The sequence below is a fragment of the Gavia stellata genome, chromosome 7 (genome assembly GCF_030936135.1).
Source record: "Gavia stellata isolate bGavSte3 chromosome 7, bGavSte3.hap2, whole genome shotgun sequence".
NCBI lineage: Eukaryota > Metazoa > Chordata > Aves > Gaviiformes > Gaviidae > Gavia > Gavia stellata.
Window position 1 is genome coordinate 41,029,849 of NC_082600.1, and position 71,260 is coordinate 41,101,108.

Genomic DNA, 71,260 nt, shown 5'->3' on the forward strand with positions numbered 1-71,260 from the left:
ATGTTTGTTGTGCAAGGGATGTTTTCCCTAACAGTGTTTCTTTAATATAGTTCTCCCATTATAAGTTGCAGCTTTAAAGTTATAGGTAGACATTTGTATTGCATGGCACTTAAGTAGAAGGCTTTGAGGAGCTGCTGTTGAAATGACTTGAAGTTCTAGAGGATACAAGACAGAAACGTTTGACCAAGAGCTAGACTATAGTGATTGCCTTTCTGTGAGCGTGCGTGCGCTTTCTCTTTTCCTGTCTACCACCTTAATCACCATTTATCTGTTCTATTTTATTATGTAATCCTACACTTGCTCTCTGCAGCCATTCCACATGTAAAACTATGTGGTCCTGATGGTATTGCCAGTGTGAAAATATCTGACTGCAATTGATAACCACTTGTAGGTGGTTTGGGGTTTGTGGTTTTTTGTTGTTGTTTGGGGTTTTTTGGGTGTTTTTTTGGTAAATGCTGTAGGGGCACGAATGTGATGATCAAAGGTGAACTTCTGAAATAAAACTCATATTATTCTCAATTTGTTGATTCCTGTTACTTTGCAATTTTTCCTCAGAACTCCAGACCAGAGACGACAAATGATGATGATGAAGCACTGGATGAGGAAACGAAGAGAAGAGATCAGATAATTAAAGGGGCCATTGAAGTCTTAATACGAGAATATTCCAGCGAGCTCAATGCCCCCTCCCAGGAATCTGACTCTCATCCCAGGAAGAAGAAAAAGGAAAAGAAGGAGGACGTATGTGTTTTGATTTTGGACAAAACAGATTTTTCTTCAACTCACCTTTATATAATGGCCAAACCTTGTGCAAATACTTTAAACCTAAGCTTCTGATGAGAAAACAAATCAACAAGCATTGATGTCAGCAGCAGTTTCATTTTTTTAAGCTGAAAGCTAGTCAGTTATAGACACCATTCCTTCAGGATGGTTTAGGCATCTAAGCACCTAGACTTCTTGGAACAACATGTTTGAATCTGGGCAGGATTGAACCGACCTTTCATCCCTCTGAAGGTGGAAATACTGAGTTTAGTGCAGTTTAATCTGTATGTGCATGTAGGATTTTTCAGATGAGAACTTAAAAAACAACTGTAAGAGTTCCTGCATACTGTCTATTTCCATTGAAAGATGCCAGGGCGCTTTTGTAATGGCAGGAATTTGCTCTGGTAGTTTTTGACAAAATTCTTCTGCTCTCTGCTTATAGTATGCATTCTTGTAGTGCGCCTTGATCCAACTGGTTGCAGCTGTCTCCAGAAGTGGAAGCGCTTCGTTAATTGTATATATGTACACCTCACAAACCTTGGAGGGTTCCTTCAGGGATGAAAGGCATATTGTAATCTTCCTGCCTTACAAAATCACTTTTACATGCACGTCTCAATTTTGGCTGGATTTGATCAGCTGGTTTTCATATATTGTGTAATACAAAAAAATCCTGTTAAGCAGGAATGAATGTTCTGGTTTAGACCTGCTTCTGTGGATGACCTTTTTATGGATTAAAACGAACTGGAGAAAGGGGAATAAGAATGAGCAAACTCAGACTTAGCTTTTCCAGCCGAGTTTCTAACCATGGGAGAATGGGCTTTCACACCTGCCATTTTGCACCTAATATGAAAGAGATTGGAAAAATGTTTGACCAAGATTTTTACCCACTTAAGTCTTCTGCAAAGTACCTATTCCAAGGCAATAATGCAGTTTCAAATGCTTATGGAGTATTAAGTGTGGTGCAAGAGGCAACACCTCCCTCAGGGAGCGAGTATACCTTCCCCACAACGTTGTTGGCCATGGCTGACCTGAGGTATAAGAGTGCTGAGCTGAGAATTTGTTTTTCTTTCCTCTCCCTCCCTTTGGGAGAAGATGCTTTCTTGGATGAGAATTTACAAATGAGTCACTGTCTAATGCTATCAGCTGTATTTTTTTGTTACAAGCATTGTTACAATGTGTATTGTCCTGTGGGTACATATATATATATATATGTATATATATGGCCATGAATAATGCCAGGTAGTTAAACATTGTAAGAGACCATTGCAGTCTTGGAAGTGCTGGGTGCTGAGTATGTCCCTGGGACAGAGGGATATTCTGCTAGCTCTATATGATGTAGAATTTGACCAATCTGAGCTAGTCAAGTAGATCAATAAGCTCTTTTTAAATACATAGCACTTGTGGGTTGAAATTACATCCCATCATCCCTCCCATACTGGGAAGGAGGAAAAGAAACTTGGAAGTTGCCATCTTTGGCCTGTGTGGATAGAGGTGGGAGTGAAGAGATGATCCTAGCTCCTTGCTGCTCTCTTGCCCTTAAAGGAGAGGGGAGAGAAGGACTGTGGAGGGTGGGGGGAAAGGGAAGATGGATGCAGATATATGGGGGGGGGTGGGGGGTGGGCAGGCGGGGAAACTCTCCAGTTTTGGGGCTGTTGTCCCCTGAAGGGCTTGGTGTGAAGAAAACTCCCGCTGGTGTTAGCAGCAGAGTCTGTTGTTAGTTCTTCTGGATGAAGGCATGACTGATGTGGGGGAGTTGAAAATGTGTGTGGGGAACTGAGAGTGAGTGGAATCTGGTTTTCAATTTCAAGCACGGGGGAACCTCGCTAATTCGCACTAACTATTAGTTAGTAGGTGCAATCTACCAAATTTTGCGAATTAGCGAGTAAATAAAATCAAGACATACCCACCGCAAATATACTGATCTCTTATATTGACAAGTGTAGCTTAGACTTGTTTATGATGCTACCATAGCGTACTAATATCCTGTAGTATACTCGTAATGCAGTGAAGTCTTACTACTATGAGACCTCACTATGTATTTTAAGTAGTTCAGAGAAGGGAGAATTAGCGAGGTTCTTCTGTAATTTTGTTGAATCAAAGAAATGAGATCACAGCAATACAATATTGCTTTATAGTACAAACATACAAAACATTGTTTTTCAGAGTAGTGTGCAATCTATTTTTAAAAAAAAAAATCTCCGTGGATTTTTCCGCAGATTTTCCGCAGATTTCCAGTGGCCCCACTGATACCTTATCCACTCATCACCAAGGTTCGTTTACATTGTAGGCTTTGACAATGACTATGTTTACTGCTAGTTGCCAGATTTGTGACTCTTGTCCATCTGATTTTTTTTTTTTTCACTCATTAACATCAGACTGTCAGGTTTGGTACTGCAGAAGGACTTTATTTATCTCTTGCAAGACTGGTTGAAAACTTCTAACCTTCAGCTTTTCTCTTGTTCTCCTGTGTCTGTACAGATGGCTCTTAATGCTTTTCCTCCTGTCCCCCTTGTTTTTTAGGAGGATATAAATGCTATAGAAATGGAGGAAGACAAAAGAGACCTGATATCAAGAGAGATCAGTAAATTCAGAGACACACACAAGGTAGTATTCTTGTTTTTGCACTTGATACAAATTAGGCTTTTTCAAAATCCAAAAAACCGCTATTAAAAATCTAGCATTACATTGCAATATCACTTAAAATGATGTTTATATTAGGTTTAATATACATGTAGTTCTTTACAAGTCAAAAAAAAAAGACAACTACCACGTTAAAGTGGCCCTTGACATCTTTATGCTAAGACTTTGATTGCTACTGAGTATTTTGCAGTCTTCTCACTTTAACATGAATAAAGGCAACTTAAGTTTCTACACATACATTAAGTCAAGATATTTATAACTAAAGGCTAAACGGGGCTGCAGTATAAGACGTACACTTGAGTGTGTTTCTGTAGGTAGATTTGTATGAAGAGTTGAAACTTGAATTAAATTTAAGTCTTTTATTTTAATAGTTCTAAGTTAAGAGTGGGGGAAGATTAAAACTAGGTCAGTGGTTACCAGACTTACCAAACTTTAGATGCATGGAAGAACTGTAAATTCCCATAAAGCTAATCTATTCATTGACCCCCACCATTATGATAGAGATCATATGGTGACTAATGCAAGATGAAACTCACAGCTTGGAAAGTAACATGGAATAGGATGTAAGTATGAGCTTCTGTTTTTTATTATACTTATGGATGCCCCCTCAGAAAAATATGCAAAGGGGTAACTGGCTTGGAAATGTTTGTGCACATCAAGTCCCACCTCAGGGTTCCCACTTACAGAAGTTTCCACTAATGCTAGTGCATCTGTGAATGTTTCTGCTTTGGAAGATTATACTTGCGGATAGTAAAGCACAACTATGCATGTCATGTTCTTATTTTAATGTTTAGCTTAAAGTTGGTATTATTTTTTCCCCAACAAGACTGGAATGGTCCTTGGTCTAGGGAAGTATCAGCAGGCTCCTCTTTTGAGCACACGCTTTTATTTCAAAATACCCCCAAATCAACGTTAAAGAAAATGTTGAAGGTGCAGCAAGGTGAAGTATGCCCATGTTATTCAGCTTTACCACATGCAGTCACTGGGGATGGTACCATGTTTTCACGCAACTCTATCAATGTAAACACAAGTGCCTACACATTGTTGTATATACACTTACTCAGTTTTTCTCTTGGCTGAAGTTGTTGGAGGTAAAAACCTGGGGAAAAATTCTAGAAGAAATCATCTGGAGAAGCTCAGCAATTGAATGTGAAACTGGTCAGTGGTGAAACTTCAGTAGAATTGTGTTCAATTCCGAGCCCCAAGTTGTCACTGGTACTAAGATGCAAACAAGTAATAAATTAAAAAAAAACAACAACAAAACAAACAAAAAACATGCTTCATTGTTTCAGAAGCTGTTGGGCATTTTACTGCCTTTAATCTGTATTATTGGGGGGGCTATTTTGGGTTTCTTAACATTAAAAATCAACTGAAAGTAGTCATTGTGTATATTGGATATGTTTAAAAGGGGCTGTTGAATCTTTAGCAGCTGGCTAGTGAGCACAGTGAACCTTTGCATGTTTTTGGTATGAGTTTATAAAACAATAATCACAGACTGTCAGGGTATCAGCATTGCAGGGGGCGTCCATTTACAGCACGGACGAGTCTGAAGAGAGCTCAAGGTAAGATTTATAATTCTTCTACCTGTTCATTTCTGTTCATTACTTCAATTTATCTGATACTGTTCCCATCCCATTACCCTTTCAGATTCTCTTATTTAGGCTGATAGAAGTTGATGAGGTCAGAATTTGATTACAAAATAGACCAATTTATTTTCTCAATTGGATTTTAAGAAAGCGGACCTACAAAACGGATTTTAATACACCAAGACTTGTGTATGTGTGTATATTTACACTTAATGTGAATATATTTTTTTAAAAAAACTAAAAAAAGAAACCCACTCTCTTGAGAAGTCTCACCACAAAGTTTTTGAGAGTGGCAAAAAAGCAGGAGTTCAACCAAAGAAATTTCTATTGGAACATCTAAGATAACCTGTAAGTATCAACCACTCCAGTATGTAAACTTTTCTTTAAAAGTATATGAAATTTGAGGTAAGTTGGATTTTTAAAAGTTGACAACCTAGTTTAACATCTGACCGTACTGAGGTTTAACACTGTAAAGCTCCTGTAAAATACAGTCCTCTAGAAATTGGTTTTCAGCCCAGTGTATATTGTAGAATCTAAGTTTTGTTTTTTCATATCAGTTTTCTACCAATTCCTACCATATTTAGTCCCTTTTTTTCCTTTTGTGATTTCAATGTATCCAACATTGGTTTGCCTGTATTGTGCTATCAATGCAGCATAGTTTCACTGGATACATTAATCACTAGTGAATTAGCTTTATTTCTGTAATCCTTTGTCGGTTCTCTGGTCCCTGTGCCTGTGGCAGAAGAACACTTATCAGGTAAGATTGCTTTTTAAAGTTGTCTTAAATGCTTTGTTTAAAAGAAAAGAAAAAAAAAAAACCAAACCAGAGAAAATGCTGTTTCATTGTTCCAGTTTTTAATTTCATTTCAGTGATGGTAAACGTGGAGCCAAAGGGGAAAAACCTGTTTATTCTGCTTTTTGTTCAAAAAAGTGGTATTCTGGCATCCATCAGGTTGAAATTTGGTATATTTGGTTGTTATTTGGTGTATTTGTGAACCGTGTACTTGCTCTTCCTCCCAGAAACATAGCTTATAGGCAAGGTTAATCCAGTGTTGGCGGTCCATGTCCTAGCACAGCATCTGTAAGTTAACACATAACAATTGCTTCCAAGGATGGATTTATCTATCATTCTGTTGATGTATTTTCTATTGTCTTATAGGAATTCTGGTCATAGGAACTGTTTCTAATTGAAAAAAAGTGGCAATTTTGTACAATTTTTAGTAAAACTGTAGCAGGTAACCCTTTAGTTTCTGTGTTTCAAAAGAGCTATTTCCAACCTTTTTTTAACTCTCTCCATCTTGCAGTGGTGGAAGTTAAGGATTCCATTCTGCAGAGTCCAGTTCTTACCAATGAACTGTTAGAACTTTTTTAGGGAGGGAAAAGGGGAAAGGTTGCAGCTCTCTTCACTGTTTAACCACATGCACCATGTGTAAGTGGATACATTTCTTTACCCAAGTTTTCATGTAGGACGGTTTTGGTCTGCCAAGACTTTTTGGGAAACAACTCACTGTCCCAGTAAGCATTCCACTGAAATATATTTTCCCAGTTGAACAGAATTAATTGTATCAGCTAGAAGTTCACTTTGCTTGTCCCCAAGTGGCTTGTAGGGCCAGTGGAATTTGTGGCCCACCTGAATCATGACTGGCAGTGCACTGTGTATGTGCAGTTTGGTCATCTTATAATACGAGGCCAGCCCTACTCTGCTAAGGTTGGAGATTGCTGGTCTGTGTAGATCTATGCTTTTGCACGAAACTTAGTCTTGTGATTGCTGCATTTTGATTTCATACTTATGAGTTCAAAAAAATACCCACCAAACCCTATTTAATATTTTTAAATTAGTGGCGGTTTTGGTATTTCCATTACCAGCCTTGTGTGTTGCGCCGGGAATATCCAGTTCCTGTAACTACAAAATTAACTATGAAAGTTCTCTTGTTGGTTTTTAGAAACTGGAGGAGGAAAAAGGCAAAAAGGAGAAAGAAAGACAGGAAATTGAAAAAGAACGCAGAGAAAGAGAAAGGGAACGGGAGCGTGAACGAGAAAGGAGGGAACGTGAAAGAGAGAGGGAGCGTGAACGAGAGAAGGAGAAGGAACGGGAGCGTGAACGAGAACGAGATAGGGATCGTGACCGAACTAAGGACCGGGACAGAGACCGCGAACGAGACAGAGATCGTGACAGAGATCGTGAAAGGAGTTCAGATCGCAACAAGGATCGGAGCAGATCAAGGTAAATGCACTTGAGCTGCTATTTCAGTTTTTCCTAGTTCCGTTTACTAAGTGCATATAGTTCAGCAGATCAGCTGCCATTCAAAAGAGAATGGTTCTTTTGGAAGATCAGAGTAAAAACAGGAAATCAAAATTTTAGAAAATGTCGTATTTACACAAATTGGAAGAATACTTGATTCCTTCCTCAGCACAGGAATATAAGGACTGCAATATGCACTCAGCAACCACCCAACCATGACTTAAGTATACTGGTTTTATCTCAAATCTCTCTTATTTTTACATAGGTATCTTTATTCCTACTTGAGGTTCTGTTATGTCTGTGGTATCTTTTAGCTTAAGTGGGTTTTACCTTTTCCTTTGTTACAGGGTTTTTTTTGTTTGTGAGTGTGGTTTTTTGTTTTTTAATAAAAGCAAGGGGATTCCTCTTTCAGTCTTAAACTGTGACTAATCGTGTCAGGCTCTAGATGCTGCTTTTTCCCTCTTCACCATAGAAAAAATAGCTGTTTACAATTCAAATCATCTTGTCGGTAGGGTTCAAGGTGACTGTAAGCCATGTAAACATGAAGGATTTATTAAGCATACCCTTTGTGGGGTTTTTAGCTGTCGCTTATTTATGGAGAGCTACTAACACAGTCTGATAAGAATTGCCATGTGCTCACGCTTAGTTTCTGTAAATACCACTATTAAATGGTTAGTGCTCAAACAACTACTTTTAGGTAAAGGGGTTTTTGAATATATTAGAAATACTGATTTATGCCCATTGCTGTATCCGCTAATCATCTTGTACAATTGCAGAAGAATAACAACTTGCAAGATGCTATAAATAGTGCATTATGCATTTGAAGTTAAATTATTTGATTGAGTGGAGAGGAAGGCTCTGTACTTAACTTTGGACTTTTTCCTTCCTTCAGAGAAAAAAGCAGAGACAGGGAGAGAGAACGAGAGCGGGAACGGGAGAGAGAACGAGAGCGGGAACGGGAGAGAGAACGAGAGCGGGAACGGGAGAGAGAACGAGAGCGGGAACGGGAACGAGAGAAGGATAAGAAGAGAGACCGGGAAGAAGATGAAGAAGATGCCTACGAACGCCGAAAACTAGAGAGGAAACTGCGGGAAAAAGAAGCTGCATATCAAGAGGTAGGTTGGGATTTTTCAGGTTCCTTAAGGAAAAAATTGTTTCTGAGGGATTATAATAAGTCTTCTACTATAAACTACATCATTCATTCTCCCTCTCCTTGTCCAAAATACATTTTTATCCTTTGACTACATGAATTGGGGCAGAATATGTAAGTCACTGTCAGAACAACTTTGGACTTTCTATTCCAGTGTTTAAATTATAAATAAATAATTTGCTTAATTTTAATGCAGTTGGTTTTAAACAATAATCCAAACTAACTTCAAAGTAGTACCACTGTTCTTAACATTGTTGAGATTGGAGCGTGTGGTTTTTTTCCTTCTGTTGTAGCGTCTTAAAAACTGGGAAATCAGAGAACGGAAGAAGAGTCGAGAATATGAAAAAGAGGCTGAAAGGGAAGAAGAAAGAAGAAGGGAAATGGTAAGGCTTATAGTTTTACTTGTAATTTTTCCCCCTTGTTCTTTGTTTCCCATTTAGAATAGAACACTCTACAGGTATCTTTATGGATAGTGATAGAGCTCTCATTTTGTATAAGCACCATGTATGTTTTTATAAAAAAGAGTTAATAGACTTGAAACAGAAAATGTCTAATAAGTGGGAGTACTGTTGAGAGTCTGGAAAACAAAGCCTAGTGGCTTGGTCTTGTGAAGGCAGAAGAATGAGAAGTAGACAGCTGCAAAATACTGTAGTTTAGTAATCATGCAATATTACATCTGTAGCCTGTATTTCTGTCAGATTTGTAGCAAAACATATTATATGTTCGATGTCATGCAGGTGGAACTAGACCAGTCTTTTTACTTCCAACCTGCTCATGTGCCTGAACCTTCTAGATTATATAATATTATATATTATATGTAAGCACTTTGTAAATTTCTGTCTTCAGTTCATTAGTTGTGAAATTATCACAGTTATAAATGTAATGCTTGGAATTTTTGTCTGAAAAGACACCTTTGGAAGATAGATACTTCTGTAATCTCATAGTTTTGTGCTAAAGTGCAAAGAAGTTGTTTTAAATTATTTCACTTCATAATTCTCTAAGAGAAGGAGAGAAGATATGAGAGTTCTAAGTAAGAGACGGATTGGGAATTGCTTCAAAGCAAAATATGCAGGGACACGGGAAAGAAAAAAAACTAAATAGAAAATTAGAAAATAAATTGTTTTTCGTGGAATCTGACACCACCCCCACCCCCCCACCCCCCCAAATGCTTCAGAGGGGGAAAAGAATGTTTGAGTGACTCAAGGATATTTTCTGTTCATGATTCTCCTGGATGCTGGCTGTGGATGGCAGTTGTAGAGAGCAGTGCTGAATTTTGTGCTGAATTTACAACCATAATCATAATTTGTTTCTTGAAGTCATGAGCATAGAAATATCTTACTGTTGGTTTAAAGATATTGCTTAGATACAGGTTGGAATGTCCTAATTTATATTCTCCTCAAAGAAATGCTTTATTTTTTTTCTTTTTTTTTTTCCATTTTATCGGGGGGGAAAAAGTATCTCCTCTGTATCCCCCTCACCCCCTTCAGTTTTTAGGACTGTGGTTTGGATTAGTAACACAGGAGGAGAGTGCTTATCCTAGAAGTATCCATTAGATTTGTTTCTGTGCATAAGTAAATATTTTTAAAAAAGCACAGCTCTTGAAACAAAACAATACTGATAAAATACAGCTGCCCTGTTAAAGTATCTAATACCTGACATATGGATTTGAAGAACAGGAACTCTGATCCTCCTCTTTTGTGAGGTTAAAAAAGAAAAAGGGGGGAAGGTATATCTAAAAACCCTTGGAAATGCTAGTAACAGAACAGTAGTCTTCAAATCAGAGACATGATCCCAGTGGACCTAATGGATGTGCTATCTGCTACTGACCATGTGATAGCAAGTTGACAGACCCCTGGAAGAAGCAATTCCAAAATCTTTCCATTTTCTGTCTGGAAAACTCCTTATTTTTAGTTTGAAGTGTATTAGATACTAAGTTAACTTACTAATAATATTACTAAATTTTAAACTGTTGGCAAGAAAACCAGAAATAATTTTATATAACGTTACTTATGTTCCAATTTCTTGCAGGCAAAAGAAGCCAAACGGTTAAAAGAATTCTTAGAAGATTATGATGATGACAGAGATGATCCAAAATACTACAGGTATGTCTTTGTATTGATTCCTAACAATGAAATCTTCATTGTTCATTTTAACACAATTGTGGGATTTGTTGGAAGAGGCTTATGGAGTCTATATTTGAGTGATTATGTGGTGATGTAAAGGTCATATAATTAAATTATTTCAGTGTCACTTGGTAAGTGCCAGAGGGAAAAGGGAAACTCCTTACTGCTGCTTGTTAATGCTTGGGAGTAGCTGCTCCTTCCTATCACTTGTGGGTGAGGCGAAGAAGAAGCCAGTGTAATGCCAAAATAAGGTGGTGGGGGCAGAGAGAAGGGATCAAGCATGCCTCTAAAAAAATTGTAAATTGTACAAAGAACAGGCTCGTTAACTCTGCAAAGGATAGGGAAGATCCTTCAGCATGGGACTAACTAAAATTTGTATCAAACTACGTCAGTAGAACTGTTTCTTGTCAAGTAAAGACTTATAAAAGAATTTGATTCTTTTTCTAAGAAGATTGGCAGTCACATTCTGTGCATCTGTAATGTGATGGGGTAAATTCTGTAAAGTAATGTAGGGAACTGGTATCTTAGATTTCTCTGTTACAAAAATAGAGGACACCAGATGCTCTTATGAATCTCACTTTCATTTAGTGGAAGATACGTCTGTATCAGATATTTCTTACATTGTGGTACAAGGTTCTCACTGGAATGTTCTTTGACGTATAAAATCCATATCTTTTGTAGGGGTAGCGCTCTTCAGAAGAGGCTACGAGACAGGGAGAAAGAGATGGAAGCAGATGAACGGGATAGAAAAAGAGAAAAGGAAGAATTAGAAGAAATTAGGCAGCGCCTTCTGGCAGAAGGACACCCAGATCCAGATGCAGAACTCCAGAGGGTAAGTAGCCATTGGTCTCATGGGGGAAAAAAAGAGCCCTTGGTATTCTGGTGGTATTGAGCAGTATTGTGTAAGAGATATGATAGTTAATATTTGCGCTGTTCACGTTTTCTTAAAAAGAGGTCCAGGTAAGCAGTAAGAACACTGGAAACAAAAACCACTTTCCAGATCTATGTTTGGATGGAGTTCAAAAACAAATTTGGATTAATAAGTATTTCTGATTATAATGGCAGTAGTTGCATGTGTTTGTTCTTGACTAACAGAGGCTTCTTTAGGAAATGGAGGATGTTCAGATTCTTTTCAAACAGTGCTGTTTTTGAGAGCTTGTTTTTTGCTAATTGTCTGTTTCATTGTAGATGGAGCAGGAGGCTGAGCGGCGTAGGCAGCCGCAAATAAAACAAGAGCCAGAGTCTGAGGAGGAAGAGGAAGAAAAGGCAGAAAAAGAGGAAAAAAGAGAAGAGCCAGAGGAAGAGGAGGAGGAGCCTGAACAAAAGCCCTGCCTTAAACCAACTTTACGACCCATCAGTTCTGCCCCATCTGTTTCTTCTGCTAGTGGAAATGCAACCCCTAACACGCCTGGTGATGAATCTCCCTGTGGCATTATTATCCCTCATGAAAATTCACCTGATCAGCAGCAGCCGGAGGAGCATCGGCCCAAAATAGGACTTAGCCTCAAATTGGGCAAGTTTACATTTTATTTTAATGTTCTATATGGGATCAGAATGAAAAAAATGCCAAGCTGAGTAGCCACACAGTTTTCCAAATACGTTGTATGTTTTGACATACTTACATCAAGTTGTTACCCAGATACTGTGCTTGATTTCTCCTATCCAGAAGATACCTTTTATAGATCTCTCTTCTTCCAAAATCTGGAGGGAGGAAAAGGGAGGGAGGTTTTGGCATCCTTAAGGCTTACATTTTTTAGGAATACTCTGAGCTGGGATTAGTTATTTCCACATGCTTTTTCACCTTAATAGATCTCTAAATATCTCTTCTAGAACTCATTGCTACTTTTCATTGATGTAAGTATATGTTAGATTTAAGCCCTAGGTACTACTTACGTTTATTCACGAAGTCTCCTCTTCTAAAAGAAGAAAACTGAAAATTAGATTGTTTTTTCGTCCTTTTAGAGTAGCACAATGAATTGATGACAATTGTGAAAGGAACATGAGTGTAGAGTTCCTTAGTACTTTAGCAATTTCCTGGTGTTTCTAAAAAAAAATTATTCTAAGCAGCAGAACTAAGGAAGGTTTGTGTATTTATTATTTATTATTTCAATTAAATTATACTGGGGTTGCAGTTTGAGCTCACACTGTCTTAGATCTTGAATGAAGAGAGACTGTACAGTATTAGGCTGATTTAATGCTTTTCCTGCAGCTAGAGTCATTGTAACCTTTCACTTCTGTGCTCTGCCTCAGCTAACATTTGAACTCATGCTATAGCCATCCTTCAGTGAGGGTGCTAATTGGTTTCAGGGCAGAGAATGAAGACCCTGTTTTTCAGAAATCTCGAACAAACTCAGTTTGAGATCTTCACCTCTTCTGCCATTTTTATAACAGAGTTTGAGAGATTAAAACCCTGATGTTAGGAATTCAGACATTTATATAAAATATAAACCGATATTCCTCAAGAAATGTGTGAAGAGCAAACTAGCTTCAGTTGCAGTTTATGAATATGTTACTCTGTCTTTTGGGTGGCAGGAGCCTGCAATAGTCCTAATCAGCCCAATGCTGTAAAAAGGAAGAAGCTTGCTGTGGATAGTGTTTTCAATAAATTTGATGATGAAGACAGTGATGATGTGCCCCGGAAACGGAAACTTGTCCCCCTGGATTATGGAGAAGAAGATAAAAGCAATCTCAAAGGCAGTGTCAATACAGAAGAAAAACGTAAACATATTAAGAGTCTCATTGAGAAGATTCCCACAGCAAAACCAGAGCTCTTTGCTTATCCTCTTGACTGGTCAATTGTGGATTCAGTAAGTTGATTTCTTTTAATCATTCCAAAAAAGTATAACTTTTTCCCAACAAACCTTAGAATTGAATAGAAAAAACAATGTTCCTGGAACCCCAGTGGATTGGAGCATCATCATGAAATGGAATCAAACTGGAGTACTGTATTTCTTGTCCGTATATAATACTTATTCTGAAGTATGCCTGCTTCTTTTTATTGTCTCCTGAATTGTTGCTACAAATTGTCTAGCAGTTTTAAGGAAGAGGGGAAAAAAGGTCCTGTAAAAACATGTTTGAATGGCTGTCAGAGATATTTGCAGATGCCAGATCGCTAAAGGTTATCTCAATTGATAGCAACATGTATCTTTTGCTGAATAGTTGTTTGGGTCTTCTAGCTGCCGATCTGGTAATACTGTTTCAAGACAGTAAAATTATGGGTTTTGTTTCTCTTTTCCAGACACTAATGGAACGTCGAATTAGACCGTGGATCAACAAGAAAATAATAGAATATATTGGTGAAGAAGAAGCAACGCTAGTTGACTTTGTTTGTTCTAAGGTTAATATCTTCCATTTCCTTTGTGAAGTCTTGGTTTTGCTCCTTATATAAGCTGCAGAAATGACTGCAGTATTTGTATTTGAAGGCAGTCTGTTCTTAGCTTTTCTGTAATCTATGATATTGGTCAGCAGAGGCGGTTGGTGTATTTGGAATCAATATGTACCCTAATGTTTTACAAGTTACTTCCTTTAAAGCTTATGCGCAGTATGTACATGCTAGATGCTCTTTGTTGTCTGTTAGATAAACATATGAAACTGGATTGAAGAAATGAGCAGTTAACAAGAGCAGCTGTTTTAACTGATAGTTCTGTCACTAGATTTCAGAGTTAATATCTCATTGGCCATTAACATTTTTAACTTAAAACAGGATTTGTGTGAATTCAGGGGAAAAAACCCAATAGCTTGATTTTACATACATTTTTAGATTAACTAGATCAACTTCTTAAAGCTTTGTAGATGCTGTGTTTGCTTTAGTAGTAAGCAAATACTAAGGTTATAGAGTTAGCATTAGAAGTCATTCTGCTATAGCTTTTAGCCATTGCATGACTTGTTTAAACTAAACTCTGCGTAGCTTCTTCCATCAAATTACAAACTAAATTCTAATAACTTGCCTTTTAAAATCTGTCACGACAACTGTATGGCTTTTCATCAATAGAGAATTTCAAAAACTCTTTTCAGCTTTCATGGTACTCGCATTCATAATGGCTTGTCTGGGTTTATCTTTTAGGGCTACTATATGAGCAGCAAAGCAAGTGATAGTTTTGTGGCGCAGGTGGTTAGTAGAAAGTGAAAAGCAGAAGTTGAATATTTGCCAAGCTTAAATTACATATATATAAAATAAATGTCATTTTCTGGTACCAGAAGACAACTTACTTGGTTCTGAAAAAAAATATTTTGAAATGCTTAACAGGCAGATGAAAAAATTCAGTTATGAAGAGTGATACAGGGAGAATTTTGCCTTTGTCTTCCATTAGGAATTCATTGTTGAAGGAAGGGGAGCTTATTCCTTAAATTAGGAGAGCTTAATTGGAGATGCAAGAATAGCCAGCAAATACAGGACCTGTTGAATCTCTGGAGCTTCCTGGAACTCGTTCCTCAGTAACTAGCCATAAACTCTCACTCACTATGATGGAATCTGATGTAGTTTAATACTACTTCTTGCCCTGGCTAATACTGGAAACTAATTAACTGGAAATACTTTTTGCATGTGCAAAGCTTTCAAAATCCCTGAGAAGTAACTGTTTTTTGTCCAAAGATGTTTATATGGTTTACTCAGAGTTTTCAGTTTAAAAACATTTGTTTCTTTCAGGTTATGGCTCACAGCTCACCACAGAGCATACTGGATGATGTTGCCATGGTAAGCAGAAATGTGTAACTGATACACCTTCTACATTATACTGAAGCTAATAGTGAAGTGTGCAAAATAGTTGGAGTCCATAACAGAAATATTTGGCATTCATAGAATGTGGGTAGAAAACATGCATTAAATATGAAGGCTGTTTTTGATTAAACAGACCATGCTAGCACAGGCATGATTTTGCAGTTGCAGCATCTAGGTAGAAATTACTGATCCCTGTTCAGAATTTCTCAGTATTCAGAAATGTGGAACAAAGATTCTGTCCCTAATGGTAGAGGTAAAAATCAACAGTAATAGAAGTGTATCAGAAATACAAACTTCTTATTTCTTCTCATTCTTGTAACTAGATTTTTATAATTAGGGGTTTAGTAGGTCTATTCCTAATTAATGAGCAAAAGGTGTTCTTTTCTCTACAAGAGTAAAAGCTCTTTTTAGCCTGATGTTGGAAGAGAGAAACTTCATGAAATAATGCTACTGTTACGCCATGATTTCATACACTGACAGGTGACTAAAAACTCATTGTTCACTCTTCCAATAAGGAAACTCGGAGGCAAAGTCGGTAGGAGCTGGATTCATAGTGGAAGTTAGTAGGTTCTTGGTGTGACTAGTAGGTGACCTGGGGAACTTCCTGAGAGATGTTGTGCATGCTAAAAATTTGCATGGATTCAAGAAAAGCCTGGATAATAAGTTCAAGGAAGAGAAATCCATCAAGGGAATGATTAATAAATACCCAAGGAAGTTCCAAGCTGAAAATAAGCAGAGACGAGGAGAGAATTAAGGGAAAGTACCACATGTGTGTGTTCTGTTCTTACATTCCTCCCAAGCCTGCCATTTTTCTGCCTCTTCCCAAGCCACTTTTGGAGACTAGGATACTGGTACTTTTACCTCTCAGTGCTGAACAGCTGTATAATTATAACAAGTATATAATTAGAGCCTAGTCAAGTCAGGTGATAAATGCAGGGCAGACAAATTCTCTGAAGTTTTATCCAGTGCCTTACTCAAAGGCTTAACTTGGATTACACTACCTTCACTTTGTAGTTCTGATGTGGCTAGAATTAGTCTTTGTAACTGGAATGCCTAACCTAAAAAATAATCTATAAACTGTGTATTTCCTACAGGTACTAGATGAAGAAGCTGAAGTTTTCATAGTCAAAATGTGGAGGTTGTTGATATACGAGACAGAAGCGAAGAAGATTGGTCTAGTGAAATAAAGCACTCTCCTTGCTTCTAGGGTTCCATTTCAATTTTGGGCTTTTTTTTCCCCATCATTCAAAGACTTTGAATTTTCTCTGTTCTCAGAGACTTGAGACCTGTATTTTTTTATGTAGAAAATGTGAATTTTTTTGTCCTCTGCTCTGAGGCCCCCTTTACCCTTCTCAGTTAGTTATCTGAATCCTGCATTGGTTCTCTTTATAATTCACAAGGTACAATTTACCGGTATGTTTTACAAGCTGCAGCTACTGTACATGCTCTCTAGTAATTTTGTTATGTTACTCTGATTCTTGTAAATATTAAGGAAAAAAAAAAAGCCCCTGTTTTGCAAAACATTTGCACTTAAAATGGAACTATATCAGTTACAGATGAAGACAAATGATTTTACTGCAAATTTATTAGTGTTTTTTTTTTTGCATACTTCCCCTCCTTTTATTTAAGGAATGATCAGAATACAATTTAAAGTGGCTTGAGCTGCTTTCACAGAACAGCTTTGTGTGTTCATTTGGTCCCCTCATCTGACTCTGGAAAAGGAGATCCCTCAGACTTTTCATTCTGATGCGAACCAGCAGTAGTCTTGGTACTTTGTTGCCCATTTAGAAGTACTAATGAAGCTGGGAACTTAATCTCCTGCAGATGCTGTGCTTCTTTCCTAGAAAGTGCAAATTGCAGGAAGTTTTTTATTCTTTGCTTAGTTAAAACAAGAGCAGGACCTCAATTCAATAAGTGCTATTTAATGATTTTTTTTTTTTAAACCTAGGATATCTTCTGCTCAATTTCATTTTAGCCCTTCCCTATTATCCCTTCGGTCTCCAAAATAATCAGATGGATTTTTTTTAAAAGAAATTATTTTTAAAAACATTTTTTTAGTATTTAGAATAAAAATACCTGTTTGGATGTAACTGACCATAGCAGTTGACAAAAATGAAACCACAAGTTTTCAAACAAAGCCTAAGTCTTGTTTTTATCCATACTGTTCAACTAGACCCAACTTTTTTTTTTCCTACTGTAAGCAGTCTGTTGTCCACAAAAAGAGGGTGATACTTTCCTGCCTTGTTTGTATGGGTTTTTATAAATAGGCTGATATGGTATAAATGATGAGATGTACTGTAAACTGCATTTTTTATCTCATACCTGGGTAAGAAGACAAATCGATAATGTGCTACAAGCTGTTTTGATTGCAGGAGGACTGTGTTCCAGGGAGCAAACTGTCTCAAACATTTTTAATTTTTAAACACAATTCTTAATAGCAAACAAATTAAGTAAAGGTGTTCCAGTATCTCTATATTGTATTTAACTGAAGGATGCAGGTTGACCTGTTCAGAAAACATAACTATGACCTTGAGTTACTAGTTCTTTGTATCTGGAGAGGACACTTGAAAACACTGTTCTTAACAAACGGGATCGTGTAAAGGTTCCGCCATGTAAATATTTCAGATATTAAAAATGTATATATTTGATTTAAGGGCTGACATTCTTTTGGAGTCTTGCGCAGCGTGCAATTATATTTAACATTGCTTTCTGAACCAACAAGTGTTCACAAATTAGGGGTGGATTTTTTAAAACTACCTCCTGCTTTGTCATCTGACTAGAAGCCTGCAAACGCAGATGTCATCCCACTATGTTCTTTCTCATCCCTGTAATAGTACACACCACAAAATGTTCTTTTTTAACATGAAGTGTAATGCTTAGATGTTACTTCTATGTTGTGCTTGAGTTTGTATGAGAATATTTTACATACTTATATACTGCGACCTTCCTCTTTTTTTTTCTGCAACTTGATGTTACCCTAAGAAATTACTTTTCCATTCTCCCCATACGGTTTTGCATCAGCATTTACCAAAAATTCTCCAAATTCTAAATAAATTCAAAACTCGCTCTGTTTGTAGCAAATACACAGAAGAGGGAGGGTGAACTTCATATGAGTGCTTTTTGTCCTGCTAATACGGCATTCTCTCTCTCTCTTGTTAGAAGTAGTTAAATAAGCCAAATGCAACAAATGCATTGTAATGCCACTGTGTGACAGATTGCCTAACATCCTTGTTGAGATTCTTAAGTGAAAGCTCAAGTTGTGAAACTTCAGCTTATTTTCTTCTGCCCTGAACTAAAGCTATATATTCATTTATTATATTATTTACGCATTGGTCGTAAGCTTGTACTCTTCCTTTCCTAAGGAGACTGAAGGCATCTGGGTGAGGAAGATATCTAAAATTTAAGCTGGAGTGTTAAGTAGCCAGGTAAATAAGTATTTAGAAGCAGTTGTGACATATTAAAAAAATCAATTTTATGGAAGTTGAGGTTTTCTTCAGTAGTGGAAGGAGGAACAAATGTTCACTTACAGCATCTCTGGCTTGGCTTACGCAAGTACTTCAACAAATTTTCCTCTTTCAGAATGCAAAATGTTGCTTTATAAGCCACTTCTAGTGTATATCTGTTACTCAAAGTAGTGTTATTACTTCTCAGTGATAATGATATATTTTGTGTCTGTGATGCTGGAGGTACAACACAAATTACGTACTGCTGAGAGGTTCTTAATATAGAAAGTAACTCCTTCGTTAACTGTTTTTCTTTCAAGACACAGTAACAGAATTATTTCAAGGTAAGCTTGGAAAATTTGGGGTAGAAAAAGCCTTTTCTTGCCAATATTGCAACACTTTACTGTCTGAATATGTGATTTAATATACACTGTGTGTGTTATGTTAGTGAATGCATAGATGAAGAGTGTACTGAGAATGAGATCCATTAGCAAAGTATGGACGTTGCCACTGGGTGTTCAGTGCAGCATGCCATAGTGTGATCTGTTCTGTGGTGGCAAGGTACTTCAGAAGTTGCATGTAGTGCATAGAGGGAAAAAATTATCAATATTTATACAACAGAACTGGATATATGAGTCGTTGATCTGGACTTTACTGTGGAACGAGGCTTTACACCTTAACTTAAGTCATGCCCTTAGTCTCCTGATAATCATTCTGCATAACTGCCGTTCAGTGTTACTTCGAATATGTGAGTACAAAATATAAAGTATCACTGTTTTCATCAGTATGTACTGAAAAGAAATGGGAAACCATAAACAAGCAAGATCCATTACCAAGAATGATGTATTTTTATTTTACCGTTAATTTGGTAAGAGACTTTTTTTGTTCTTAGAATATTTAAGCTGTCAACATACTGATCTGATCTTTCTAATTTTGGGTATTTCCTTCCTCCTTTTTAAACAGGAGCCTGCACTAAAAATAACCATCTAGCTAGATGATCGTGACTCTAAATGTGGGCAGGGGGAAGGCCCCGAACAGTAAGTTTAGTTTCTTACTGAATTCCTATTTCTTACTACTAATGCTTTCCTATTACTGAGAGGGAAGCATTAGACCTTTCATGCTTATACTAAATGGAGTTTCTAGATAGCTGCTTGCAGTACTGTTTAGAAAGTGGATACACTTCAAACTGGAAGCTGCTTACTTTTATATTACAATAGGGTCACACTTTTTCATATTCTATACATTTTCCTGTGTAGGAACATAGGATGTCATACATGCAGGCTTACAAATTAATACACAGCCATGCAGTGTGAGCAGTGTAAGGTATTGTTAATACACATTTCATCATAGATCAAACTGGTATCAATAATATAAATAGAGAACAGTCTGGTACAGCTGTATGTCCATGCTTGGTCATTTTGGGTTTTCTTTTTTTTCCCCCTCTTAAAATAACATAGTTTTATTTGGTTAATAGTTAGGTATCACTTTCAGTCTAAACCCAACTTTTTTTAAATGCACTTCATGTGCATATGACCTACTGAAACTCTATATTTGTGTCAAAATGCTTATGTAAAACCTAACTTATATGTGCCACTTCATTTTCCCATAGATCTTCCTGTAGTGTAGTTGAATAGTGAAATACAACATCTGTTTTAAACATGCAGAATTACATGGTCCCGCAGAGATTTTACTTTTTTTATATTTAGAATGATTACATGTATCATGGATAGCAAGGTAAGTCTCAAGTTTGAAATTGCCTTTCCTTCCACAAAGGAGTCACAGCTCTACGAAGAGGCTTCTTGAAAAGATGCCACATCGCTTTAGATTAAGAGATTAAGTTTTAATACTGTGTGTATTTTGAAATGCAAAGATGTCTTCAAGTTATTTTCATAATGCTTTTTGTGGGACCATTTTAAAACGGGATTACTAGCTTATATATGACTCGAAATCAAAAGAACCGCCAAGTGTGTTTTCTCCTAACAGCCCTCTCCTGACCGGGCAGGAGATGGTACCAAGTAACACAGGAGCAGCTCCATTCCCCTGGCAGGACTACTCTTGGCTGAAGTGGCAGAGAGTGCTCACTCGCTAATATCCCACCAGCCTGCTCCTCCTCTGTCACTTTTTTCAGTCACCATCCCCTTGTCTGGATTTCACACTTCGGCTTAACCTCCAGCTTTCAGCTGCTTCTTTCAGAAGCGCTGCTTCGTGCCTCCTGCGTGGCGGGGGGGGCTGTGCCGGCCGGATGTACCTCCCTGGACCGAGGCCCTCCTCAGCCGCCCTGCGGGAGGTTTGGTCTGGTGGCCCGAGGGCGGCAGCGGGCCTGGCGGGTTGCCCGGCTCCCCCGGGCTGGCGGCGCCGCTCCTCAGCGGCTCCCGGCCGCCGCCGTCGGAAGTGAGGTCGCGGCGGAGGGCGGGGCTCGGGCCGGAAGCGAGCGGGGCCGGGCTGCGGGGCGGCGAGGAGCCGGTGGCGGAGCCCGCGGGAGGCGCGCTGTGCAGGTCGGTCTGTCAGCGGCCGCGCAGGGGGGGGGCCCGGGCAGCCCCGGACACGCCACCGCCGATCTCGGGGCGAGCGTCGTCCGGCGGGCCGGGCCGGGCAGCGTGTGTGGCGCGGGGCGGCGGCGGAGCGGGTGCGCTGCGCTAGCCGGAGCCGGGCCGGGGGCGGCTCGCAGGCCGGGCGGCGGCGGGCCGCCAGGAGCGGGCCGGGCCGGCGGCTTTGAGGGCGGCCGGGTCCGGTGTTTGTGCGAACCCTGCGCCACACGCCCGCGGGCTGGGGCCGGGGCGGGGTCCCTGGCCGCTCCCCCAGCAGGGCGGAGCGGAGCTCGGGTGGGCGGGGTGGACACGAGTGGGGCTGTGGTCGCTCAGGATGCACCGGGTCCGGGGAGCTGGTGATGGCGGGCGGGGGCCCGACCCTCACCCCTGCCCCTCACCCCCGCCCCTCACCCTCACCCCCGCGGGGGGCCTCCTCGCCTTGGCGGCCTTTCTGGGAGCCGGCGGCGGAGCCACTCGCCTCGCCGGGGACCCCGTGCCGGCTGGCCTGCGGCTGAGGGAGGGGGGGCCCTGGCAGCGGCGAGGCTGCTGCGGCCCGGGGCAGGGCTGAGGGCGGGCTCCGCGGGGCGTCTGGTGTCCCCCCAGGAAAGCAGTGGCTGCTGCTTGGTGCTTATTTGATAGAGAGAGAACCGGGCCGCACCGCGTTGCCTTGGCTGATCCATACTTGCTTTTCTCTTTCTTCTAAGGAGAGGAAACATTACAGAGCTTCCGTGCGTGTTACCTCTACTTGCTAGGCTAACTGCAAATGCATGGGAACCGCGGTTCTAGCTCCTGTTGTTCTTACTAAGGAAAGCCAAAGCGAGAAAGGAAGAACTTTTTTAGACAGGCTATTTTAATATTAACGGCTTCATTAGAAAAAATGTTTTGTCCTTCTTCAAGTAAAACATGTAAAAATTTGTGCCCGTTTATGCACGGTTCATTTCTAGATTTCATGCATTCACAGCTAAATTTTGAGCTTGGGAATGTGCATTTCTTTAAAAATGGAGAATAAAGTTGTTTGGTAAGATGTCCTGAATCCATTTTCTGAGCTCTCGAGTTTTCAGAAGGGATTGTTTTAACAAACCATAAGTTTTGAGGCCTGTTAGACACTCTCATTCAAGCTTTGGTGCAACTCTTCTGTCAGTTACTCTTCCCTGTCTTCAGTTTCTCTCTGCTTCTCAGTAGCTGGTTTTCTGTTTGGTGAGTTTGTGGTGGTTTGCTTTACCGGTCTTTAAATAGGATTTTGTGGGTTGGTGTTTTGGTTTGTATGGTTTTTTTTTTTTTCTTCCTGTAATTTAATAAGAATTTTCACATGCTGCTATGTGAAGAATCTCATTCTGATGTTCCACATTTGGATAAAAATAGTCAACTTTTTCCTCTGTGGTGGCCCCATCACTGAGAATTTTTACCAATAGCAGCCTTAAAACAACATTGTTTATATTCTGTAGCCCAACCAAAGAATTAGCGCAAAAACTTTAAAAGTAAAAGCAACGTAATGCCTATTTATTTTCATCTAAATTTACATTTCATTACATTTTAAATTAGATGCACTTTATTTTTAATTACAGACGCGGAAGAGAGCCATTCCAGTGAATACTACATTGTCTGTCTTTTTCCAAACAGTTTTCATGCTCCCACTAGACTTGTTAAATGGGTGTTGCTTCCTAATGGCTCTTTAGTGTAAGCTACATGCCTGCTGAAGTTAGTAAGCACTATGCACTAGTCTTGTAAGATATGTATTTATTTGTAAGTAGAGAAACAGCTTCTGCATCTTAGTATATATGAAAATAGGCTTAACTCCCTGTTTAAGTAAGATGCTGTCTTCCAGCACTTGTGACTTGCTGCTGCCAAAAGTGAGAGGCCTTGCTTTGTGATGTCCTCCCTTGTATGAGTTTTTCAAGATCCCTCCATACATTAGTTGAGTATATTAAAACAGCAGAAAAATATTCCTGTTTTCTTTTCCTGCATCTATTTTCTTTCATTTTAGTGAGTAAAATCTATTGTAAAGAGGACTGATGAGTGCTGGAGTTGGCACAAGGTAGGAGCAGGAACCTCTTGGGATGGAAGTGGGGACTGGCACTCCACCCTTCAGGCAGTGGTTTATTCACTTCCCTATGTTTTGTGTAACCAACCCAGTGATTTATCTAGGCCTACTCATTGTTTCTTAAAATTACATTCTTTCTGAAACTTACGTTGTTATGTCACCCTTCTTCCTCTTTCCCCTATATAGTTTTATCCTCCTTTGTTATGGAGCATGTGGTTTATTCATGTTTGCATAGGAAAATGTTAATATATGACTTTTTTATGGAAGAATGTATAAAGCTGTTACAAGCATATGGCATGCTTATGTACATTTAGCTGATATATAAAACCTACCACTAGGAGAAATGAATGTTTTGTGTAGCTCTAGGTCACAGTTAGGGTATTAAAGATATATCCAGATTTTAAATGATTAAGTGTAACTCAGTTATCCTTGCTTGAAGATTCCCCTTGAGCTTATCAGCAATCCAAAACTGAACAACTTGGAGGAATTGTACTCTGCTGAGGTACAAACATACAAGTTGTGCTCTGAGCAAGTGTGCAGTGCTTCTCATTTATCGCACAAGAAGAAATGGAGAACTGTTTTGAATGATTAGTTTGTTGCTGGCTTACTTCCGTGGCTGATGAACTAATTTGATAACGCCTAGATGCTTTTATTTTTATGCTGGAAAATCCCTATTATGATCTCTTAGTAAAGATGTGATACAGTTTGTGTCATGGTGTAGATGGAAAATGGTTATCTTTGGTCTGTGTGAAATCTAAAAATTGGGGTCGGGAGGGGATGGAGAATTTGGTCATATAAGAACAAAGGCTTTTTACACATCTCTTTCCTTTCAGCATCTCAAGATCTGTTTTGTGTAGAAATAAGCGATTTCCAGAGGACAGCCCCAATGACAGAACTGTCTGCGCATTTACCCCAGTTTCAGCATGGGCAGCTGACAGAAAACTTCCCCGATAACCACCTCAGCAACACCGTATGTAACAAACAATTTTATTACCTCGTAGCAGTTAAATAAGGATGAATAATGAGTGTGGATGAAAATACAGTTCAGAACTCTAGAAATCTGTTGGGAGTAGTTTTCTCTGTCTGGACCGTTGTGGCGATAAGCAGTGCCGAAAGAAATATTCTGTAAAATATCTGATGTTCTAAACTCATTTTTATATACAGATAAGGCTTCTTCCAGTTTAAAGTGGTGTTGGAGTGACCAAGCCCTCAAGAAAAATAAGAAAATGTGGTGTGATGCTTTGTTGTCAAACATTGACCTTTAGAGGATTTAGTGAGCTCTTCTTGATCTGACCTGGCTGTGGTCTGCTTGATTCACAGGTTTCTCAGTCACAGAGTTAATTTTAGTCTAGGTAGAGCTTGAAGCCTAGGTTTTGTTGTCGCTATTGCTGGAGGACTACTCCTATGCAGAAAGAGCAGCACTGTCTTACTTGTGAACAATTGTCAAGGTGCTGTCCGAGTTCTTGAGGTTTTGGGTGGAGGGCAAACTCAAACCATAAAGTTTTATATGATTGCTGTGAAAGACCTACGCTCATAATTGTTGCTAAAACTGTACTCATTGTACTGCATGTGTTTTGGTAAAACCAAGTTGAGATGATGTACTTGGGTGTGGTGCTCAGGCTCTTGGATTTGTCATGCTCGGTTCTTTGTTCCTGCTATAGCTCTTGAATATCAGGTTTTCTTGTGATGCAGAAGTGCCTCTTGTGAGGCTGGGCCACTTGTAGCCATGTTTATGGCAGTGATTCAAGAGAATATTTTGATCCCTGCTCTAAGTCTTCTATAAAATCCAGCAGCTTAAGTAGAATTTTGAAAAATCCTTGTCTTTATCTCAGATCAGCATCCTGCTATATCAGTAAAAATACAAAAAATTTGAAAATTTTTTTTTTCAATTAAGAAGTCGGGCTGACTTAAGACCTTACTGATTATAGAAACTGTTAATAAAAATAGAAAAGTGGAAACTTTCCTCCTGCATCCTTTGTGCTTTTACTTCAGAGGGGATGAAAAAGGTTTTCATCTTGGACAGGTGAGAGTTTAACTTTTATTGAACACTACTGCCAGATTAAAAAGGCAGAGCTGAGCGATAAGCTGTGGGCTCACCACCCTCACAGATAACTTGATGATGCTCTTTCCCAGCAATGGGGGACGGATGGTTGTATTTATTTCTCACTGACAGACTGTACTGATGAATAGCTACTACTTGTGCTTTTTCTTTCCATGTTTAAGTGTAACTCTAGGTATAGTTTCAGTACTTAGTTGTAATGATTTTTCTCCCCTACACACATCCGCTTTGTTTTTGTACATACGTACAAAAATCCTTTCCTGCTTAAGTATATGTAGCTTTTGTGGCTAACAGTCAGCATGTGAAATCACTAAGTACTATAATTGCCATCTCTTCTTCCAGTCACCCACCAAGAATTCAGCCCAGTCTTCAATATCTGTCACAGAATAATGACCTTTAAACATAAATGGTGTATGTGAGAACTAATGAAGTCTGTGCCCACTGTCAGGCAAGGGGGTCTGCTCCTGATGTATAAATCTGGATTTAATAAATAGAAACTTTTTATCAAATATGCTAGGGTTTTATATCTTGGTTCAGGGACATTGCTCTGGGTTTGCTATTAACTATTTTCCTGATAGGAAAAACTATCATTTGCTTTTGATATTGTTTATTCACCTGAAAGCGCGTAGTTCGTAACTTACGTTTGCTTACGGTGTTACAACAGGTGTTACTGACTTTTTAGCTTCAGAATTTTCACTTTTAACTATGTCTGAGGAAAGTGAAGAGTCTGTTCCTTTGCTTCCACTTCAGCAAGAGTCCATGACCTCTGCTCTGTTTAATACTGATCAGGTAGGATATGAGTGCACTTTGTTCTTTTAAGCAGCGGGGCACGCGCATGTCACATTTAGCTACACTGTAGTAGCCTGAAAGAACAACAACTTTCTAGTTTTAACAGCGAATGAGAGAATAACTCTTGTAACTTTTTTGATGCTGATCTGGTTTTTATGTGCTGTGTTTTAATATGTAAAAGCATTTTGTGATTGTCTTTGTTCCTAACTAGTGCAGGGAATAAAATGGCACATGTTGGTCTAATTTCTTCAGTTTTTCTCTTTATGTTTGATTTTGCAGTTTTTTGTAGTGGTGTACTAGTTAATCAGGCTTTTCCTTTGGCTGTTTTTGTGTTTGCTTTGCAAAGCTTTAGATTTTTATTTTACTTTTTGTATTTCTGCGCCTAGGGTAGGGGTAGGCGCTCCCTCATGCAGGACTGCTATTACAGCAGAGAAAGAGCAATGTATTCTGCAAGTGTGTAGAAACCTAAATACTATATGTGCTTCACTTGTGAAGTGTTCCAAGCCTCTGATCATCTTCAGTGTAGTGCTACTTACGATCATCTTAGGCAGCTTATTTAGGCAGGTAAGCTTATTGTTGTCTTATTGTAGACTGAGACAAATGGAGTATTTTCACTATCAAAGTGAAAAATGTTACATTTGAGCTATAATCTGTACAGAAGGAGGTTCAGTTGCAGCCAGCATTTGAGAACAGTTAAACATAATCTCTTTATTTGCATTCTTCTGTATTCCTGTTTCTATCTGACTTTCAGTATATGTGAGGACTTTACGCAAAAGGCCAAGTGATTTATAATTAATCTTTCATTTAGTAAGAAATAATATTGAACCCAAAATCTCTCTTAGGACATACTTTAATGATACTAAATTCAAATTAAGGTTAAAACCTTAATTCTAGAAATCTGGTTGCCTGCTGGTTTTAATTGCTTAATTAAGACAATTTTAGATTCTTTTTTTTCTCACCTTATATTTAGTTTTCTTTTTGAAAAACAAAGCAGAATATCTTAGAGGACAGTTCTTGCAACCCTGCTGAACTTGATCCTGAGGATACCACAAAAAAGGACTAAATAGGCAAAGCATTTGATGTGTATTGTTACTTTGTAATGTTTTGTAAAAGCGAATGAGTTGGGGAAGTTGTAAAGCTTCAACCAAGGTTTTAGCAGTGTCGTGTTTGCAGTTCAAAGTCCAGGGACTTGTACTCCTTAATCACTTAAGTGCTGTTGAAAACACTACTCTGAGTTCCTCAGTGTGTACTTAACATCTTGTCTTTCTGAGGGTGGGGCTGGCAAAATTCTGTATAAAGAATCTCCAAAATTACTGTTGATTTATTAAAAAACTGCAGTGAGTTGATGAGATACAAGTCAGCAGCTATGTTTGGAAATGCTATCAAGAACAGGTAATGAGAGCTTAACATTGCATGTTTAAGGAAAAAATTACTTGCATAAGAGTACTTAAGCAGAAATATATCAGGTTATTTTCAATGCCCTATCTTACGTCTAGAGCAATTTTACTAAAACTGAGTGATACTTTCAAGGTATTGCAAATGGTGTCTTCCTTCCATTTATTGTACATTTTAATCTAAAGCTGCTTTAGTGCACTTACTCAAACGGAAGTGTTTGTAAATGAAGTAATTCTGAAGAAATTGGATTCATTTTGTAAGGAATCAAAAATCTTTGCTATATCTTTTATGTTAAACCTCTTGAGTGGAGGGAGTGGGAACAGTACAGCATTGACTTTGGACATGATAATACAGTAAAAAAAAAAAAGAGTCGACTGCATAAACTGTTGCATTTGAGGGCTTGTTTAGAGTTACTGGTTTTGTTTCTTTGTAGTCCAGAACAGATGAAACATAGCTCATTCTGCTGTTGTGTTCTCTGTATATGCACACAACATAAAAGGCTGAATGTCCCCTGCTGACAGGGCTTCTTGGAGAGGGGGCAAAAGGTTTGTGACAACAGGAGGAGTGCAGGCCTCATCATTTACATGTAGATGGTGTTCCCAGTTTGTGTTTTTGCTTGTGGTTAATCTTAATTTCATTGAAAGTTTACCTCTGTCCTTGTGTTTGAATTACACCCTTGATGTTTCATATATCGGGAAGGCTAGGAGGCTGTTTCATATTTGTTGACAAGGATGGTGGAATTTCTTCAATGTCAGTGAAAGGATGTGGCAGTAGTGTCCTTTGGAAAGGAGAGAAAGAATCTGCACACATAGCTCATCATGCTAAAACTTTGGGATCAGATCTCAGTATAAAGACTGAGAATTACCTGAGTTTGATCACTGTTTCTGTGTCATTCTCACTAAAAATGTGGCAACACAATACCTCATGAAGCTCTATTTTAATATATATTCTAGTTAGTGTACTGTAGTGGGAGTAACATGATAAGGAAAGTAGAAATTTTCCTGGGACTTTCTTGGAGTTAGGTTCATAAATGTCTGTTTGGCCTTATTTCTAGGAACGGATATAGTTAATTCTTGTCAAGCTGTGAGTAATCTACCATCATGCACCCTTGTGTCAACTGTAGTTTGGACCAAGGGAAAAAGCTGTCTTTCTTTATTCAGCTTTTTAAATTCTGTTTAAAGGAAAGGCAGCATAGGCTGTTAGATGCAACCAGCCCTACTTTCAGTGCTGCTGTTTTTAATATAAATGCTTCTAACATAATCCTGTGCTCCCATTCTTTTGATAACTATATGATGCAATTAATTACTACTGTTTAAGTCCTTTCTGTGGCAAGCGTTCTTGACAGTAAATATTACCTTACGTGTTTCCCCCTCAAGATCATCTTTAGCTTAGTGTACAAGAATATGATTGCGGATAGTTGCTGAGGAAACTTTTTTTTATGTATTGCAGAATGACAACAGTGAAAGACGTCGCCATGATAATAGCGAGCGCAGAAGAAATGACAATCCCGAATCTGAGACCAATGGGCAGCCACAAAACAACATTCAGCAAGTGGTGGAACAAGATGAAGAAGAAGATGAGGAGCTGACACTGAAATATGGAGCAAAACATGTGATTATGTTGTTTGTACCTGTCACACTTTGCATGGTGGTCGTTGTTGCAACCATCAAGTCTGTCAGCTTTTATACACGCAAGGATGGACAGCTGTATGTATCACTTTTTTCCCCCTATCTTTTCAATGGACTTGCTTAGATAATTTTCTTTAATCTCCATTTCTTCAGGAGTCTAACTCAAGCAGTGAACTCCCTCTTGTTTCCCTTTTCCCCTCCACCAGCCCAAAGATAGTTTTGTTTTATTCATTCCAGAAACCAGACTCTATATGTGATACTATTGGTGTTTGTTGTCTGTCTGGTTACCAGTTGGGATAGTATCTTGGTTGTTACTGCTTGATTCAAATCCTAGTCCTCATTTTAATACTTCGTCATGCCCTGTGGTATTTATAAAATAAACTCAATCCTGAGCCAAAGCCATTTCAGTTGTACTCTGCTAGAATACAAAGATTTTGGAAAAGAAAAAAACCTACTAATTTAAATGAAATAACATATATGCCAAGTTCTGGTTTGCCTATGCTGTTTAATAAAGAAATTGAAATGCAAGAGGAAGACAGCTTTTTGAAGTTCACTTCTGTTGCAGTTACAGAAACTTTCCTGGCAGGTTTCCTGTATAGAATTTTCTTTTTTTTCAAAATATTAATGTTGGGGAAAAAAAGCAATTCCAGTGAAAGCTGATTTGAGAGAAAGGAGACAAAGGAAGACCACTGAGCCTGTCAGAACCTGTGGCAAATCAGTCTAAAAGTTCCACTGTGAAAACATTTAGACAAAATGATTCAAAGTGTGTTTGGCTTTGGAATGTTTGTATAATATAAGCATGTCATAAAATGTTTCAATAAAACACAAAAATGTTTCAATTTACAGTGTTTTCTCCCCCCTTCCCCATAATGAAGTGTTTTTTCCCCAGGTTGTTGTATTTCTTTAAGAAAAAGAGAGTTGAACCCGTACATTGTTTTCTTGAAATCACTGGGGAACCTTTCATTGTAAATCCACTAGATGGTGTGCTTATACAGGTCTAGCTGCAGTAATAGTCTAATGATTCATAGCATGTGAGTAATTCTATAAAACAATGTGGTGTTTTGGTTTTTGTTTGTTTTACAAAGTAGAAAATAGTAGTAATCTAAGAATGTAGGAAAGGCAAGTCTTCTAAGGAAAAAAAAATTATTTTTTTTTTTAGTTAAAGTTTGCTTAATATGATACTATGCTGCCTCTCAAATTTTGCTGAAGTAGAAAATAGCTGTTGCTTTTACAGCTCTGAATTGAAAGATTACTGCAATTTCATTTGATTTTGGCCTCACGTATCGGAAACATCTGTGCGTTCAATGGCATTTCAGTTGACTCTGTTGTTGTTGTAGCATCTACACTCCTTTCACAGAAGAGACAGAGACAGTAGGACAGAGAGCCCTGAATTCAATTCTCAACGCCGCTATCATGATCAGCGTTATCATTGTCATGACCATACTCCTGGTTGTGCTTTATAAATACAGGTGCTACAAGGTGAGTATAAATATAACTGACTTGAGTAATTGCGCTAGTTTTATTTATTAGGCAGATTATCAAGAATGGAACAAAATGAAGGGTTATGAAGGATGAGTGAGCAAAAGTAGCAGAATTGGTGATTCAATTCACTGTTTCAATTTTGTGGCTTCTGTTCCTTTGACACAACGAGGGGGGCAAAGGCCCAGCGCTAACAGTGCTGGCTGTTTTGTCAGTTAGAGTTAGGGTGGCATTGCTTCCTATTCCTGTGAAATGTACCATGTACTGAAATCTTCCTGTCGTCAAGAACTACAAAGTACAGACCTGGTCCTACAATTTGAAAGCTATTCAGGATTTCAGGGGCTTTTCAAGGGCTCCCATCTCCCCACCTTCCCCTCAGTATAGAAGTCTCCCAACACTGTGAAGTGTGCATGGCTGTACATGCCAGGCAATATCCTTGTAGCAAACACAGACACTCTAAAGCTCTTTTGTGAAAGACTTCAATCTTATAATGATGTAATCTAGGCAAGTCCAGGCTTAGCATAAATAATTGCAATGTCACCTGTCTGGGAGGAGTTCTTCGTGAAAATTCCTGGTTTTCTTTTGGTCTTAAGGACCCATTTGACAAGGCTTGGCATAATAAAACTTCCCAGCGTGCAGCCAGAACCTTGAATCCATTTCATAGTTGTAAAACAGGCTGTGGGATCCATGCACTGGCGCAAAGCTTTGCTCCACTTTGTTTTGTTTTCAGGAGGGGAAGATGTTTTTGGTCTTCATGGCTGTGGGTGAAACCCCTTTACAAAGTATCTGTGGAGTGACTGGGGAAATGTTTTCTGCCTGAATCTGCACACAGCTTGCAGTAGTGATTTTTTTAAAGTATGGACCTTCTCTTCTGTCACAGTGTGGTGTTAAATTTGAACTGACAAAGTTTTCTTTTTAAACTGTCAATTCTGTTCATTCTAATGAAGTCAAGTAACTGATGTACTTCAGCTAGCTTCCTTGGCATCCAGTCAGTTCTCAAGTGCTGAAGGCATCGACTAGTTTTTACTAAGCTTTTCACATTTCTGGCTTCCCTCTTGACCTTACAAAGCACTCCTTACAAAAATAATTGTTGTACTAGAAAATTAGAATGATTAGATAACAGAAATGTCCTGTAGTTATATTTTATGCTAATTAAAAGAAATAATTAACTTCTTATTTTTAGAATTGCTAACAGAGTGTTTCTGTGCTGCTATACCAGAATGCTGTAAAATGTAGTTACCTGTCCATTGAATTTTATTTTACATGTAGTTCTACATGTAGAATGTAGTCTAGATTATAGGGGATGGAACTTATAATGAAAGAATGTTAGGCCTCCAACTGGTAGTGATAATTTGCTTATCTTCACAAGATTTTTATCTGAAAACTCCTTTGAAGAAAGGAAATAGTATTTCAGCTTTACTGCTCTTAGTTCCCTATGTTTCTCCTGTACGTGGTAAGTTAAACATGGTCCTGATTCTAGCTCCTAAATCTAACCAGAAACAGCCTTTTCGAAGGTGATTCTAGCTTTTTTTTAACGTATTTTATTTTTTTCTGCATTCTTCATTGTTTTAGTCTGCCTAACCAAAATCTGGCTGCTGTAGCTCATTTTAATTCTGCATTCAAGTTGTAGCAGGCAAAGCCAGCTGTGTACCAGCAATCATTTAGTGTTGAAGCTGTTGTCAAATGAAGGATGAAAATTCTTTAATTAGATGGCAACAAACCTGTCGTGGTATGCTGCTAGGAAGACGCTGGTCAAAACTTACAAGAAATACTTTGGAAAAATCACTTTTGTGAAAAGAGGCCAGTGATCTGGAAAATGCTATAGCGAATGAGATATATACTGAGAATAAAACAAAGATCTGCGTGTAAAATGCCAATTTATGTCAACTCTTGAAACTACCTCCTTTAATGCTGTTGACAGTAGTTAATGCAAAGTGTGTGCAAACATTTGCTGGGCTATGGCCATGGTGTTTGACATTGTTAGCATTTTACTCCTTACTAGAATGAAACATTAGTATTCACATTATTTTCCTAAGTGGTGAGAAAGCTTAAGACCTTATATGCTACAAACAGAAAAACTACAGGTAGAACTCATGTTGTTATTAAAAGAAATGACACAGCTTTCTCTGCCATTTTCTTAACATGGTTTGAACTAGTTTTACAGAGAAATAAAATTACTCTGTTAGGTGACTACTTAGATATATAGGTAGCTTTACAAGTTGTTTGAAAGTTGGATTGTGTTTCAGGTACCTATCAGTCTTCAGCTTTAGTGTGGGGTTTTTTTCCCCCACTTGCTCTGAGTGGTGACAGTTTGATGGACCAAGGCAGATACTTCGACAGCTTTTCTGCAGCATCTTTACAGGCACCATGCTTATTACATGTGGGAAATTCTTAAGTCTTTTTGAGAATACACTAGCAAATATGGCAAGCCAATCTGTTAGATTAGCAAGTTAAATGACAGGTTTTATTAGGTTGAAGGTTAAATTTGAACCTGTCTTTAAAGAGGGACATTGTGAAGAAGGAGAATGAATGTTTCAAAAATTGCTGAGAATTTAAAAAATGCTTAATGAAAAATTTAGTATTAGACTAAATGTACTAAATTACTAACTGTGATAACTAGATTTTTAATTTTCTGGAAAGTCCTGGTTGCCTCACATAAACGTGATTCTTTTAGTCTGCATGCGTATGGGCTTGACTTTTAAATTCACTTTTACAAAATATTTTAAAAACTATAACATAAGATGCATTCTACTACACATCTTTCAGAAGAAGAGAAATAGATAACACAATTTCTAAATAGTTTCTGAATACTTTGATGTGGTGTACGTATATAGCTAATTTAACTAGTTAATTTTTCACTGGGCATGTTTATTCGAAGCAGGATTTCTTATGCAGCTTGAATTTCTAGATTATTGCTTCTGACTGGTTATCTACTTGCAACGTTGTGTCTGGTTTAATATATAAGATTCTGTGCTGGGAATTTGACAAATACACGTTTCATTCTCAGTGCGGAGATTACCAAAGTTACACAGCTCTTCAATCTTAATTTTTAATTTTGCACAGTAATATATGAGTGTTATGCACTTTTTGTCAGTGCAAAGTCTGAGTACCTGTCATTTCCAAGGTTAAATCTATGCGTGTCCCTGCTGAGTACAACCCTGAACTGTTTTTTGTTAAACTGTTGGACGTGTATATGTACTGTCATATCAAAATTCGGGATTATGTGTATAGAAGATTGATAGAGAATATTGAAATCCTTATGTAGTCATTCATTGATGACATGCTAATTCTGAATTCCAGCAGATAAGCACTGAAGGTTTTTTGATGTTCCAGCATTTAATTCTATAACTGTATTCTGAAAGTTATTTGGAATCGGAGCAGGCTTTTTAATTGTAGAAAAATGAATCATGTTTTCGATCTGTGTTAACACTGGATACATCTGCTACATTACAATGACACTGTTATCAAAATGGCCTAAAAATATCCAAACAGTAGTTTTCGTTGTATAGAACCTCTATTGAAAGACCACAAAGTACTTAAAATTCATAAGTGTAAATTAAAATACAATAATGTGCTAAATATGAATTTAGCAACAACCAAAGAAAAGAGAACTGAGTATCATTTTCTTGCTTTAATCAAATGTGAAAATAACTTTAAAAGCATTTTTAAGTAGATATTAACTTTAGAATATCAAATCTAAAAAACCCCACTGTATTGATATCTTTTTTCCCAGGTGATCCATGGCTGGCTGATCATTTCTTCTCTTTTGCTGCTTTTCTTTTTCTCATTCATCTACCTGGGGTAAGTGAACTAAAGCATTAATATGCTATTTTTTCTTGTATCACTTTGTATGTATTTATTTTAGAACTAGCCCTTGAATCTTAAACAAGAATGATAGTGAGTAAGCTATTGCAATAAAATTTTGGGGTTTCTATAGGTTCATAGAGTACACATAAGAGAGATATTTATGGGTTTACAGTACATCTGATATTGTGCAGGAGCTGTCCATCACACATGCATCACCAGAATAAGCTATCTTCCACAGGGTAGCTTATTCTGTTAGTATATCTTCTGATAACTTAATATTTCATAGACATATGACTCAAGGGCAATTGCTTACATCATGGCTTTGGTGGTGGGCTGTATATGCAAAGGCTGTTTGCATGGGAGTGGCTGAAAAGAATCTGCTCTCACCAAAATATATTCAGTGTTTTTCTTTTCAAATTCGGAAGCATGCCTTTATCCAGACATCAAGAAAAGTTGTACATAATAGTATTCTTTAAAACAAGCAACCTGACCAGGGTTTGTAACTAAAGATATGCCATGAAATTATTACTGTGTGTATATTTTTGTACCACTTGATGACAGATACACTTCTCTTTGAAGAAGCTTATTTAATTCTGTCTTTAGGGGGAGAAAATGGTGTTCTTTCAGTCACTAATTTTTGCCAAAAGTGATCTGTGATGCCTTTCTTGGTCAGTACATTCTCTAACCTTAATAATGACTTCTGAAATACAAGGCAATGTGTGCTGCTCAAGTGCAGTGCAGGCTGTGTGGAAACAAGTTGCCAGGTTCACTTCCTTTGGGTTTAGGTTGGAGCTGGCACTCTTCCATGAGCATGTGTAGAGGGAGTAGAGGGACTGAAGGCTTGCCTGACACTCTGCTTTCCTTCACATGTCCCTGCTGCCTCACAGCAATGCTGGCTTCCTTTTGCAGACGTCTGGTGTGTGAGGAGGGAGTTTGTAGACCAATTATATGTGATGGCAGTAAGGGGCATCCTGTTAACACTATACATCTCAACGGCCGTCACAACCATGTCTTCCCTGGGTTAGTGGAAATCACCTATGACTTGGTGAAAACATATTTGTGTATTAGTTATTGAGGGTCTTGGTTAGTTTATAGTATTTGGGGTGAGAGAGTGGCATGGTTCATCTAAAAAGAAAGCTTTTTACATTAGCATTTGTGACGAAGAATAAAATAGAATAACCATGTATATCTTACTTCAAAGTTAGCAATGTGTTTCCATTCCACAGGTGGCAGGTAAGTAGAAAGAGATCTGTTTGCATGCCTTTAAAGATCCATTATAATCTCACAAGTTCCTATGCTTCTGATTTTTAGAAAGCATGAGCATAATCAAAATGACTAGTTTTGCAGTAATGTCGTTTCCTGTCAATTTCTGCTTTGATTGAGAAGGAAATAGAACGTTAATGAAAATTTTCAGAAAGGTGAAAGAGTTGCTGTGAAGCAAACATGGAAAAATTATCCCCTTTGTGAAGAATAGTTAAGTACTAATTGCAGCTAGAATTTTATATTTGTGCCACTACACTGAATATGAAAAGTAAAAAAAAAAAAAAAAAAAATTTCTGAAGCTTCATCTGTAGCTTGTTTCCATTGTTTTAAGCAAATGCAGTCCATATTCTTTTCCATATGTTTTTTTTTTAGTGAGGTTTTTAAGACGTATAACGTTGCCATGGACTACATTACAGTGGCACTCATGATCTGGAACTTCGGTGTTGTGGGAATGATTTGTATTCATTGGAAGGGTCCACTTCGGCTCCAGCAGGCATATCTCATTATGATAAGCGCTCTCATGGCATTGGTGTTCATTAAGTACCTTCCTGAATGGACTGCGTGGCTTATCCTGGCTGTCATTTCAGTGTATGGTAAGGTCTGGGGCAAGGCATAGTAATAGATATTATGGTGGGAATTTCTTCTATTCCCTGACTTCTCAGCAGGGGGGTGCGGGGTGGGGTATCATCCAAAGCAGCGGTTAAGGTGATTACAGGCTTCAGAAATAAGATCATGATCTAAACTGAGATCAGTCCCCTGTAGCTAAGGGCTTTGTGTGACTGTGTGATGCCATCTTCCTTCATGTTTTCTGGACTTTCTAGATTCTTTGGGGAGGAGAATTGAAGTAATTCAAGAGAGGAGGAGATAAGAGACCTATGTTGCCATTTTGATCTCTTCTGTGAAGGTGTAGAGCTTTTGGTTTCTCATTTTCCCTAAGAATCTTTGGAAACTATTGTATGTTCAGAATTTAGGAGCTTGTTGTTGGGTGCAGTCCCATACAGGTATATAGATCTTCCCAACCTATGAATTGCTCAAATTTGCAGACATAGAAACAACATTCTGATCCATGCCTAATAATACAATGAGAAGGAAGCAAGGAAGGATTAACGGCAGTTTTCATTGCTCCAAGTAATTTTACATTTAGTAGGATATAGTTGTGAGATCTGTTTCCTTGATTTTTTTAAATAAAAAGAAAATTCATTTGAATTATCGCATATTACACGTTTTCAGAATGATGACTGAGGGATACCTAGATGTAGTTTCTTCATAAAGCTTTAGAGGGCACTGGACACTTTTAGTAAGAAGATCATTGTATATCCCGGATACTGATTTAGTTCCCAGGCAAGACTAAAATCTAGTTACTTGGACATAATTAAAACATTACAGCTAAGAGTATCTATGAAGATGTGCTCATAATTCAAATTTTTTTGGAAGCATGTAGGTGTGATGAATGTGGACTCTGAAAGTCACTGATAATGATAAAGACTGAGAATCTGTCCAGTTGTAGAAGTGCAGGGGTTCGTAAGATGTGATTAGATGTGGTAGGTCAGTGTACTCCTTAGGTGTCCTCTTCCTTCAGAGGGAGGAAAAAGTCCCTTGTGTGTACGCTCATGGATCTTAAGAAAACCTTCCCATCCACCCTTCCTATGACTGCAACAAATCTGAGTATTCCAGGCATTCAGCCTTCATTCAGTGATTACAAAACAAAATTACTCTTCAGATCATATTCCAAGACCATAACTTCCTTGTTTTGAGTAAAAGGGAGGTAAGTTTCAAAGCCTGTGACCCCATGCTTAAGAATTCTTTACGTGAGCGGAACCAGCAATGGTGCTAGGGCAGTTAGCTCAGGTGCAGGAGGACTGCTCAGTGCAACATACAGCTCCTGACAAGTAAGCTGCACCTTTCAAGTGTCAGATTTTTGTTTCAAATGAATTTCAAGACATACAGTGAGTAAACAACTGTGACAGATAGTAGCAAGGTTAATACGTAAATGTTACAGCTTTCTGTCCAAATATGCAAGACAAGGGAAAAGTAGCTGAGGCTGGTTGTGGAGTTACAAATTTCACTAACAAACCATCAACAGGTGAGAAAGCAAATGAAACATCTGATAGATCAGTTTTTCTTAATGCTGTGCTTTGATCTGTATGAGTAACTTGTACAGTCATCCTCTTTTGTAAATAAATGATTGCTTTTCAGTTAATTTTTACCTGTTCAGCCAGTTTTATATGCTGTCCCATGAACGAGAATTGAGGGAAGCAACAAAAAGCTGCTTTTCTTATGCTGAATATGCTTTGAACACCTCTCAAGTCTATGCAAACACAGCATTTTTCCACAATGCTTAATAAACCTGGGGTTTTTTCCTCTTCACATGCACATTCACTTTTCTCCCCTCTTTAAGTGAGAATAAATTGGCAGTCTTGCCTACTTCATAGAAGTTATGTAAGCCTCACTTACCTGTTGTCTTACTATTTGTTTTAGCATTAAACTTAGGTTAAGAAAAGCTTTGATAATAGAAAGCAAGCTTGGATATTTCTAAGATGTTAGTTGAATAGTGGCTTTCGTGTATCGACATACAGACACAGATACATTTGCAGTTGCATAGTATCTTAAGTGAGGAACATCACATTTTTTAAAAAATGTGTATACATATTACAGTCATATGTAAAATAGATTGTACAACTGAGAATATTAAAAAGTATTCCTGTAGAATACTGACTTGTGGCCAATGGCTCTCTCAGAAGTCTATGTTCAGGGTAGTATTTTATCTTATTACCAGTCTTAGCAAGTGTTATAGAAAAACCTTCTTAAAAGTATGTCTGCAGTGATGTAGCATCTGTTTGCTCTTCCTTCCAGATTTGGTTGCTGTCCTATGTCCTAAAGGTCCTCTTCGTATGCTAGTTGAAACAGCTCAAGAGAGAAATGAAACTCTCTTCCCAGCACTTATTTACTCCTGTAAGTATATTTCATTAAATACTTACAATCACCCGCTCAGCTGAAGTGATTTTTCTCACTTTTCTCTGTTTTAATGTGATGATTGTCAGCTGGAATTCATAGTCTGTTTACTTGGGTCTCAGTTTTCCTTTCACTGTTGACTCAAAAATGTGGAACGTCATCTGGCTAAGATCTTTCAAGATAAAAACCAGCATGTTTTGTTACAAAATATGAACAGGAAAAATGGTAATACACCTTGTTTTGGCCAAAGTAATATGTCGTTAGGCTATGAATCAAGCCTATGCGTGGGGAGTACTTGTTTTTAGAAAATATTTATTAGCTTTCGGTGCTTAAATAACCTGTGTGTTACTGCAAGGAAAGGGAGAAATTGCCAGGGAGAGGTTCGGTTACAGAACTGTTTTCTCCAGGGCTTGTCTTTTTTTGATGTTGTTTCTCCCTGCAGTTGTGAAAAATAACCTACTGAATGGAAATTGCTGTTATGATCTGTGTATCAATTAGTACATAATTCCACTGTTTCTGAAGTTCCATGTTACAAGTCATAATCATATAGATAAACAGTGAAATAGGTTAATCATAAATCATTATGCCTGTAAAGCAGGAAGTGTGTTGTAGGAGAAAGGGGAGGGGTTTCTTTATCTGTCACTCTTGCTGTGTTTTACTGATATAGCTGCCTGTTCTGTTTTGTGGGAGGAGAGGTTAACGCTGAGAAACCACAAACTTGAATTAAAATACACCATTTAAGTGTGACAGCATTTCATTACCTCCAGATTGGAGAATTCTTTGTGATGGTGGGGGCAGAGAACAATTAACTTTCGTGCAGATACTGCCTCTGAATTGGAGTTACCTCAGCACCAGTTTTAATAGACCATTTTACTTGCAGATGAAAGAACTGATTAATGGAAAAAGGTAAAGAAATTGTTGATTCAGATTTTCAGAGTGGGCCTCATATAAAGTAATTTCTCTGGCAACAGCTGTTGCAATTTTTTTTTTAGCATCTAGTAAGAATAAAAGTTTTATTCACCAAATTCTGTAAATGTGTGTTGTAACTGGTACTGGCTGTGTTCCAGATGTATGTTCTGTGCTGTAATGAGAGTAAAATTGCCTGTTGCAAAAGATAGTTGTATCAAAAAAAAAAAGTTGGCATCAGTCCATTCTTTTTCTATCTTAGAATTGCATACATCCGAGGATGTGATTAGCTATGCTGGGTTTTTTTATTTTTTAATAGCAACAATGATATGGCTAGTGAACATGGCTGAGGAAGATCCAGAAGCCCAACGGAAAGCTTCTAAAAACTCCACTTATGATAAAAAAGGTGAGTTTTTCTTTGACAAGCCTTTATAGTTGTCATTTGATTGGAATACATGTTTATGGAGAGCTGTTTTTTAGCTTTTTAAGTGTTCCTGCTGCTGTAGAAGAGTGAAAGCATGGAGGCCTTATTAGGAATGATGAATCTGTTAAGACTTCAAAAATTGCTCACTTATTGTACAGTTAATGTTCTTGCATTAATTTTTCTGGGATCCAGTAATGTTGGTGGTGAAATGGGTCTTAATAGACAACTAATGACTGAGCTCAGTTGCTTGTCAAATTGGGATGATATACTATAAAGCTAAGTAATTTATATTTGTATTAAACAGAAATGTGTCTCACCCTCTTGGCTATGCAGCTAGTGTTTAAAAACATGGGGTTTGTTTGTTTACATGTATTATTAAAGCAGAACAGAGTTTCTGAATTTAACATGCTTGAAGGGGTGTATGTATATGTAACTTACAGTAAAGTTTTCTATTTTACTGGAAAATTAAGGTGTCAATAGTGACTAAAGCAGCTAATAAAGTATTAGATGAGGAGTTTATTCCTTAATCTGTGATCTTTAAATTAGGTCACCACAGAACTTCCACTCTGTTATATCGAAGTACTCCTGAATACTAGGACTTGAGTGCAATATGTAGGTGCTATGACTTCAGAGTGCACATTGACTCCTGATTGTTTAAATAAGTATTAAAATCCTAAGTGAGAATGTCTTGTAATGGTGTGTGCTAATGTTAGATGTTGCTAAATACTATGGCATACCTCTTTTTTCCTCACTCTTCTATAATCTAACATGTGGAGAGATTGTCAAATTTTAGATGGCACGTTTTTGAAGTAGATCTTAAATGCCTTTCTTCCTTTGAGCTCCGGCAAACCAGACTCAGAATGAAGATGCTGAAGCAGATGATGGTGGCTTTAGTCAGGAATGGCAGCAACAAAGGGACAATAGGATAGGACCCATTGAATCAACGCCTGAATCACGTGCTGCTGTTCAGGCTCTACCCAGTAACTCTCAAACCAGTGAAGACCCCGAAGAACGTGAGTATGGAGTACTGTGTCTGAAAGACTTAGTAAATCTGAAGGTAGTTAGTCTTAGTCTTAGTCATCCTGACTGTGCAGATATATAGTATGCTGTGAGCTAATAGCAAGCTGAAGAGCTGCTCTTGCTCATGATCAGTACTGACATGCCCCATTAGAAATAGATGGAGTTGCTTTTCGGTAGCTTTTGGTTTTGCTGCACGAGTGAACAATATTGGCCAAACTGATCTTCAGTTTGATAAACAGACTCAAAACTTTAATAGCACAAGCTGCTTTCAGACCATTATACAGTCAGTTGCATTAGCTTCTGTCTTTTTCATGCAATGTTCTGCTGTGTATCACCTCTTTTGGATTTTAGGCCGTGTAAATGCAGTCGTTAACTTTTTTTGCCTCAAGATTAAACTACTGTAATCCACTCTGCATAAAGCAATGTTTAAAACCTAACTGGAGACTGAACTGAATGCAGAATGCCATGAGCTTGCTTATTTTTCTCCAGCATCTTGCTGAGGTGTAGAGTCTTTGGAGAGCACATAACATCAATACTCAGATATCTGTTTTAACAGACTTGAGATTTCCTGTTGGAGTTTAAGCTGGTATTAGATTTGCAAAGCTCTAAATAAATTAGGGTCTGCCTGTCTAATAAACTGCTCTCCCCATGTGATGCTGCCATATTTGGCAGGTGCAGCTGCTTCCTCTTATTCTCAGGTGCTCCTCTGTTTAAAAATACAGAGACTTCTACTTTAAGAACAATTTTAGAATTTACTTTGTGCCCAAAAATCCAAATTCAGAGTGTATTGCAAATCCATTTTCATTTCTAGAGCTTAGAAAAATAACATTAAGATGCAAAAATTTTAGAAATTGGGCTATTTTAGTTCGTTAACTGGTTAACTAAAACTCTTGTCTGGCCACACGAATAATTTTCTCCTTCCTGTATTCCTACAGCGAGTAGTAATGACAGATGTGCAGTGATCCAGTCAGACTTGTCAGTCAGCATTAGCTTGCTGGAAGTTTGGAGCAGCTTATTAGAAATTTGGAGAGTTCACTTGTGTGGAAAGAGTTATCTAGCAGTTGCCCTTGCTTACTGTTCTGTCATGCTGAAAGCAAGCATCCAAGTTTGGTTTCAGCAGTTAAAGGGTGTTTTAGTGCTTAAGTTTAGTGCTTTTCATGAATGCAGTGTTCTAGACCTTACATTGGAGGCCTGCTGAAAGAGAGTAAGGTTGCCTTTTTTCTTTTTTCTCCTTTTTCTCCTTTTTCTTCTTTTTTTGTTCTTTTCTTTTTTCCTTTCTTTTTTTTCCCCAATGATCAACCAGGCGTACACCTCTGTTTTGATGCTCTGAGTTCCTCTTAGAGCTCTAAAGTGAGTTTTGGGCTGGACTGTAATCAGGTGACAAAGTAAATGATACGCCAAATAAAAACAGCTGGTGACCTGATACTGGCCTCTCTGACAATATCTTGGACTAAAAGCTCAGAAAGTGAACTGGTATTCAGGAAATCTTTGTTATTTTGTTTGCAGAAATAATTGAGTATTATGCTCCCAGAGTTGTTGCTAAGGTGGTGATTACTATTTAAAAGAATAAGACGTTTACTCATGAGTTTTTCCTAAACCTCACATCTTGGACTAAATAGGTTGAGTTCCTGCCTCTGTGATATGCTCTGTAATTACACACAAGTGCTTTTTAGAACTACCTTAGTAAGAATTCTGTAGGAAAATTGGGAGGGCAGTGGAATATTTTGCTGGGTATAGGTTTCTAACTGGTAAATAAAACATCATCTGCAAGTGACTTGTTTTCCTTCTCCCTCGGCCAGCATAAAGGAATTGTACTTCAACATTCTGTTGAATATGACATGACATCCAAAAGTGGACAAGTCCCCCCCTCCCCCCCAATATAATTACAAATGTCTGAGTTAGTATATACTGCATTTGTATGTACAGGAGACTAGGAATATAGAAAAATTGTAATTATAGGATGAATTAATTGAGTGGGGTAATGTTCCTAAACTATGTTGTTTCACAAGAGTTTATCACCTGATTCAGGAATGGTATTAGTTTTGAAAACAAAATGTTCTTATTAGCAAGTCTTGTTGTTACTTAATGCAAATCTGTATTATTCTCTGACAATTACTGATATGTAATATTAGTAGACTGTCTGATACTTAATGCTGCCATATATTCACTTTTGCAGGAGGAGTAAAGCTGGGTTTAGGAGACTTCATTTTCTACAGTGTCCTTGTTGGCAAAGCCTCTGCAACAGCAAGCGGGGACTGGAATACAACTTTAGCGTGTTTTGTAGCCATATTAATTGTGAGTATAATGTAATATGATAATAGGGGTAGTTTCTATTGTTCATCAGGGACAAAGTCATAACTGCTACATTTTTTCTCTGGAATTTGTTTATTTGGTGGCCTGAATGAAAACTGATGAGAGCTTCAACTGTGATTTTCATTGGTTGTACATCCATTACTTATGCTGTTAGTTTAGGAATGCATTAGCTGTATCTTGTATTTCTGTGGGGTTAGTGTTTATATATAATCTTTTGCTTGTCAGAGTTCCCTAATTTCTCCCTATGTTTTTGTTTGGTTTTTTTTGTTTTGTTTTGTTCTTCCCCTCAGGGTCTGTGCCTTACACTTCTGCTTCTTGCCATCTTTAAGAAGGCCTTACCAGCGCTTCCAATCTCCATAACCTTTGGGCTAGTTTTTTACTTTGCTACAGACAACTTGGTGCAACCCTTTATGGACCAGCTAGCGTTCCATCAGTTTTATATCTAGCACACTTGATGCTGGTATTCTATGGATATTTGTAGCAAATCTGGGAGGAGAAAAAATATTTTTCCCTTAGTCCTCGAGTGAGACTGAAGTTTAACACTCAAGATTCCCAGCCTGAATCATTACAACTTCCTCCGACGTTTTTTTGGTTTTGTTTTGTTTTTTTCTGAGACAACTGCTGCATTGGGCACCATATGAATTTTCCTGTGTGAAAGTGGCTTCTTCCTGATGGCCGGTCTAAACCGGGTACTATTATATCAGAGGTAATCTGATATACATATCTCTGGTAAGGACCACCTGTGTGAAAATTGCTAATGCTTCCACCAGCAATGGGATCTTTTACCACAGGTCGATGATTTTCACAGCATTAAGGGTGCTCAGGACTTCCTTGAGGTTAACAGAGGAAGCTGACAAATCACATGGAACTTGTCCCTGTAACCGCTCGAAGAGAGAGAACCCAAGTCAGACTTCTTCAGCAGTGATTTTTTGACAGTGGAGTCCTGACTCTGCTTTGCGTAACGAGAAAGGACTTTGTAGCAATTCGACAAAGGGAGAAAGTACTGTCACTCTAAGAGTGCTCCACCACTTCATAGCCTCTGTGCCTGAGTGTGCTTGGTTTCGTAAATTTAAAAGCTTTTTGGTTTTTTTCCACACTGGAACTAGAGCCTCTTCTCAGTTGTAATACTTTGTATCCTCAAGCATGGAGTGCACCTTCTGTACACCTGCTCCAGTTTATGTAGCTACTTAGACTTGGACTGAATTATTTGGCATTAGTGGATCATAAGGTCCTAATTCGGATCTTAGATTCTAAAAGGTTAATAAACTACATGAAAAAGCAATTTCAGGACTTACTCTTTGTGCTCCTGCAAATCATTTTGCCAGAACACCATTTCAAACTGTGTGTTTGAGAACGGTCACTAACAGCACGGACTGCATTGTTGGTATATGTTCCTTTCATTGAAATTCTTATGAAATAAGTAGACATTTGCAACAATCCCAGATGGAGTTTAGCTTGCCAGGTCTAGAGGCCAAAGTGCTATTAGTAGCACTTTAATGCATCACTGAAATTTTTCTCTTAAAAAATGTTTTACAGTTCTGCTGACCTGAAGTATTGGTCACTCAACCATCTAACACCTCAGGTTGGGCAAGGATTTTTTTTTCATGCAGTATCTTTATTGGTGAGGATACTTAAGTTAGGTGAGCCATTACTTAATGTTACCAAGGAGCAAAATTTGTGGCCCTCTTCACTTTAATTATCTCTCCTGTGAGGAACAGAAGACTGGAGGAACAGAAGACAACTCAAAATCACTGAAAAGAAGATATAACATTTTGAACTTCTTACAAGAAGAAGAATTTATTCTAACCTTAAAACTGCTGAACTCTGTTTTCTTCTTCATTTGAAAGAACTCGTTTATGAATAATGGCTTGGAAATGAGACTTGTGTTGAGATGAAGTTGGTTTTGCTGTAGGCTCTTACTCTGTACAAGTAATTTTTTTTCTGACGGAGGCATAGGGAGTGGATACTATTGATGGGCATTCCATTTTACTTGCATCTTGATACTGGAGTCCTTGCCAAGTAGAACAACTGTCAAAATCCTGACGAAAACTCCTTTTACTCTTTTTCTGGGGCTTTGTTTCAGTGCCTATAGATTCAAAGGATTGAGACATCACAGGTGTTCACCAACCATTGCCCAAGTAAGGGAAGAAAGGCTGTGATGTATAAATCTGCTTTAAAACCAAGAAAGGCTTACTTTGATTGTCCTTGGAAATGTCTGTCTCTTTTCCAGTATGACTTGCTAACTGTAGTGTTAGCATTTACGTTTGCATAAAATATATTGTCTCGTCTCCTCTAAAGTATTTTTATTCATCTCATTTATGTGCTGACTCGTCGTGGATAGCATTAATAAAGTAACCATATCAAAATTGCTTACGCTGACTTTTCAAGTCAAACTTGCTTGTGTTTTCTAGCTTAAGTCACTGTTCCATATTTTGCTGCAATGAAGCCTGACTTAAAACAGGTTTTCTTTTTTTTTTAACAAGGCTTTGAGTTGTGTTTATACTATTGTAATTTGTCCCTTTCCTGAGCATTATATCTAAGAAAATTCCCTTGTGTGTTTTATTGGGCATCCTAACTATTGTTTCATTGTAAAGAACAAGTTTGCAAAGAGTTGGCGTCATTAGCATCTGTTTGCATATCTGAGCCAACTCTCAGTTAAGAGTTGTTACTTAAATACAGCAGTCATCTTTATTGGGTTTGGTTTTGGGTTTTTTTTGGCTTAAATATGCACCATGGGAGCACTAGCTCCATTAAAAGTTGCTTTAGAATCTGTAGAAATACACAAAAGCCTTTCCACATACTTGAATGGGTGTTAGATGTACAACCCAAGAAAGAGCGCAGAATCTTCAAACACTAAATTGCCAGTCTTCCGCTCTCCAGAGCTGCTTCTCGTATCCTGAATTTTTAATTAATGCGATAGTGTGGAGTTACAGTGGTGGAGACTATAAAATTTATGTTCACAGAAACTGTTCAAGTTTGTGTATTTGAATCTCAAATTAAATTCAAAAGGGAAATCTGCTTTTCAAGCCCAGGCCAATATGTGCTAAAGTACACTGCTTATTACCAAGTCTTACGTACGCCTTCAAAAACCAGGATGAAATTTTCTAGATTTGCCCTCTTACGACGAGTTATGGTAGCTTATGTTCCAAATGAGATCTTGCAACTAAAGATCATCGCAGTACTTGGGTCCATAAGGTTCAGTTGAGAATAGTTTTTGCTTGCATTTGGGTTATTACTACATAAGCATGAACATTGTGTCACTTTTCTCTCCTTTGTCTTAAAACACCAATCTAATTTGAGATCTTGAACCGTTTCAGCTTGGTTAGCTTGGTATAACTAAAAGACTTCTGGTATGTAGTATGCATTTTTGAGAGAGTTTTCAGTGTTATTAAATTAGTGTGATAGTGGCAGCACATTAGAATGTAGCTCTGAAAGAACTATTGTGTAACCCTAGTAGGTAGGTTCATCTCTTTTGTGCCCAAGCAGACTAATGGGTAACTTGGGTGACTGTTTCAGTAGTCATACTTAGAAACTGGGTATCATGATAGCTTTCTCTCCCCTTTCAGCTTACATCAATGATTAGTCTCCTTTCTTGGCTAAGCTTCAAATAAATAAATGAGAAAACATAATACTGAGTTACAGATTTGCCTAAAAACCAGCCACTTTCATTTCTCCTTTTTTTTGTATTGGGGGATGTAATCCAGAGCAAAAAGACTTACAGCAAAGGTGTATGAAGCTGTCGTATCTATATATGGCTATTATGGTGGCATCTGTGTGAGGTGAGTCTTGAAGGTACGCACTTGTTATTGCAACACATTCAGAATAATTCTGACTGGGCAGATGATGACTTCTTTGAGCCAAATAATCAAGGGCTGTGTTCCACTAAAAATGGCTGCTCTCAGTGTACAAAGCAGACCCTGACTATTTCAGGCATAGGAGACTGGTGCTTCTTGGATATATAGATACATATCTGTTCCTATAAAGATGTAGATATATATTATATGCACTCTGGGCCTGTAGGTGATAACTGTTCTGCCATTAGTGCAGTCAAGAATTAAATATGCAGGAGTACTTTTTGGGTGGATGGTACTGCATGAAGAAACTTCTCAAAATGCTTTATTTAAAAAAAATTGCTGTTGAAACAAATTTAGTAGACTGTGGAACATGTCTGCACTGTGATTGCATCTCAGTGGTAACTTGGTCATTGGGAACGCTGAAACAAGAATGAGAATGGAATTCTTCTACACTCAAAGCATTTGCTGTTTTCTTTTTTACAAACACTGGTTTGTACATAATCTGAATTGAATGTGAATGTTTTTTAAACACCTTTCCAGTTCTTGATAAGATACGTTTTTGATAGATTATTGCAAATTTTCCTGTATTTGTCTAATTATTAAAATAAAAATTGCATGGATCCTGACTTGACTTGCCTTTACTATATTATTTTAAAGCCATCACTTAAAGCTGTTGGAGGCCTGAACACTGTAGCTATTTTTAGGCAATGTTTAATGAGTAAGATTCCTGTCTTAAGACGCTTAAGTAGCTGCTTTATTTCCCAGAGGAATAGCTTCAAACTGATTTCTGTAGAAGTACTTTCTTCTAAAAGCTACTTTTTGTGTTCATTTAAAGAGTCGGTCAAAGCTTGTTGCAAAAGCACCTATGAGGTATAATTAAGGCATGAAAAAATGATGTGAGATTATACTCGGACACCAGCTGGCACAATGAAGATCCATGTCACCCAGGAAGAATACGTAGGATGCTCAGAAAGAAAACGCTTCGTGAACGGTAGTGTGTATTGTTATTATGTGTTGGTTTCATATCAATACAATTGAAAAAGTGCTTTTCCCTAGGAGCATTTTTTGTTGTTGTTTTGGAGAAGCATTCAATGCAAAGTTCAAATTTGTCTGAGTTGACTGACTGCTATTGAAGATGTTTCTTTGGGGGATTGGTTTATCTCTGCATGGAAGACCTAAAGAAAGGTCCATCCTGACAAGTAGAAAGTCAAGCACAGGTGCTAGGAGGCCGGCACGGATGAGCAAGGAGCTCCAAACTGAACTCAGACAGCAAGTGTAGAAGAGGTGGAAGCAGGGGCAGATGACCCAAAAGGAGCATAGAGTTGCTTTTTGGTCTTGCAGGGATAGGGTTAGGAAAGCCAAGGCCCCTCTGGAGTTGAATCTGGCAAGGGATGTGAAGGGCGAGAAGAAAGGTTTCTGCAACTATATAACAGCAAAAGGAAGACTAGGGCAAAAAGATGCCCCGCCTGCTGAATAGGGTGGGGGAGCTTGTGACAAATGGCATGGAGAAGGCTGAGGTACTTGATGTCTTTCTTGCCTCACTATTGGTAAGACTGGCCTTAAGGAATCCCATATGCCTGAGACGGAAGGGAAAGTCTGGAGCAATGTGGAAGTGGCCAGATTAGGGAGTATGTAAACAAATTGGATGTACTTAAGTCTATGAGGCCTGACAGGTTGCATCTGTGAGTGCGGAGGGAGCTGGCTGATGTCATTGCGAGGCCACTGTCAATTGTCTTTGAATGGTCACGGCAGTTGGGAGAGGTTCCTGAAGACTGGAAGAGAGCAAATTTCACTCCTATCCTCAAGCAGAGAAAGAACGAACTACTGGGAAGTTACAGGCTAGTCAGCCTCACGTCAGTCCCTAGGAACCTGACAGAGAAAACCATCCTGGAAAGCACTTCCAAACACATGAGGGAAAAGAGGATGATTGGGAATAGTTAACATGGCTTTACGAAGGGGAAATCATGCTTGACCAACCTCATTGCCTTCTACAATGAGGTGACCGGCTTGCTGGCTGAGGGGAAGGCAGCTGATGTTGTTTACTTAGACTTTTGTAAAGCTTTTGACACTGTCTCCCATAACATCATCATAGACAAGCAGATGAAGTATGGATTAGATAAGTGGATAGTGAAATGGACTGAAAACTGGCACAGTGCCCAGGCCCAGGGGGTTACGATCAGCACCACAAAATCCAGTTGGAGGCAAGTTGCTAGTGGTGTAGCCAAGGGCTCAATACTGGGGTCAATATTGTTCAGCATCTTCGTTAATGATCTGAATGACAGAATGGAGTGCACCCTCAGCAAGTTTGCCGATGATAAAAAATGGACGAGTGGCTGGTGGACCAGATGGCTATGCTGCCATTTAGAAGAATGTCAACAGGCTGGAGAACCAGGCAGAAAGGGAATCTCACGAACTTCAGCAAGGGAAATGCAAAGCCCTGCATCTGGGGAGGAGTAACCCCAGGTACCAGTACGTGCTGGGGTCTGACCAGCTGGAAAGCAGCTCTGCAGAGAAGGACCTTGGGGTCCTGGCAGACAGCAAGCTGACCATGAGCCAGCAATGCACCCTTACAACAAAGAAGGCCAGTAGCATCCTGGGCTGCATCGGGAGTGTTGCCAGCAGGTCGAGGGAGGTAATCCTTCCTCTCTCCTCAGCACTGGTCAGGCCACATCTGGAGTGCTGTGTCCAGTTCTGGGCTCCCCAGTACAAGGATGACTGGTCTTACTGGAGTGAGTCTGGTGCAGGGCCACAAAACTGTACCAGAATATGTGGATTTCTTAATTCCAATCTAGTTCTGAGGTGTGATATGATGAAATGTTTAGGAATAGAAATAGTTTTTGGGACTAGGAGCTAAAACCTCCTCTAAAAGTGAGACTTAGGTCCTAATTTGAGCTTCCATCTTAGTAGTATTTTATCTTACTGAGGTTAAATACTGAACTTGGAGATACGATTCTAATATTCTAATTCAATTACCCATATGTTTTCTTACTTCATCCCATTTTTAATGTAATCTTGTGGGGATCGGTACATAAGTTTCTTTTATTGACAGCATTCGCTCTCATGGAGAATTCAGCTTGGTCTGTAGCAGTCACTGCTAGGTGCTTTTAAATTACTGAGAAATGGCAATTAAAGGTATGTTTAAGACCAAATTCTGATCTGTAAATATCAGGAAATTGTGAACTCTATAGAGAAAAAACGATGCTTCACTGACAGGAGCTAACAGAACTGTTTTTTGGATAAGGAATCAGTCGCTTCCTGAGTTTTACAACCTGAATTTGGTTCTCTTCTTTTTAAAGCCCCTTTTGCTGCAGGAAGGTGATTTCAGCTTGGCATCAAGAGACACTGATGGATAGTACCAACGTAATTGGATTAGATTTGCTTTTTCTTTGTTTTGAAATATGCTTTTAATCTAAACTGACTGGAGTAATGAATAGACTTCTGTATTCATATTAATATTCTGATTTTAGTAGTTTTAGATAAGGATTACCTGCTCTGATTTGGGTAGTGCTGCTGTCAGAGTTAAGCATTGTACTTTTTACTGGTTTTATTGTACAAGTCAGCATGAATGTACTTGGAGAATGCTTCAGAGCACGGCTGGATGTTTATCAAATGCAGTAGCTGCATATCTGATTGAATCAATGGTTTATTTAGCCATCCTCAACAATAAAATCCTAAGCACTGATACAATAGCATACTCAAATGAAGAATGTCCTGCTACCATCTAGTTAGTGGCAGACTTGCGCCCTAGGCACAAACTTAATTGATACTGTTTGGTAATGAACTGTGTGACACATTCTGCTTCCAGTTGTTACCTGTGAGGAAGGAATTAATTCAGACTTAGATGCAACCGAATACCTGTGGGTGTCAAGGGGGAGATTTGTAAGAAGATCAAAAACGGCTGGTGTCTGGCAGCACAGAGCAGCTAGAAGGCTGGTTAGTCCCTGGTGTGCCCCGTTTCAGCAAGGGGGTTGATTACTGTCTGGGGGCAAGAAACAAGCACTGCCTTGGAGCAGAATTTAGCGAGCAGAGCCTGTCCTGGTGTCTGCAGCCAGCTCCCAGCAACAGTCACTTCTAAAGCTGTAATCACAGCCACATGGCATCACTGTGCCTTTTTTACTGCTTTCTATTCTTAGTGCTCGTAACAAGGGATTAAAGAGCACGATAAAAATACATGCTTAAAAAAAGCAGACTGTTATAAAATATGATTTCCCTTTGAAGGACTGTATTTAGTACATGATGAATCCTGTAGGGGAGGCATCTATGCATTTCCAGTCACTGCTAAGGTTTCAGAACTATTTTAAGAACAGCAGAACCTGACTGTTGTCATAGCAGCAGTAAACCTTTTAATCCCACTTCCTGTGGAGATGAAGCTGTTGTGTACTTAATCTGCTTAAAGATCGTCAAGGCTGTTTATGTGACAGGGAACTAGGGATACAGCACTGAGAAGATGCTACTTGTTGCCCCTAGAAAGTTTAGGGCTTTTATCCACTTTGATGGTGTTTGATTAGGATTTGTTGAGGGACAGATCTCACGACAAGCTAGTAGGACAGTCACCTGGGGAGCTAGTCTTCATTTAATCCACAATTTGTTGTCATAGTTAAATGAAACTGTTCCTAGGTAGTTCTGGGGAAGAGCTTGTCACTATCATGGACCTCCCATAGTTTAAAAGCATCCTTTTTGAGGAGTCCTTTCATCCTCAGCACTTGCATTCCTTAGCGTTGCTGAGGCTTCCCAAACAGCATTGGGTCATATTTATATATTGCTGTAAAGCCTGTAGTCCCTGAAAAGTTAACGCAATTAAAAATTCCTTGAAGTATTTGGATAATGCAGGGTGACTTATTCTTAAATGTACAATAGGTAGTCAAGAGAAAATTGACAGATTCTTCAACTGTTTTTTGGAGATCAATGTAGCTACCTAGGGAGAATTTTAAATGCCATGTCAAAATAATCATTGTAATAGAATTTGGCATCCTGAACCAAAAATGACGTGAATGTTTGTTCATGTGTATCTAGAACTAAGAGACCTTCCTTCTCACGAGATCAAATTTCTCAGTAATTACTGAGATCTGTGCCATTGCCAATTTATTTGGCGTAGTCTGGTTACAGTACTGGATTACATAACCTCGCGTCCTACAAATAAGCAATATGCATCTTTTGTTTGCACCAGTATTTTGATTCGTATGTACTGAATAATAACAACAGTTTGGGGATTTCTATTTGTTTGTTTTCCTGTAGGCTGCATCTTCTGGCTAGATAGACACTCAGTCTTTAGGAGAAATCACATGACAGAGTAAATAAAAGAATTTTTCCAAGGTTAGTTATTTATTTGCATAGTTTAAAAAATATATATATATTTGATTGCCCCTCTATAAAGTTTTGATCATGGGTAATTGTTTTTTGCTCCTCCCCTCCTTTCCAACAGCCCTTAGTTCAACATGACATGGAAAGAAGTGTTGGACAAACCATTGACTATTATTCCTGTCCCTGGCTGTGGATGAGTTTATGGTATTAGAGAGAAGCTGGCCAGTTACTGCAAAAACTCTGCAACACTCTTTTGACTGAAATGCTGTAGCAGTTTTAGCAGTTCTGAATAACTAACTACCCCTTTGGTGACTTTTGTTTGATGCCTGGTGCTACCACTAAACCTTTTCATCAGATCTAGTTACACCTCAGGGTGCGTTGCTCACTGAGTTACCTGGACCATCATTTGAGTCTTGTACATTTGATCTGCCCTTGCAGGCTTTGGAGATGCTGGCTGACCCCCATCCACACCAAGGGATGGGGAAAGGGTGGTTCCTTCCTCTTTCCCCTTCCTTTTCACAGTGTTGGCTTCAGGCGCTGTGGGGATGGAGCAGTGAACACCCCCCAGCCAAGGCACCAGCCAAGGAGCCTGGTGTGGGGGTGAAACCCCCTCAGCCTGTCCCATGTGGTCCCCAGGAGAAGTCCTGTATAGTGTCCTTACCAGAAGACTGGTTAGGTGGGATGGAGGATGTCTTCCCTGCAGAACTACTTGTGTTGCTGTTTGGACGGGCTTTGGAAACTTTCCAATATGACACTCTCAAGGAAACAAAGTTTTAAAGTTTTAAAAAAGTTTTAAAACAGCTTCTATTTTGAAACATTCTTAATATTTAAAAATAGTAATTCTGATTTTTCACTTCTATTTAATCTGAAGGATTCAACACTTTCTCCCACTTTCACCACAAATCTTCAATAATTTTATGGCATGAGGCAACTGTTTCTTCCTCTTCTTAGATGGTAAAAATGCTAGTAGAGAGGTTTTTTCAGTTTATATACGCAACCTGTCACTGTTTGGTATTTATGCTACCCAGTTATTTCTTAGCAAGAAATCAGCCCAGTTGGGGATAACTCTGTTAAAGCTATCTATTTTTCTTTGCTGACCTGTACTACGTTAAATTAATTCTTAAATGTTTTGATCTGACTGGTGAGTAGATGGAGGCTGAATGGAAAAAAGTACCCCTGCATTCATTAATATCTCTGTAGACACTTACAATATTGAGGCCTATTATTTTAACTTTTGTCAAGGATTTTGATCATAATTTTGGGGGTGTGTTCTTTTGATGCAGTGTTTTGGATCAAAACCTGTAAATCATGTAGTTTTATATCCAGCTCAACTCAAGTTCTGCCAAATTGCCTAAGATATTATTAATACTTATAATAGTAGCTAAAATTAAATTTCATGTTTTAATAAGAAAGCAGATTTTATCAATAGTCCCTAAGCTCTGCAGCATGAGATCATCATTATGTCAATGTCTTACACAGTGCTGAGTATTTTGACACATGTAGCAATGGTGTTTGTCTTTTATTGGAAACAAATTGAACAGCTGGGTACAAATGTCTCCCGCTCTCTGTTACAGGAATGGTCAGCGCCTCCGGGTGCTGCTTGGTCTTTAGTGGGTTTTTTCTCAAATGGTTTTACTATAATTATAGAGATGAGAGCTCTTTATGCTTAATCTTGTAATGAGTTTGTTTGCGTAATGCATTTACCCAAGTGGACTTCCTAGATGATGAAGCGCAGTGCTTGCGCCTGCAGCACTGGCTGCTAGACGTGCCACTGGGGATAAACCAGGGATAAGTGAAAATGTTGTGAGAGAAAACAGCGTGGAGAGCTCTAACACTATCACTGGAGTTAGTGACACACTGAATGTATTAAAATAAAAAAAAATAAAATCAGTTGTTAAAATAGTGACCATTGCTAGCTGCTATGAGACAGTAAAGTGCTGCTTCCCACTACAGTTCTGTGAACGTTGCATTGGGTAGTGGTGTCTGTGGCTGATAAAACTAGAAATAGATGCAGCAATGTACGTATGTGCCTGAGAAGATGAGGTATGTGGTTTGTAGCTTTACTTCTTATTCCTCAGGGTTAATACCAAGTGGTTTGCTTTGTCAGCCTGAGCAGTTATTTAAAAGCCATTCTTGTTGGGGTTTGCAGGTTTTTTTTTCCCATTTAAAAATCTGGGTTAGTGAATTGTCCCCCTTGTGTTGCTGAGAAAACCCCAGACAGAGAGTGAGGTTGCTTACTGATTTATTTCACAAATGTTCCCAGGACCCCTTTGAAATAAGCTATAAACTGGAATGCCTGTGGTCTGCTTTCAGACAGATACTTAAAGGGTATGATTTTTGCGTCTCCTCCTCAGACTCTCAGAGGTATGTACATGACAGGAAACCTGCATTTCTGGCTTGCCTGTGCCTCTGGGTGAGAGGAACGGCTGATTCTCTTTGGCTCGGAGACCTGTGAAGAAGACACAAGTATGTCTCCCATGAGCCATCCTTAGCTTGGCAGCCTCATACTGTCATTTGCTTCTAGTGCTAAACGCAGCGTAGTTGAGTATGGTATTGCAGTCAGATGTGGTAGCTCCCAGCCATTGTGGGAAAGCACCAGAAGTTTCACTTCCACCTGTGCTGCTTTCTACAATTTTCCTGCCATCTGCAAAAGCAGGAGTGGGTGTTCCCAGTGGTTGCTCCCCTGTTTTGTTCTCAATTAGCTCTGCCTTTCCTGCTTTCATATATCTCAAATTCATGTGCATGAGGGAAATGTGGAATAGAGGGAGAACACACAGGAGTGAGCTGACAGGTTTAGCAATGGTGTCTCTCAATCTAGTGTGTACTGTCGTGAGAGGTTTAACACCAAGTTTTCCTGATTTAATATGGCTATGAAATGACCAGACAGGCACCATTTGGCTGAGTGCATAGAACTTGCTGTTGCTTTCAAAATGACAATTGCACAGTCGGGCCGTTAATAATTACAGAAGCATTCTTCCAGCTGAGCTGTCTTCCCTAGAGTGTGCAGAGGACCTGGGCATGACTGCAAAACAGTCCTAGAAATATCTTGCTGTGCAGTTTTCAATCCTTCTTCCTAAACCTGGTTACTAGAGTCTGCGTTTTTTGAAATCAGCATCTTCTCTGGACACTTGTCTAAGTTTCAAACCTTTTTTTGGCCCCTTTATAACAAGATGCCCAGAATGAAACATTACATTTTACCTCCAGTGGGGAGGAGGGAGGGAGGGAGGGAGGGAGGGAGGGAGGGAGAAGCTGAAGGTACCCTATGGTACCCTGTGGTGCAATGCCTCTACGTAATACAGCCTAGCAGTGCTTTATTATTTTCCCTTCTATGTTGTGTCACAAATTTCTGTCTAACTTGCTCTTTCCCCAAACTGCTGTTTGCTGTGTGTCCTTGTGCACTGAATTCTTGTGGTTTGAATTGTTTTTCTCAGGTATGCTGTTCTGCATTTTTCCCTGATGAATTCACTCTTGTTGGTGTTTGCCTCTGCCTCCAGTTCTTCTGCAACAGTAGAGTCCAGCATTGAATAAAGGTAACAAACTACAGTTCACGTTAGAGTCTCATTGCTGTATTTCTCTAGCTCTAGTGATTTTTACATTATTCTCCCACTGCAATTTTCATAAGCATGTTTTTAATTCCTACTTCTTACTTCATCAAAGAGTGTTTCAAATCAAACCAACCATAGTAATGATTCCCATCTTTCTTTGTTAGAAACTCCTCACATGCTACTCCTTGTTTTCATTTTACATTGTTATGTCAGTAGTGTCTCTTACCCAATTTCTGTTGCCAAGATTCTGCCTGTATCCAAGGCAACTTAAATAATTTTGAGAGTAAGATAGTGAGAGGTGATGTATCAATTACTAATATCCAAGTAAGTGACCTCTGTGGCACTCCCTTGATGCATCGTTGTAATACTGCTTGATTTAAAATGTTTGGGTGCAGTGTGTACAGTTGTGGAGACAGGGAAGATTCCTCACTAATGAAGACCTGCTGTTTTGTAATACTGTAACGTGTTCCAGCCTATTCCAATGCCATGTGCATCACGTGGGATCTGGGCTGACAGCCAGTGCAAATGTTTCTTCAAGGACTTTAGGACATATTCTAATTATGTTTAGATTCTCCCACTCTCTTTTCATCTGAAGGATGTCACTCTTTCTGCTCATTTTAAAGTGCCGTGCAAAGCGCTCCATCTGCCAGCATGAGAGGGGCCCACTGGTGCACTTGTGTGAGAGGCGGTAGGATGGCTGGCTTTGTGAGTGACTCTTTAACCTCCAGCTGTGAGACGTCCCAGGCCTTTGAACACTGTCAGAGCTTGGCCAGTGTCCAGCAGTGTTTTCATCCAGTGCTGGAGGAGATGTAAAATTCCCTGGAAGAAAGAGCTTCATTTCTCTGAGCCTGGCAGGGGAAAAGGGGGAATGAGTTGCGGGATGAAGCGTCTGAAACTCTCCATAGCTGAAAAAAAAGCAATGTTTTGTGGAGGAAAATAGAGGAAAAATTCATTTGTGGGAGCTAAGCTTGTGAACATGTGTATGTTCTCTCAACCTGGTATTGAATGTGTGTGATGGGACTACGGGATCTTACCTAGGTATCATTTTTAAGGGAACTGGAATTGCAAAACAGCACGCAAGAATAAAGGCCATTACACAATACTGTGCACTGGAACATAATTTTGCGAGGTGAATACAGTGAGGACAGATCCATGTCTCTATGTGATATATGGCAACTGAGATTGCATTTCTATGGATGTGTAGAATAGGCTGAGAGCTTTTGAAAAGGTGCAGACTCAGCCTGGAGGATACGTTCCTGATGTGGGGATGAAGGAGAGAGATGCTCTTTTCTGTCCTTACTTTGCAAGTTATCCAAGGGCAAGCCTGTATTCTTGTCTCTGCCACGGTCTATGCCCGCTGACCAGACAATCAGTGCTAAATTGCATGGGTTCTTTACCTGGAGAGACACATGCAATAACACCTTCTTTTCAGCCAAATTAATTTCTCAAGGGTGATATTGTTACGTCAGATCCCTGGCTAATTAATGATTCTTATTGTCTAGGCAAGTGCATTAATTAACTGGATACGTAAGAAAGTCTGGGTCAAACTTCAGAAAGTCGGCCAGACTCTCAATCTCTTGTGGCTGCTGGGATCATCCTGCTGCCTGGTGTGACCTGAGTAATCGGTGTATTGTCAGACTGGCATGTCTCAGTCCTGATTCTCACAGGTTCACGGTAGTGTTCAGCAGCAGCTCCAGGCTCTGTCGTGGGTGGCATGTGTGTCCAGGAAGAAGTTTTTGTGCGTTCAGGCAGCACCTGACAATGGCTTGGAAGTAGCTTGGGAACCCCTTCGGTAGGTGATTTGGCATATAATTTCTGGGGCCAATGTTACTGATAAAGCTGAAGTGACTTCAGGAGGGGAATGGGACCAGGGTTTAAAATCTCTAGCCCGCATGTCCCTAACAGAACACAAGCCACCTTCAAGTGGTACATGGCCCAGTAACTGGTTGCCACTGATCACGATAACCATTGTGAACTCCTTCAGTAGAAGATGGGGGTACAGGCTGTTGTGGAGTTAGTTGTTGGATAGAGCTTCTCCTGGAAAAAAAAAGGAACTTTGTTTTGTTCCTTCCATCTTGCCCAAACATAAGTTTAGGAGAGAGGAAGAGAAACTGAGGCTAATTCTCTTCTTTGCCTATACTCTGCTTATATTGCTGTAAACTCACTTACCTCAGTATATGTAAGATGAAAGTCAGGCTGTGCTCTTGGGACTGGGTGTGCAAGACTGGAGGAGGCATCTGGCTTGAAGAGGTTTCTTTGTACTTTAATGGGCACTGCAAGGGGTTCCCAAGTGAATTCTTCAGATGAAAGCTGTTTTTCTATGGGCAGGCTGCACAGAGTCTCATTATTGCTCTGGCTTTTGCTGCACAGCACATATGTTACTGCGGGGTTGTCAGCCCTTCAGCAGATTTCTACAGTGCAATAAAAATAAGTAGATTAACCAAGCAAAGAAGATTAGAGACACTTTGGGGAAGGAAAGGGAAGGGAGGAGGATGAGCAGGAAGGAGTATAAAAAGAGACCACAAGACTGTGAGTGCCAGGCTTCCTGGTGCATGTTACACAGGGTGGCTTTCTTTGTCCCCTTTGGGTTTGGGTTAGGCAGGCTGAATAGAACCGATCCTGACGCCATGTCGAAAGAGAAACTGGAGTCTCTGGTCAAGAACATGGAGATCATGCTCTCTGAGGTAGAGCAGCTGAAGATCCACTGCACCAAGCAGACGGAGGAGGTGAACCAGGTGGTACAGGAACTGCGCCGAGAGAACAGGGAGCTGACAGAGAAGTACGAGCACATCTGTCAGGACCTGAAGGAGGCCAAGGAGGCCATTGCCCAGCTGCAGGACACCAAGTTTGCCTTTGAGGCAAAGGAGCGGCAAGCACAGAAGCTCAATCGGCAGCTGTGAAGTGGCAGGAAAGAGAAGCGAGAGATTTCTTAACCTGATCCAAGAGTAAACAGAAACCTTCGACCGCTGCAACCGAAAATCCCTGCATCGGTATTTTAAAGCAACCTTTTCCCTTCCTCCTCAGACTAAACCTGTGTGCTGGAAAAAAACATCTCTTTGTGGAGGCAAGATCTCAGGCGCTGCTGGAATTCTGCCCCAGAAGGCTCCTTTGTTAATGACTAAATACCTCATTATGCTGGGAGGGAAATCTCATTCCAGAATCCCTTGTCAGAGATCTGAGCCATAGGCTACAGCAATGGCTGCCAGGATCTGGGCACCTTCTCATGCCCCATGGGGGTTGCACAGGGACAGAGCCGGAGAAAAGAACTGTCTCTGCCTTGAGCCACTGGAGAGAGCTGTGCTGCGAGAGCCTGCCAGGATGGAGAGAAGGATCATCGTCTTGACAGCCCCTGTTGCTCTGTATCATTGCTAACTTTTCTCTGTTGCACAGCGAGGCGCTGATGCTGTCCTTAGTAGGGCATCAGCTTCCTTGCTGCCTGACGCTGGAAGACATCAGCAAGAGCTTACATCGTGCCTCATGCTTCCAAGTACTTGCTATCCAGGGCATATTGGTCCAGAGGATCTTTTAATGCCATTACCATCAGTGTTGTCCTCTTCAGTGTTGTCCAATTCCAAAGTGAAGTATAAGAACTGGAAAGGTTTCTGTCTCAATTTCCATTTCAATAGCGTTAAATGCTAATGACTCCATGTTTAGTATGCTAGAGTTAAACCTCTGCTGAATATAACACTTTTTTAACGAAAGAGATATGTTTTGGCACTGGATTTACTTTTCTTAAGCAGAAGTAATGTGTATAAACGGACCAGGAATTAGGAGGGATAAATGTATGTGGGGCGTGGGGGTGAGAATTGCTTGTCAGAGGTTTTGCTTTCAACTTTTCTCTCTTCTCCTGTCTCTCCTAAGCAGCATTTGGGGTAGTCAGTGCCAAGCCCAGCTAAGAGCAGGTGACTTTTGACTCCACAGTGAATAGTGGGAGATCTCTGGGGGGAGTGTGGAGAGTGCCGAGAGAAAAAGCCTGGATGTTTAAATGGAGAAAAAGCCTGAATGTTTAAATAGAGAATAGCTGGAATAGTTCCAGGAGGTTCTTTCTTCACGTTGGCTGTGATGTAGCCAGCTCCCTTCTTCTCTCCGAAGCTTTGCCATATTGCCTCTGCCCGGCAAGCTCCCCCTTCCCAGTGAGGGCTGATGTTTGGGAGAAGCAGAGAAGCTGTTTCCATGCCTGAGGGGCTCGGGGTCTGTGCGGCATCAGGAGCCCAGGCACACTGTGCGGGGCGGAGGGAACTAACGGCACTGAGAGCAGGGAGTCAGCCCAGGGGGAAGGGGAAACCTGGCTGCTTTGGTTTCCCCATGCAGATTTGGGCAGAGGCAGAACAGATCAGCAAGACCTTCTCTTAGGACTTGGTCCAGCACTGGTGAAAATAATTGTAGTTTCGTCATTGATTATAAAAATACTGAGATCAGACCTAGAAAGAGCCTTCTAATTATTGTTCCTTCTCTGCCCTCCCCTCTGCCACACCAGTCTAGGCCTGATGCAAAGCCTTTGGAAATGAAAATCTTCCCATTAATTTGACTGAGCTCTGGGCCAGACCTTCTGAGCAGAGGGCTGCTGTTTGTGTGGCAAACAAAGCACTGGGACATCCATGGGGAACAGCTTTTGCTGTGAATCACTGTAAGTGGGAGATGTGACAACATGTTTTGTTAAATTTGTGTGCTCTAGACTTTTATTTTTTGCTATTTTGGGTGGAGCAGATTAGAATATCTGGAAACCATTTCGGAGATTGGAGACTGTCCTTTATGTTTTCAAATGTAACCTGAATGCAAATGATCAGCCTTGACCCTTAGCTCCTTGCCTATCAGTGACAGGTTGGGAAGCACAAGAAATCAACATTAATCACTGTATTTGTTTGTATAAGAACTAAAAATGTTTTCTCTTGAAATTAATTCTCTAGATCAAATCTGTGTACCACCTGTGATGTCTTCTACTTTTTATATATCATTAAACTGTAAAATCAACAATAAAAGGAAAACAAACAGCTGAGGGAGCGTCTGTTTTGGATAAGGCATTGCCTCATTTAATGCATGTATATGTTATTTTTTGAGTGTGTGTGTATGCTTGCTAAATATAATTATTCCTGTTTAAATCCTGTGCAGCAAGGAATGGACTAATGGAGACCCTCCAGATCTCTCTGTGTTCCTAGGTTAATCTCTCTAAATGAGATTCTCTGTGCGGCTGCCAAGTTCACCCTACGCAATATTTAAATCCATGATGCAGAAAAAGAAAATGGGATTGCAGTGTCCTTATGATCAGTTTCTTAATAATTAGCAGGATTCAAAGTGTCTAATTTTAAGGAAAGCTGTGAGAATGATTTCATGTAAATATCCTAAGATTTAGGGTGGGACATTCGAAAAACTGGATGCGTTACCCAATGCTAGAAAAAAAAATAACACCCCTTCCCTTCCAATAGATTCAGTTGTGTCCTGGTTTTGCTTACACAGGTTAAACTTGAGAGTAGTTGGGCTGGTTTAAAATCAATGTACGTTCCATTACATGCAGGTCCCCTGTTTTTTATATGCAAATCTTCATGTATCCAAGTATAGTAGTAGCAATGGATTAGTGCCTTTACTTGTATCCTGAGGTGCAGTGTATTGGAGCGGCAAAGTTTGCATGGAATTAGTCACAGCAGTTTGAAGTTGTTTTTGCTTTTTGAACACCGACATTGTCAGTGTGTGCTGCTTTTCTTCTTTAAATGGCCTAAAGATGAAGAGCTGAAACTTGTGTGTGGCATCATCAGCTTGTTCAGAAAGTTGGCCTGAATAAAAGTCTCACCTGATTTGGGTGAGACTCAAAATAAATACGAAGTGACAGGCTTATCATTTCCCTCACCTTGGAAAGGGATGAAGAGAGGTATCTAATTCTTTGAATACAAAAAGCCAATTTATTTGAAGGCTGTCTTGGTGAGTACAGCACAGGAATTGGCTCCGTTTTCAAGAAAGGACTAAGAGAAGAGGACCCAGTCAGACCAAATGCCTGTGAGTTGGTCTGTTCCTGGAGCAGATTGGAGCAAAGTACTGATGACTGCATTTGTTTTCACTGTTCTGGGCTGCATTATATGGAAGTGTGCAAGAAGGGGGACTGGATAGGAATGAAGCTGATACCTCTCTTTCTCTGACGTTCAGCAAGAATGTGCTTGGGTGAAGGGGAGGGAGTTTAATGATGCACATGGGCATATGAGCTGATGGATGGGAATCCTGGGCTAGTAGCTTGCAATGGACAAGAAACTACCAGAAGTAGAAGCTAGAGGTATCTTGGGATTTGTAAGGAGTGTAAGTGAAGAGAAGCACAAATTTGTTGGGGAATAGTTACTTACTGAACAAGCAAAAGTGGGCTGCTTTTGTGCAGCCAGGAAAACATGAGGAAAACCTCCCAAAAGTGGATTAAAGTCCCCAAAACTTCATGAAGGCATGGCTTTAAGGCCCCTGCATGAAAGAAGTGAAAGAGTCCTATGTGATACTTAATTCATTACCTATCACTGCTCATGAAAACCTGCCTTTGGAAAGATCTCCAGATTTTAGAAATACGGTGTCTCCAGGAGAACTTGTGAAGGTCAGCAGATACAGTTTGATCCTCTAGACTAAAAATTTTGTGGAAGTGTGAATACAATGTAGAAGGTGACTGTTTCAGAAGTCTGTTTGGTCTAGATCTGTATGTGTCTAGTTCTCTGTAGTGACAGTTTTGCAGTCCTCAAAGCCCTGGCTTAGGGCACCTTGAGTTATGTACCAATAACCCTATCAATACTGGAGTCTATTCTCCATGTATCTTACTCCAGTTTGCTGTCTTGTATCGCTGACTTCAGTGGCTGCACGCTGGCAGACCACAAAAAAATTGTCTCTGCTAGTACCAGGATCTGTAGAAAAGTTGTACAGGGTCAACTCTGCAACAGTCCTCAGCACTTGAAAGAGTTCATGGGTGGCCAGGTCTCTGGAGCAGATACAGACCAGTGCAGGAGTTACTGCAAGAGAGTAACAGGCTTTGGTGCAGTTAAGTTGTACAGCAGAGCTTATCGGTGTGTAATATGCTTTCCACCTTTCCTCTAAGGACTTTGCAATGTCTCCTGGACATGAAATTGAGCTTCTTTTCCTGAAGGATTGGCAAGGGTTCATTCTATCTACTGAGAGGCTGTGATTCAGAGGGCTAAATGACACGCTTATCCTGCAATAGTGAGAGAGAGTCTGGGCAGAATGGAGCTATTGGTGCACTATTCAAGTTTGAAAAAAGCTCAGTTCAGATTGAATCAAATTTTACTTTTCTGCCTTTTCTTTAAAAAATAATAAGAAAAAAATCAGTATGTCAAAAGATACATTATTTTCAGAGTGAGCTGAAGCCTCCTGTTTTCAGACCCTTGTGTGGCTGATGAAAGGAGTGTAGTGTCTGTAGTGTCCCCAGTAGCCCTGGACTTGGTTTGACATCCCAGAGACCCTTATTTCTTTACCTTGCCCTTCAGTGATCAGCATACTTACCGGGGATGTCAGATTACTGTTCAGTGTTATCTTGTGCTCAGAAGAATTTGAGCATATCCCCTGAATAAAATACCCCAAGTAGTAAGCTAAAGTATGTGAATGGCTGATCATTTCCCTTGATTAGGCTACTGCACTTATCTAAGAAACTGGATATTAATATGAAAGCAAAGCAAGGCAAACATCCCATTTTTAAGCATATGACCCAACCATAACCATAACATCACAGATCCTTGCTCTTTGGCTAAATGACTAAGGGAGTGATCAAGAACACCAGTTTGTAGTGTGTTTTTATACTGTGGTTTCCCGATCACAATAGTCTCCTGGGAGGTTCAGATCTCCTAAACAAACTGAACATAGATCGTTCACTTCCTTGGGTGAATGCTCAAGCCACTGAGACCAGCTTCTCTTCTGGGGGCTTTGTGAGTCTTGTCTGAATTTCTTGGAAGCCATGCAGGGGGAGGGGAGAGGAGGTAGAAGAGTTAGGACAGCAGTTCTCCCCTGGGAAGAAGGAGGGGTGGGGAGAAAGTGGTTTTAGTTTTGTTCTTATTTCTCACTAATTAATTTCCCTGAAGTCAAGTCTGTTTTGCCTGTGACAGTAACCGGTGAGTCATCTCCCTGTCTTTATCTCGATTGATGACTTTTCCATCATATTTTCTTCCCCTGTCCTGTTGAGGACAAGGAGTGATAGAGCAGCTTGGTGGGCATCTGGCAACCAGCCACAATGCTGTAAGTGTTAGACAGCCATAACTAGTTAGACTGGAGCTGTGTCCAGTAAAGCATGCAGATCTTTAGATAGTCTTTGAAAACAGCCTCTGGCAGTAAGGAATCCTGGTGGTTTGTTTCCATGAAATGTACTTCTGGAGTATAACAAAAGAGAAAGCAGAAGTCTTACTACTGACCTCTGGCCGTGTAACTGTTGAAATGCCAGTATCACAGCTCCTGTAGAGGTTGCTTCCTGCCAAAAGCACTTCACTGATGAGGTTAGAAGGGGTATCTGTCCAGCAGTATCCATTTAGTATGCATTCACCTCAACTGTTTCTTCTCGGTGATCACATCTGTGACACCCAGATGCCGTTGCCTCCAGGCTAGCCACTGGATAGAGATAACGGCAAGACGCAAATGCCTGTGGTCCTGACTGTGGTCACTCCATAGTGAACCGTGAGTGTCTTATCAAGAGAATGGTCTTGAATCAGTGGGTTGTCTTACTTTCACTAAATGGTAGGTGTTGAAAACAATTTCAACACAGGGATCACGTCCTTTCTCCCAGAGAGAAGGTACACATGCAAAACTTTCTGTGGAACTACTGGGCAAAGGTTTACTTCATATTTGCATTGTCTTTTTCCTGGTAAGGACTGGCCTTGAGTTCAAATCCCACACTAATAGCTTCTGATTTTGTCATGTCTCTACTGGAACCAGGAAGTATGAGCAGATTTTTCTTTCCTTTTGTCAATAAAAGGAGTTTCATCAATGTTTCATGTTGCTTAGTTGTGGTAAAAGTCTGGTCAGTTCTTGTTTTATTTCAGCATCTCAGGAGGTTATCTATTAAGTCTTTATGGGGTTAAAAATTAATCCAGATGTGTTTACGCAGTATCTGCTTTAATGCAGTAGGCACAGCTGTTTTTCGGATATATCCTGGCTAGATTCCAACATGAGCAGTCACATTTTCCCTGTCTCTGAACTCCCTTGTAGTTTTAACTATCAACAAGAACACAAGAACCACAAGAACATTACTAAGCTTGGTATTTCCAAAAAACATTCATTGAGGGTCCCGCTGCTATAAAAATAAATTTTAAGAATCAGGTGTTTATAAATTCATCTGGAATTGTGGGGGTTTTGCCTACTAGCTTTTCAACCTTTGGGTTTGGATTTCGAGCCTTTTCTTGCCAATGTTACAGGCTAAAAGCTTTAAACTGAACTGAATGTATGGCTTATTCATAGAAGGCCAAGGGTTCAGATTTTGGTTTGATCAAATATCATGAAGCTTAGGATATAACTGTGACAGCTGGCAGGATGGCAGTAGCCAATGGCCAGTTGAGAGTACGGGTGGATAAAGAAAAAGCATGCGCTGATGTTGCTTCTTTCTGATGGAAAAGGAGGGCCCACAGCTGGCCCAAGGCCCAAATTTATTTTCTTAAAGGAAAATTTGAATCTAAAGGGGCAAGACAATAATCTCTATATTCTTAATTAGACATTAACAATGTCCAATTGTTGTCTCTCCTGACAAGGGGAACATAGGTAGCCATGCGTCTGCATCACCATTAGACATTCCTCTGGGGTGTGTTGTATCTTTCAACCTTTTGGGGTTCCCGTGCTTCTTAGTGGAGGTGTTTCCATTTTCTGTTGGTTTTCCTGTTAGGGTTTATCCTTGTTTATTGTGGCAGAGTTAGCTTGGACAGGAAAGTACAGGATTGCTTTTGCATGTGGAAAAGATGTGACTTTTATTTGAACTCTGTCCCCTGTGGGATGTGTAACGGTAGGATTTGAGTACTGTGTACCTTTCGTGGCTAGTTGCCAGACAGAGATTGACCAGCAGGGATGAAAAGGGCTGTAGTCCTAGAATAAAATTGCTTTTGTGTCACCTGGTGCATTTATGAGGCTGCTAGAAACTTTCCTTTCTGTTTGGAGCTGTGTGTGTCTAGGCTTGTCAAAAGTTGCCATGGATATTGTCTCTTTTTATCATCTAAAGCAGTAGTGTGGCCAAGAAGAGAGTAGTGATACCAGTTCTGGAGATTTCACTGTACATCTTGATGTCTTCCTTGGAAGATCCAGCACGTGGAGTTACCTGTAGCTAGAAGCTTCATCTTTCCCCTTGAAAGCAAGGTTCTGTTTCTCATGGTTTCAAATGAACTACTGATGAAAAAAGACTCTAAAACTGGAAAGCAAGCAAAAAGACCAACCCAAACTTAAGACTTTAAAGCTAATCTCATAATCTTGGAGACCTCAGTCATAATATTAAGTAGGGTTGAAATGTTGGTAGCTGTTATAATTGCTGGACCAGAATCTATTTTTATAGATCAATGGTCTTTGTATTTCAATATTTATTTGTTTTATACTAAGCAGAGGACAAAATCAAGGAGGGGGGGGGGGCAAATTATCTGTTTTAAAGATAGAACAACAACAGCAACACGTAAGTTGTTATGCAATGATTTCTCTAGTATCCACATGATTAACAGCACAAGTTTTTCCTTGTAATGCATCCAACTGGATTCCTTTTCCCTTAACAGTTCTTCTGTTGCTAATTTGTTCTTTCATGGGATTTTTCAGAGGGTTTCTGAATTGCATGAGATTTGTTGGAGGAAAAAATAGAGAAACCTGAGCTGCCATTGTCTTTGGTTAAATTCAGATCTGTATCCAAGGTGCTGGTGTTTTCAGACCTTAGGGATCTGCTTAACTCTGCCTAGAGCCCGATCTAGCTGCGAATTTTATTTAAGTTCAAACTTTCTTTGGTCAAAAGCATATCTGTGAACTATGATTCAGGCTTTAGTTTTAAAGTAAATGTTAAGTTAAAATATTTTTTTTTTTAGAGTTAGGAACTTACTGAAAAGGAATACTGAAGGGATCTGTGGATAACTGTCTCTCTTTTGATATGCTGCCTACAGCTAAAATAAAAGTAGTTAAAAAGGGCCCCACCCCTGCAATAATTTAAGGCACAGTTTAGAGCTAATGTGTGTGCTCACACACACAGACTACAGGAGCTAGAAACAATTCCAAAGCATGCATGTGTGTGTGCATGCTTACAACTCTGGCTTTCCCAAGCAAAAGCAAAAACTCTTGTGAAGAAACTTAGAGGCTGAAGGGGTTAAATGAAATACAACTCTCCTTTTCCTGTGCAGTAAGGATTAGTAACCAAACAGAAGCTGGAGAGAAGAGGCTTAAGAGCCACTGTTTGAACCAGAACAATAGGAAAGTGGGTTTTGGAGCTTGGCTGCAGAGCGGTGTAAGTGTCTCCAACTTTTGTGCTCACCTTTGGCAGGTACACGCAGAAGGTAAGAGTTAACTTTGTGTTCTGGGCTGTCTCCTGATCCATCTACCTGGATATCTGTTTTCTATTAGTCTTTTCAGGGCTGTTTGTGCTTTGTAAACCATTTTTTTCTTTCAGTTAAAAGGGTACAGGGGAGAGGAGAGACCAGAGTCCTTACAACTGCAAAATTTTATTTCCTAGAAGGGAGGGAAGAAGACACTTTATGTATTTGGTGAACATTAATCCCTTTCACTTGCAGTTAATTACACTGAGACGTACTGTAATGAAAACTGCTATTCCTGACTTTGTGGTTGAGGGAAGCAGGGGAGTGGAAGGGAAAGGTACCAGTTTGATAGGATGCTGGACGAGCCCGCTGGGGTCAGACATCTGTGCTCTGCCAGAAAGAACACAGAAAGCAAGGCAAATGTAGCAGGGATGTTGACTGGAGAAACATAATTTTTGCTGGTAGGAATAAAAGCCTGCCTAGGTGCTAAGATTCTTGTACCCCCTAACTATCACCCCTGGCGTGCTCAGCTGCTTCTCTTCATGTGCAAGCAGGTGCTGAGGGGAGGGAGGGTCTCCTAATCAGTCTCGCATTGCTTTCAGCTGTGTGAGACAGGGTCTGTTTTGGAGGCTCTCCCTAGCCAAAGGGTGCTGTCAGAGTCAACGGAGCTGTTTGTGAGAGGGGAGGTTTGCAGGACTGGATCTCTCATCTCTGAAGAAGTCTGAGGCAGGCCAAGAAGGCAGCTTCAGGGACCTGTCCTGGCATGGAGATGGTAATGGGCTGGTAGCAATGTGGCAGGGCGGTAGATTTGCCTGATGCCCTGGTCTTCCTTGTGGGTGGTCAGGTGGAGGTAGAGGAGCAGTTGATTTAAAAACAGAGTTTCAAAGCTTTGACAAAGGTAATGTCAGTCTTGAGTGGAGTTCCTAGGATTAGGAATAACTGGTGTTAGAACCAGAGCTTAGGGAGATGATATGTTTCTTTAGGTCTGTCTTTAGAGACCCTAAAGAGGGTTTGTAAACACTTTTGCTTATTACTTTTGGAAGCGTCTTCACAATGCTTGGAGTTTGTTTTATCCCTTCTGCATTGCACTTATGAGGGCCCTTCAACAGCTTCTCTGTAAGCTGGCCTGTCTCTTAAATGCTTCTCTCCTGGCTTCTTAGAGATGTACCACCCTCGGCAATGCCAGAGCATTTCATAGTCTCTGTAGCTAGAGCAGCCATGTAAAACAATTCTTTCTGAGGTGCAGTGTGTTAGTGAGCTAACGTGCTACGCAGCCACGTGTGCGTTGGACGACCTTGTTCTGGACTTCAGGACAAATCCTCTGCTGTTACAGGGAGCAAAGGGAGGTGTTTGTGATGTGCAACAAAGGTAGGTAGGACCATGTAACTTTGGCATGGCACTAGCTTGAACTAATATTTGTTAATGTTAGTAAATGGCTAGATTAATAAAATAAAAAAAAAAAAACCAAGCCATAGAGCAAATTTGCTGTCTCTGGAAATTTTGCTTTTAGCATATTTTCCTGTCCAGTGTGAGATAATTGAGACTTCTTTTTCAAGTGTATTTTCAGGTTCTCACATACTGTGGAGCATCTTGAGACCTCAGAGGTGTTTGTTTTTAAAATATTTTGCTTCATGAGTGTAAATGCTTGATGGCTTCACAGAAGTGGTGAGGTTGGGGTAGTTACTCTGTAGCACTTGCATATTCCAAATCTGTCTACTATTAAACAGTCCACTTCATAGTGTTTGAGAAAAGGTGTGTGACAAATGCTTTGAGGTGATTTTCAAGCAAGGGTGTAGGTTTTTGTTTGCTGGTCTCTTTCTGTATATATACAAAAATAGTGTTAAATATAAAATGAAGTAAGTTGTCTTAATTTTAAGGGGAAAGTAGTAACCATTATGGTACCATAATGCTATAGAGAAAGTAGAGAATTGGTGATCTCAAATGTTGCTGTTCAGTAAGTGCAGTACTTTTTGATGCTGATCCTGTATCTCTGGTTTTGGGTTGGGCTCTCTCTCAGATGCAGCTACTTACCGGCTTGGTAAAAGAGAACCGCCGGTAGAGCTCATCTAATCTAGTTGCTTAAGGGATTACTTGCCTCACAAATTATGCAGTTGGAGTCTGTGTGAACGGCTGTGCCCTAACTTGCTGAAAGGGTTTAGGAAATGGGAAAGGAGTTACATTGTTGCAACTGTTTTTCCTGGTGATACTTGTGTTTGAGTTAAAAGAGCAAATTTTATTCTAAAGAAACACAGATGCTCTGTTAAAATGGGGATCCTGGGGAAAAAAAACCCACACTCCGCTCTTAATTGAGGGCCCCTTCTTCTGAATGCTATTTAAATAAGGCTAAACATTGTTCTGTGCCTCAGAACAGGTAGGGCTTAGGCTGCCAGAATGCTTTCCCTTTGTTCAGAGAGGGGCTTTAAATGTTAATAAAATGTTAACCATTTTATTAGATCATGTATGTACCTTGTGACTCATCAACACACAGCAAAAATATAGCTTTTTTTATAAGAGGGTGAGAGCTGTTGTTTTGTGTAAGAACAGCACCTAGAATACATAGGATGCAATTACATGAGTCTTCACGATTCGTGTTACAGGCTCAGCATGAGCTGAGTGAAAGGGCAAAAGTTCTTAGCGGCATATTGATGCTCAGTGAACTACAGAGGAAATAAGTTGCCTTGCTCTTAGGTCTGTGGGAAGGATTATACAAAACTGATGATGAATCCCTCAGTGTACACTGCATAGCTACTGAGCCTAGACAGTGACAGATGATTGCTCTGATCCAGTACAGTCATTTGCAGTTATGCCCGTGGTGTGATGGACTTGTCAAAAGAACTTACTTCACTGCAAATGATACTCTGCTGGATACAGTTTCACTGTCTCATTTTTTAACACTTTTGGATCTGAAATGTGATTTGTTGTGGTCCAGTCTTGTCTTGGACAATGAATAATAATGGTTACTAGATGTTTGAGAAAGGACATTTATGTTAAAGGATTTGCGTGGGTACGTACTCGTATGCATAGTCTATGTACAAACCGCTTGTTTATGCTTTCTTACACAGAAACAAGCTCGCCTTCTTGACATGCAGTCATGATGTACAGAAAACAAGTACCATCCATGGATTGTTTATTTCTCTGCCTAGCCCTTAAAGCAATAATTGGAGGCTCTGGTTCAGGCATCTGTGGGAGACACCAGCTTCAGAGCAAAGAACTAATTTATTTTTAGATCACACTGTTGTCATTTTGCTGTGATCACACAGCCGCGCATGTGCTTCCTTTGAGATCTCTCCAGGCACTGCAGTGTGATCGCACCCTCCTAAGATCATTTTTTATGAAGTTAATTTTTAGTGACAGATGAAAGATGCTAGGGCCAGTATCCTTAGAGACTGCAGCCCTAATTCCACTAGCACATGTTCTGCCTCCTAAGTTTGTTAGTCAAAAGTTCTGGGTTTAGGCTTTTTTTCCTTTTAATTTCTTTTAGTTCTCCTCATGTTAGTCATCTTTCCCTTGCAGAGTAAGCCCACTGACTTCTCTGGGGGAATTCCTGCTTCATACCACTGAAGGTATGTCTGTATCACAGTCAGTAAGAGTGATTCCTTAGGGAAGAGATGTACCCATACAAGTGTGGCATGCTTGGCATGTTTACAGATATATATATATATTTTTAAAACTGAGTTAGCTTTAAAAAAAAAAAAGTATCTTGAGTTCCAGAACCAATGTAAAGGCAGCAGCAATCAAAACCCACATGAGGTTCAGGATAAATACTCTCATGTTTTTCTGTCTATGTTATTAGTCCCCAGGCAAATTTATTTAGTTAACACAGGTGTTCCCTATGTATACTACAAGAATACTGTTGAATGTAGTGCTAACATCCTCTCAGTGAACAGAAATGTAGATCTTGCAAAGAGAGGCAGA

The 71,260-nt window shown here is 39.5% G+C and overlaps 2 protein-coding genes across 4 annotated transcripts in view; both read left to right on the top strand.

The window, feature by feature from the left end:
• Nucleotides 1-17,865, top strand: part of RBM25 (RNA binding motif protein 25) — a 27,112-nt gene extending 9,247 nt beyond the window's left edge. Inside the window, exons 6-18 of one of the 2 annotated variants that reach the window (XM_059819310.1) lie at nt 556-738; nt 2,976-3,029; nt 3,280-3,363; nt 6,929-7,209; nt 8,120-8,342; nt 8,671-8,760; nt 10,406-10,479; nt 11,182-11,332; nt 11,689-12,013; nt 13,033-13,307; nt 13,739-13,837; nt 15,146-15,193; nt 16,312-17,865. In XM_059819310.1, the coding sequence (XP_059675293.1) occupies nt 556-738; nt 2,976-3,029; nt 3,280-3,363; nt 6,929-7,209; nt 8,120-8,342; nt 8,671-8,760; nt 10,406-10,479; nt 11,182-11,332; nt 11,689-12,013; nt 13,033-13,307; nt 13,739-13,837; nt 15,146-15,193; nt 16,312-16,404 (1,980 nt within the window). In that variant the 3' untranslated portion in view covers nt 16,405-17,865. The remainder of the gene's footprint in view (nt 1-555; nt 739-2,975; nt 3,030-3,279; nt 3,364-6,928; nt 7,210-8,119; nt 8,343-8,670; nt 8,761-10,405; nt 10,480-11,181; nt 11,333-11,688; nt 12,014-13,032; nt 13,308-13,738; nt 13,838-15,145; nt 15,194-16,311) is intronic. The other variant, XM_059819311.1, reaches the window with a different exon arrangement.
• A 6,206-nt stretch (nt 17,866-24,071) lies between these two features.
• Nucleotides 24,072-47,684, top strand: PSEN1 (presenilin 1). Of its 2 annotated transcripts, XM_009813067.2 has the most exons (11): nt 24,072-24,199; nt 25,253-25,258; nt 28,922-29,178; nt 30,438-30,579; nt 34,313-34,380; nt 36,022-36,242; nt 38,503-38,601; nt 39,827-39,913; nt 40,771-40,944; nt 43,128-43,246; nt 43,555-47,684. In XM_009813067.2, exons 1-11 carry the CDS (start codon nt 24,116-24,118, stop codon nt 43,708-43,710), a joined length of 1,413 nt encoding a protein of 470 aa, XP_009811369.1. In that variant the 5' UTR covers nt 24,072-24,115; the 3' UTR covers nt 43,711-47,684. The 2 variants fall into 2 exon arrangements, with proteins under 2 accessions (XP_009811369.1, XP_009811370.1); XM_009813068.2 differs by lacking the exon at nt 25,253-25,258.
• Nucleotides 47,685-71,260: the final 23,576 nt, after the last annotated feature.

Excerpts from the sequence above, each read along its gene's own strand:
- PSEN1 (XM_009813067.2), top strand. The coding sequence starts at position 24,116 with ATGACAGAACTGTCTGCGCATTTACCCCAGTTTCAGCATGGGCAGCTG. Across the intron at positions 29,179-30,437 it reads ACACGCAAGGATGGACAGCT|CATCTACACTCCTTTCACAG; the intron begins GTATGTATCACT and ends TTGTTGTTGTAG. Across the intron at positions 38,602-39,826 it reads CCCAGCACTTATTTACTCCT|CAACAATGATATGGCTAGTG; the intron begins GTAAGTATATTT and ends ATTTTTTAATAG.